This window comes from Scyliorhinus canicula, chromosome 12 (assembly GCF_902713615.1).
Source record: "Scyliorhinus canicula chromosome 12, sScyCan1.1, whole genome shotgun sequence".
In the NCBI taxonomy this organism is placed as follows: Eukaryota; Metazoa; Chordata; class Chondrichthyes; order Carcharhiniformes; family Scyliorhinidae; genus Scyliorhinus; species Scyliorhinus canicula.
The window spans coordinates 66,254,017-66,325,853 of record NC_052157.1 but is presented as its reverse complement, the minus strand read 5'-3'; the positions used below and the strand labels follow the sequence as shown (position 1 = coordinate 66,325,853).

Below are 71,837 nucleotides of genomic sequence, written 5' to 3'. Positions count from 1 at the left end.
ATGAAAGTCTACCCAGCTCATGTAACCAGCAAGAAGACATTGAATGTCTACCCACTGTGTGTAAAAACAGTGACAAAGTGATCACACTCGACATACAGAGTGTGCAGGATCACAGCGAGACTGACAGATCTCAGCTCGTCTGTACAGAAGCATAGAGTTGACTACTCTTGGGTCCAGAGAGACCATGTTAATTGAAATATTGCAGATGGTTGACTCCAGAAGAGGAGCACAAAGGAAGCAAAGAAGAGGAATAAAATCCACCACAAATGACTGATGTCGCCAATATCAATGCAACATCAGATCATTCTCCCAATTCTAAAACAAAAACGCTCAACGAAACATCGGCTGCCAAAAAGGCCACTGACACAAACATCTTTGAGTGTGACTCGAATGCTACACAAGGTACAGTCAGTGAGCAAAACTGTAACAACAACAACAACTACTACGGGATCAACAAAGACAGAAGCCAGAAAAACAACAATGGCACAACGACCTGTACATCATATCACAATTACACACATAAAGGACAATGTACCAGTACAGTTCAAAACGGTGGTAAGACTACAAACATTACATTCCATGACAACAAATCTCTCGATTTCATATCTGCACCACAGCAAGCAATCAACCCAGTTTTCAAGAACGAGGACGTGCGGATTCAATACCGAAAGCACAAAAGAAAAAAGTCGGGGGCTGACAACAAGCTGTTTCGATCATTCGCACACCTTATGATGACTTGCTGGTCACTTACACATATGAACACTGACGATGTTCACAATAAAATGACGACATCAACATTGCCACCTTGACGAAAGAAGAAGAAAGCAACCCAACCGATCAAATTCATAAAGTTTGGACTCACAAATTTTCTTGTTAAGATTGGACATTAATTGGCTTTGTACGGTCATCATTACCATCACAGGTTGTGCACAGCTTTATTTGTCTTACCTGTCTCAAGTTCACTGCACTTATTATGTTTGTTCAATTTTCTTTACAAAATACAGAAAATACGTAACATAAGAGGGGAGGGGGGGATGTAGTGATCTCTGTATGTGCATGTGCACAAGGGGTTAATGAGTAATCAGTAGCACCACATGATCACAAGAGGGACAGACCAACAGGGGTATAAAAGGCAGCCACGTTGGGTCTCGGCAGTCTCTCTCTCGTGGGTGCACTGTGATCAGGGTAATATCAGAATAGTACAGATATTTAGTGGAGTTATGTATAGTCACTGTTGTTAGATCTTGTTAACCTGATCACTAGTATCAAAGTTAAAGTAAAGAACTCATGCACTTGTTGTTATAGTTACTCAATAAACCTTTGTTGTTACTGGACGAGTTTGAGTCTTCTTCATCGAGATTCAGAAGACCTCACCATCAACCAAGGATTGAGTAGCACAAGTTACCTACCACACAAGTAACAAGACAGCACGGTAGCATGGTGGTTAGCACAATGGCTTCACAGCTCCAGGGTCCCAGGTTCGATTCCGGCTTGGGTCACGGTCTGTGCGGAGTCTGCACATCCTCCCCGTGTGTGCGTGGGTTTCCTCCGGGAGCTCCGGTTTCCTCCCACGGTCCAAAGATGTGCAGGTTAGGTGGATTGGCCATGATAAATTGCCCTTAGTGTTGGGTGGGGTTACTGGGTTATGGGGGTGGGGTGGAGGTGTTGACCTTGGGTGGGGTGCTGTTTCCAAGAGCCGGTGCAGACTCGATGGGCCGGGTGGCCTCCTTCTGCACTGTAAATTCTATAAGACAATACCCAGACTCCAAGGGTTAAAATACAAGGAAAGATTTGACAATCTGAGTTTGTAATCAGAGAGTTTGTGCGATTCATAATTCCAAATGGAATGGATTAATCATGAACAATCAGCATGGATTTGTTAAGGGAAGGCGGTGTCTAATCTTTCATTTGTTTATTTGTGATCTACAAGTCAGTCTGACGTTATGGGGTCAGACAGGAAAGTGGAATTGACAACACAATCCGACCAGCTGTGAATGGTGGACCAAATGATCCACTGCTGCTCCAATCTTTTGGTTTATATGTTCAGTTCAGAGAGTTGAGTGGTTCGATTGAAGGTTTCAAGACGCTAATTGGAACTGATCAGCAGTGAAATTAGGAAACACTTCCGTACACACAAGGTGTTGTAAGTTTCAAACTCTTCTACAAACAGCAATTAGTGCTAGATCAATTGTTGATTTTAAAACTGAGAGACAGTTTTTGTTGATATACCTTCAATTCACCGAGAGGCAGAGAGAGCGAGTGAACATTAGGCTTTATTAATCATGAACTTGCCTAGCCAGAGTTGGTTGTACAGATGAGTGCCGCCCACAGGCGGCCGGTCTATATATGGCCCTGGTGAGGGCGGAGCCAGAGGCGGAGCCCACCGGGGTTACAGTACAGTACCTGGAAGCAGCTCGTATCACCACTTCCAGGTCATAGGTTACAGTATCATACATGCATTAGGTGAATACATTCACCACATTTGTCAATCAATGATTATAAGTATATGGGATAAAGTGGGTGTTGGGCGTTAAGTTACGGATCAGCCATTGTCACATTGAATGGCGGAACAGGCTGCAGGGGCAAAATGGAATCCTTCTGTTCTGTGTCCCATTGAGCTATTCAATCATGGAACCATCAATTCAGAAAGGGGTTATCGTACCTGTGCTGGCAATTTACTAAACCATCCAATTAATATGATACCCCAGCTCTTTGCTGAGAACCATGGACATACTTAACAAATTGTTCAGTTCCCTTCTGAAAGTCACTGCTGAAGCTGCTTCCACCACACTGTCAGCAGTTCAACCAGATCATAATATCCTTCACTTAGATACAATAGACTTCCCGTGTTCAGATGCAAAAGGCAGACAATATCATCTTGCCCCGGGAGAACATTTTTTTCTCATTGATGCCTCGAGATCTTTTGCCAAATTTCTTAAATTTGTGTCCTCTTAAGAACATAAGAAATGAGGGCAGGAATAGGCAATTGGGCACTGGAGCATGCTACGTCATTCATTGAGGTAATGGCTCATTGATTACGGTTTCAATTCTATTTTTCAGCATGCTGTCCTAACCTAGGTCATGGGCATAAAGGTCTATGGCGCAGGCAAAGTGAAGTTATAGACACAAAAGGCCTACTCCTGCCCTATTTCATGTAAAATATATATTTTAAATTTAGAGTACCCAATTATTTTTCTTTCCAATTAAGGGGCAATTTAGCATGGGCAATCCACCTAACCTGCACATCTTTGGGTCGTGGCAGTGAAACCCACGCAGACATGGGTAGAATGTGCAAACTCCACACGGACAGTGACCCAGGGTTGGAATTCGAGCCCTGGTCCTCAACGCTGCAGTCCCAGTGCTAACCACTGCGCCACATGCCGACCACTTTTCTTGTAAATTTTAATTCCCTTGTAAATCAAAAATCTGTCTATTTCAACCTTGAATATATTCAATGACCCAGACTCCACTCTTTGGAATCAAGGCTTCCACAGATTAAAAATGATCAGAAGAAATTCTTCCCACTCTCTGTCTTAAGTGTGAGACCTGTACCCCCAAGTTATAAATTTCCCAAAGGGAACCATTCTCTCCGTATCCATCCTGGTAAATCACCTCAGAATATTCCAATTAAATTACCTCCTTAACACCCGACCCAACTAACATCACTTGACCACCCGATGCCCGACTCGACCCCGACATCCGTCCTCCGGAACCCAACGCCCAACCACCGCCACAGCCACCCCACCCCCCCCCCCCCCCCCCCCATCCCCCAAACCCAGTCCAAGGGAGCAAAACCTCCCTACCTTTGCATTCAATTTCTCTCAATTAATGATAACATTCTGTTCACTCCCCAATTATTTGCTGTCCCTTCACACTGACCTGTTATGATTCATGCACTAGAATACCCAGTACCCTCTGCATCTCAGAGCTCTGCAATCTCTCACCATTTAGGTCACTAATACTCCAATTGATTCCCAGCCTCAACAGATTCTTGGGAACAGTGTTCTCGGTTTCCACTGCCCGATGCGTGAAGACGTGGGGTGGGATTCTCCGAACCTGTGCCAGGTCGGAGAATCGCCGGGGTGGAGGGGTGGCGCGGGGGGGGGGGGGGGGGGGGGGGGGGGTGCGCGATACACGCGACGCCGCTCCGGCGATTCTCCTGTGACCGGAGAATTGGCGCCATTGGCATCGGCACGGCGGCGGACAGCGATTCTCCATGCGGGATGGATCGAGTGTGGTCCGAGCCGGTGGGACCTCGGCCTGCATGCCGTGGGGAGCGGCCTGGTTGGAGAGAGGAAGCGGAGGGATCCGACCCCGGGGGGGCCTCCACCGTGGCCTGGCCCGCGATTGGGACCTACCGATTGGCGGTCTGGCTTCTCCTGGTGGGGGCCTCTTTTACTCCATGCCGGGCCCCTGTAGCTCTCCGCCATGTTGCATCGACGCTGGCACGGAGAAGGCAACTAGTGCGCATGCGCGAGTTCGCGCTGGCCACAGCGCGCATGCACAGACCCACGGTGCCCGTTTGATGCCGGCATTGGCAGCTGGAGCTGCAAGAGTTGCGTGAGCCGTGCTGGCCCCATGAGGCGCTGGATCGCTGATCCTGGGGGCCTGTTGACACCATCGTAAAACACGATGGCGTTTACAACGGCGTCAACATCAGAGAATCCCGCCCATGATGTCTGAATTCACTCCTGGTTAAGACTATCTCCCCTTGTTCTTCATCCCCCATTCTAGGCAATAGGTTCTCAATGTTTCCTCAATCAACATCACTTTCAACTTTTCAGATGCAGTTTTGATGAACGACCATTCCTTAAACCTTAACCCTGTTTCTCTCCTCAGATACTGCCTGACATGCTAAGATTTTCCCATCTCCTATAGGATGTCCAATCTCCTGCTCAGGTGGTTGTGGAAGATCCCACAGCACTTTTTTTAAGAACAGCTTTGTGATCCCAATGCTTTTCCTTAACCAACATAGTGATTGCTGTTTGTGGGAGCTTGCTGTGCAGACACTGGCTGCTCCATTTCCCCACATGACAACAGAGAGGACATCAAAGGTGCTGTGCAAATGCAAGTCCTTATGTTTCTACATAGAAAAATATAATTACAAAAAGAAAAACAACAGTAGTCAAATTCAAAGGTTTCTGAATTTTATTCATCGACCCCTCCTGCAAAATCCACACTTCAATTGCAATATTTTGAGGCTTTTCTGGTGCTGTTTTACAGCTGCAGCTTGAAGAAAAAATTGCCAAATTCGACAAGGAAATGCAGTCAATTTTTTTTCTATTAGTCCATTCTTTGCATTGACTTTACATTGACCCACAGTAACCCGAGCTGGTGATGAAAAGGCATATTTCTACTGGTAGATGGAACTGAGTCATCAAGTGACCAAAAGGCAATTAAAAATCAACCCCATTATTGTGAGACAATATTTGATGATGAACCACACAAGGAGAAATTATGATGGAACTTAGGTGTTAATGAGGACTGTTTAATTAGAAAAGAAATGTAATCGAAGCTTTTCATCTTTTTGTTTATTCAGCAAGTGATGTGGGCTTGGCCAGCTCGGCCAGTCTAGGCCAGCATTTATTCCCATTCTCTAATTGCCCTTGCAGAGGTGGAGGTGAACTGCCTTCTTGCACTTCTGCCGTCTATGCGTAGGTACATCCACAGTGCTTTTAGGGAGGGATTTCCTGGATTTTGACCCAGTGACAGCGTAGGAATGATGACATGTTTCCAAGTCAGGATGGTGATGTTGGGGAGGGGGGGGTGGGGGGGGGGGGGGGTGGAGAGGGGGTGGGGTGGGGAGGAGGAGGGGGAGGGGGGCAGGGGAGGAGGGGGTGGGGAGGAGGGGGGTGGGGAGGAGAGGAGGGGAGGAGGAGAGGAGGGGGAGGAGGGGGGAGGAGGGGGGAGGGGGAGAGGAGGGAGGGGAGGGAAGAGCGAGGAAAGGGCACCAGGGTTGCAGCCTCTTACAGTGGCTGGATGAGTGTTGCGCGCTGGGGTACGATGGCGGACTCCAGGGAGGGTTGTGTCCGAGCTTCATACTCTTCTGGTTCGACCAGGGACTGGGGGTGCTGGGGGCTGGCTGGCGCGGGTGCATGGAACTGGTGGAGCGAGCTCGTAGGCTCGGGAGCGCGAGGGGGCGGCAGCATGGGGTGCAGGGTGAGGGGTCCTTCTGTGGGGGTAGAGGGGGCGCTGGATCCGGCGAGTGCCAGATCCCAGAGGGATACTGTGTCCTGACAGCCGTCAGGGAACTCGACAAAGGCGTACTGGGGGTTGGAGTGGAGCAGGCGCACCTTCTCAACAAGGGGGTCGGTTTTGTGCGCCCTGACGTGTTTCCTCAGGACTACAGGGCCCGGTGTCTTCAGCCATGACGGAAGTGAGACCCCCGTGGTAGTGCCCCTGGAAAAAATGAAGAGCCTCTCGTGAGGGGTCTGATTGGTCGCTGTGCATAAGAGGGACCTAATAGCGTGGAGCACGTCTGGGAGGACTTCCTGCCACTGGGAGACTTAGAGCTTTCTAGACCGGAGGGTCAGTAGGACGGTCTTCCAGACCGTCGTGTTCTCCCTCTCCACCTGCCCGTTCCCCCTGGGGTTGTAGCTGATAGTCCTGCTCGAGGCGATGCCCTTGTCGAGCAGGTACTGACGCAGCTCGTCGCTCATGAAGGACGAACCCCGGTCGCTGTGCACATAGCTGGGGAAACCAAACAGGGTGAAGATGCTATGCAGGGCCCTAATGACTGTGTGGGAGGTCATGTCGGGGCACGGGATAGCAAATGGGAAACGGGAGAACTCATCTACGATGTTTAGAAAGTAAACGTTCTTGTTAGTTGACGGGAGTGGCCCTTTGAAATCAATCGGGCGATGCCCTCCTTGATGCAGTTGAAGGCCTGGCGTGCCTCAGCTGACAGGGGAAATCGTGTGGCCTTAAAGAGTGGGCGGGCTTTGTCCGCATATTGAGGGACCCACTGGGCATAGTAGGAGAAGAAGCCAAAGCACCGTTTGAGGGCCTTGGGGCAATGGGGGAGGGGGAGTTCAAAGAGGGGGCGCCTACGGTCCGGGTCTGGGCCCAGGACTCCGGTTTCCACGACGTAGCCAAGGATGGCCAGTCTGTTTGTGGGGAAAACGCATTTCTCTTTGTTGGAGGTGATGTTTAATTTCTGTGCCGTCTGGAAAAAACGATGGAGATTGGCGTCGTGGTCCTGCTGGTCATAGCCGCAGATGGTGACATTGTCCAAGTACGGAAACGTGGCCCGCAGCCCGTACTGGTCCACCATTCGGTCCATTGCTCGTTGGAACATTGACGCCGAAGGGGACCCGGAGGAAATGGAAGAGGTGGCCATCGGCCTCGAATGCCGTGTAGTGGTGGTCCTCCGGGTGGATTGGGAGCTGGTGGAATGCAGACTTCAGATCCACCGTGGAAAATAGCCGATACTGGGCGATCTGATTTACCATGTCTGCAATCCTGGGGAGGGGATACACGTCGAGGAGCGTAAATCTATTTATGGTCTGACTATAGTCGACAAACATGCGGAATTTTTCCCCGGTCTTAACGACCACCACCTGAGCTCTCCAGGGACTATTGCTGGCCTCTACAATCCCCTCACTGAGAAGCCTTCGGACCTCTGATCTGATAAATACCCTATCCTGCAGGCTGTATCGCCTGTGACGAGTGGCTACGGGTTTACAGTCCTTTGTGAGATTGGCGAAGAGAGGAGGGAGGGAGATTCGCAGCGCAGCGAGGCTGCAGATAGTGAGTGGGGGCAGGGGCCCGCCGAAGCGGAGGGTGAGGTCTTAAGGTTACACTGAAAATCTAGGCCTAATAAGAGTGGCGCGCAGAGGTCGGGCAAAACGTAGAGTTTAAATTTTGAGTAGCTAGCGCCTCGGATTGTGAATGTCGCGGCGGTGCGCCCCTGGATCTGGACAGAATGGGAGCCTGAAGCGAGCGAGATAGTTTGATGCACGGGGAAAACGGGGAGCGAACAGCGTCTTACCAGGTCTGGGTGTATGAAGCTCTCAGTGCTCCCGGAGTCGAAAAGGCATGGCGTGTTGTACCCGTTGATTTGGACCTCTGCCATCGAATTTCACAGATGCTTTGGGCGTGATTGATCCAGGGTGACTGCGCCGAGTTGCGGGGCGCGTGACGAGCACCCGGGGAGGTCGTACTCTTCCGATGAGTTGTCCGAGCCTGGAGATGCAGGTCGGGCCCGTGGATCGCACGTGGCGGGCGGCGAGGAAGATGGCGTCCAAGATGGCGGCCCCCATGAGTCGCACGTGGCCGGCCGCGTGGTGGAGGTTTGCCAAGATGGCGGCCCCCATGGATCGCACGTGGCGGGAGAGGGCGGGATTGAGGCATAGGCCGCAGCATTTCGGGCCCCGCGGGCCTGCGGGTTTGGGGAGCGATTACTTCGTGCCGCTGGGGAGTTGGAAGCTGGGGCCCTTTTCGCGAGGCACACTCTCGCGTAGTGGCCTTTCCGCCCGCAGCTGCTTTAGGTCGCGTTGCGGGTCGGGCAGTGCTGCCGCGGGTGCTGATTCTGGCCGCAGAAATGGCAGGCTGGAGCAGCGTAGTGGCTGGCTGGGGCAGCATGGTGTCTGGCTGGAGCAGCATGGTGGCTGGGCGGCCGCGTGGCACAGGCATGGGGGAGTCGCTGGTCGGGGGCCCATGATTGGGTCGCGGGGTCCGCGGGGAACGAGGTGAGGCTGCGGAAGGAGACCTCCATCGTGATAGCAATTTCCGCAGTTGTTTCTAAGTCTTGAGCCCCCTTTTCCAGCAGTCGTTGGCGCACATAATTAGACCTGAAGCCCGCTACAATAACATCGCGTACAGCAAGTTCTCTCTGTTCAGCCGCGGTGACCGCTTGATAGTTACAGTCATTTGATAGATTATTGAGCTCTCTTAAAAATTCGGCGAGTGATTCTGTGGGCCGCTGGCGGCGAGTCGTGAACACATGGTGTGCGTAAACTTCGTTAATGGGCCTTACATACATCTTATCGAGTATCGCTAGCGCTGCAGTATATGAACCGGCCGAGTTTAATTACGAAGAGATTCTGTGGCTCACCTTCGCGTGCAGTAGACTTAACTTCTGTTCCTCTGTTGTTTCGGCTGTGCTCGCTTCTGCCAGGTAGGCCTGAAAGCACCGCAGCCAGTGGGAGAAGATTTATTTTGCCTCTGCATCCTGTGGGTCGAGTTCCAGGCGTCCAGGCTTGAGGGCTGATTCCATGCTCGATCCTGACTGTTCTTAAGTACATTAAGTAGATTAAATTGATGGAACCATCAATTCACTAGACACGTGCTTTAAGATTTGAACAGTGGTTTTAATCTACAACAGAGCCAGCCTGTTACCCGTTGAACTCTCGATGAACTGCAGGCTGGCTCTGGACAAGGGTATTTATATAGTAGTCCAGGGGGAGGTGTCGTAGGCAGAGCCAAAGGTGGAGCCCTGTACAAACTCCTGAGCATTCCCAGAGCTACTCCCCCTAGTGGTCGGATAACGTTACTGCGCTTACAATGGTATTGGTAAATACAGTGTGAATTACTAAGTTACCCCGGTGCCTTCCCTGACTGCATCTGCTCGATCCCCTTAACTAGCTCCTCCAGCTCAATCGGCGCCCCCAACCCCTCCACCTGCACCTTCGGGAAAGAAAGCCTGTCGAGGAACCTCTCCATTCCTATCCTCTCCCCCGTTGGCTCCAACCAGTACAGTTCCCCGTAAAAGTCCTGAAAAGACTATCTCTTGATCAGTTGGTGAATTCAGAATTATAAATGTTCTCAGCAGTGAATGTAAACCTAATGTGCTTCTGTTAATCGGTGTTTCTTCTGTCTTCTGGATGTTGTTTGGGAAGTTATTAAGGATTACATAGTGTTGTATTCTTTGGGGGTAATATTTGAATTGATGGGAAGACTTCCGGTCGGCGAGCGGAGCGGTCGCACAGAAGGGGGCTCCCGCGGGTCAACGAGGTCGGGGCCTGTATTTGGGGGGGTCTCCGCAGTGGGAAGAGGAGGGAAGGGGAAGAGTCGAACCCCTCCGCAAAATTAGTGGCAGGGGAACCTCGGCGGTGGAGCGATCCGGCGGCAGCAGCAGCGGCGGTAGGTCCACTCCCCCCCCCCCCCCACCAGCACCAGAGCGCAGGCCAGGAGTGGAGCGGCAGCAGCCCGGAGGCCGAGCCTGCGGAGAGGAGGGAACGGAGGAGCGGCCAGCGACCCAACCACCCCCACCGGGAGAGCGCGGGGTGCGGCGGCCCGGACAGTGCAGCGGGGACAGCAGCGGGGACCGACCCAACAACCCCCCCCCCCCCCCCCACCGCCGACAGTGACCACCACGAGGCAGGAACAAAGGAAATCCGGACCAGAAGCCTCTCTCTCTCGACCCTGGGTGAGTGAGGGAAAAGGAAGGAAAAAGAACTCTTGCAAAACCAAAACTCTGAAACGAAAACTGTTAAAGAGTGGGCGGGGGGATAAATATATTATTTTCTCTCTTTTTTTCTCACCCAAAACAAGCCCACCTGAGAAGAGTTTTATAAAAGAGAAAAAATAAAGTGGTAAAGAAAAGAAGGGAGGAGAGAAGAAACAAAATAAAAATAGGGTGCGGAAAAGAAAAACAAGGGGAGAAGAAAAGATGAAAGGGAAGGGGGAGAAAAAAATACCAGAAGGGAGCCAAAGCAGAGGGAGAAGGGGCACCAGATGCAGACGGGGCAATGGGCGAGCCAGCTCAGGTGAGCGAATTAGCGCATGAAGCGACAGAACGGAAGTATCACCGCATCAAAAAGAGCTGGACAGACAGGTGCCCTCTCCCCCGGGGCCGGGGGCGGGGGCTGGAATTGGAAGGCAGCCTTTACCGAGGCGCTGAGGGAGCATCAGCAGGTAAACAAGGTAGAGGCGAAGGCAGACATAGAGGCCGCAGTGCAGGCAGCAATGCCCAGGGCCATGTCAGGGGTGCAGCAGGCCCTGGCCAGACTTGAGGAGAAATTGGATGCCCAAAGGGAGAAACTGGAAGCCCAGGAGGCGACCATTAAGGAGCTGGAGAAAGCAGCGACTGACATGAGCGACTGGGTCACGGCCCTGGAGAAGGAGGTGATGAGACTGGGCGCAACACAGGGGAGCCTGAAGGGCAGAGTAGACGACCAGGAAAACCGCTCACGAAGGCAAAATTTCAGGATAGTGGGCCTGCCAGAGGGGATCGAGGGTAGAAACCCCATAGCATACGTGGCCGAGATGCTGGGCAACTTAGTGGGGAGGAAAACCTTTCCCAATCCACCAGAAATGGACAGAGCACATCGGTCGCTGCGCCCGAAGCCCAAGGCAGGAGACCACCCGAGAGCAGTCATAGCTAAACTGCACCGGTATCAGGATAGGCAGACAATCCTGCGCTGGGCCAGGAAAAATAGAGCCTGCAAATGGGAAGGACACACCATTCGAATTTATGAGGATATTGGGGCAGATATAGCCAGGAGACTGGCAGAGTTCAATAGAGCGAAAGCCGCTCGTCACAGGAGCAACATGCGTTTAGGTATGCTGTACCCAGCGAAACTCTGGGTCACATACCAAGACAGGGAATATTTCTTTACAGCCCCCGCTGAGGCAAACAAGTTTGTCGAGGAGCACAGGCTGGAAAACCACCAGCGAGGGTAGGGACGAGGGACCCCTGGCAAGGGGCAATGACACACCGACGGCAGGAGCACCCTGAACAAAGAGCAAACCACTGCCCGAGGGACTGTTCCAGGTGGGAGGCCAGAGGAATGGAGAAGGGAGAGCAGGCGAGAGGGGTGCAGGGTAGGATGGGGGAAGAGCGGGCAGACAACCGCAGAGGCCAGGCAGGGGAGAAGCGAGACAGTAAACCCCGAGAGGGGGGCCACCGTACTAGCAGGAAAGTTAGCGCCGGGGGCACGCAACAAAACAGGGCCGCAGTGCGCCCCCAACAGAGGGGAAGGCTCCAGACAGGGGAGACAGGGGCAAAGGAGGGGTATACGTGGGAGGAGGGAAAAGGGAGAGACCGGGGACAGAGGGTACACAGGGAGTGAGAGACCGGGGAGTGGGGATGCAAAGAAGGAGGGACAAAAGAGGCTAGAAAAGGAACAGGGCTACAAAGTGCCACAACCAAGGGCTCGAAACAAGGAACAGAATAAAATGGGAAGGCCTTTAGAAAACCCACACACAGTAAACAGTGCCATCTTTTCCCAACTCATTTCTATTTCCTTCTCACTGCACCGCTGTTCCCCATTGTTTGGAGCAGTCATGTCCCATCATTTACCTGATGTCAAGCCCTGGTGCTATGTTCCTATTGGTCATGTCAATCAGTGCTGACACAAATAATGCCTCGCCTATTCCAATGTCTCAGGACACGCAAGTTTCTCCTTAGCCTCGTGGTGATCGTAGATCTGAGTAGATGCAATACAACTGAGCAAGCACTAGAGGGAGCACGGGAGAGCTATATATGCACAGGGACAGGAAGTGACGACACACTTCACGGAAGGCAGAACTGAAAGCAGGACACAGACACAAACAGGCAGCATTTGAGGTAGCCGTAAGTTAAGCTCTGAAGGGACAACAAATTCACAATAAAACATCTTCTCCACATTTGAGACTACGAGCTTTATTAAGACATGAGGAACAACACAAGCCTAATGGCCACCTCATCTGTGTAACAGTCACCCAGCAGACATGATTTCAAACTGAGAGGAGGGGGCAGGCTGCGCTGATTAGCATGAGAAAGCACAAATAGAAATTGTGATAAAACAAGACAACAGGAGCAAGTTCTTTCAAAAATACAATCTGCTGGAAATATTCAGCAGGTCAGATTGCATTTGTGCGGGTAGAAATGAAGGTGTGAAACATTTGCTTTTAGCTGTATGCTAAAATTTCACTTGGTTATGACTTGAAAGACCTGCCTGTTTTAAACATTTGTCACTTAATTCAATTGAAACTCTCATCCATGCTTTTCCAGATGCTTCCTAAGATAGTTACTTTCAATGAAGGTATGAGCCACTGTTTTAGCTTAATACAAGAATCATGTGTGTTTGCTAAGCCTGCTTGAGAGAAAGGATCTGCATTTTATAATCCTGCTCTTTGCAGCTGCTATTAACCCTTCATGGGATCTTTCCCTGTATCCTCTCATGTTTCTCTCAGACCAGATATTGCCAGACTTCCATGTTTCAAATGACACATCTTTCTGCATTTTCAACAATACTTTAGTGGACAATATATATTTAGAATCATAGAATTTACAATGCAGAAGGAGACCATTCAGCCCATCGGGTCTACACGGCCCATTGAAAAAGCACCTTACTTAAGCATACAGCTCCACGCTATCCCCGTAATCCAACCTAACCTTTTTGGATACTAAGGGCAATTTAGCATGTCCAATCCACCTTATCTGCCTTGGGCTGTGGGAGGAAACCGGAGCACTTGGAGGAAACCCATGCAGACACGGGGAGAATGCGCAGACTCCGCCCAGACAGTGACCCAAGCTGCGAATGGAACCCGGGACCCTGGACCTGTGAAGCGACAGTTCTAACCACTATGCTACCACGCCACCCCCATTATTTGTATAATGACATATCGGAATGTGAAAATAGTTGACAAAACTAATTTAATGCCTTATTAGCTCTTTATTCCGAGGAAAGAAGGTTTGAGCATATTTCATTCTGGGAGAAAACAGTTTCAACTGAATATGGCCAACGATTATGTTCAGAGTGAAGGAATCCCTTGGACCTGATGCTCTACATTCTCGGGTTTAAAGAGGTAGCTGTGGAGATATTAGAGATATTTGTTATGATTTTCCAAAATTTCCTCAATTCAGAACACCCACAACGAACAAGAAATGTGATGCAATAGAGTTGTCAGGCCACTTCAGAGGGCAAGTAAATATTAGTTATGTGTTGAAATATGAAGTCACAAATCACATTGCATCATGCCCTTAATGTAGGTAAATTATCAAATAAAGCTTCGAAGAGAAAAATCAGACAAAATTTGGCAATGATGATCACAAATCAATATTAACGCACATTGATCAAAAAAGGAGGTATTAATGAGTATCTAATGAGGAGGACTGAGAGAGGATAGAAGTTCAGAAATTTTAATTATTAAGGCTGAAGCAGCAGAAGGCATGACTTCCAATCAATGGAGGGTGAATAAAGTGCAAGAAGCTTGAGTTAGAAGAATACAGAGTTCACAGAGGATTGCAAGAGGTTAGGGAGATAGTGTAGAATGAAGGAGTGACAAATACGTATGAGGCCAGAGTAAAAAGAACACATAAATGACCGTTGGTGTGAGGACGGCAGAAGATTAGAGATGAGACGCATGAATAATCTTGGAAAGGAAGATTTGGAAGTCATGGAAAACGTCCCAGATTGGCTCACAGCCGACAGTGAAAACCTCCAGACATGGCGATAGTCTCTCCAGTGATGTAGGTAGCATCCTGTGAGCAGAGGAAGGAGACAGTGCCGGCGCACTCCTCTGGCTCACCAAACCGACGCATTGAAATGATCTTCTCAAACCGTTGTCGCGAGTTGTCGTCCGACCACAGGAAAGCGCTAAACTGGGTCTTGATGAGACCCGGGGCAATGCCATTGACACGGATGTTGGCAGGAGCCAGTTCATCAGCCAGCAGTTTGGTCAGGCCCAGCAGCGCTGTCTTGCTGATACTGTACACACCAATAGTGGGGAAAGGCCGATAGCCAGCGACAGAGCCCACCAGCACTATGGAGCCCCCACCCTGTAGCTCCATGTGTGGTACCACCAGCTTGGTCAGGAGGAAAGGCGCCTTGACGTTGACCTCGAAGGTTTTGTCCCAGACCTCCTCTGGGCAGTCCAATATCCTCCCAATAAATGGATTGGTCGCTGCATTGGAGACCAGGATGTCGATCCTTCCATGGCGCCTCAGCGTCTCATTGACCAGCAGCTCCTGGTCCTTATTTTTTCCCACATGGCAGACAGTGCCCGAGACACTCAGACCCTCAGCCAACAGCTGCCCTAGGGCTTGGTCCACACTGTCCTGCTTCCGACTGCTGATCATGACCTGGGCACCATCCCGGGCCAAGCGGCGGGCGATAGCCAATCCAATCCCCTTGGTGGAGGCGGTGACCACGGCTACCTTGCCACTCAACACTCCCAGCTGCATGGTGTCAGGAAAGTGGATTAAAAGTAGGAAATGCTGGGAATACTCAGCAGATCTCAGGTTGTTACTTCCTGCCAGACCACACCTTGCTCCTGGTCACGTGCCCTCAACCAGCGTGGTGACAGTTCGACCAATCTAAACCCGAGCGCGCAAAGGATGACGTCACCTCGCTTGCTCCGTCCAATCAGATGACAACCACAAGAACGTCAGCTGGGAGTCTCTCCCGACCCAAAGTGGTTCATCCGCCAGAGAAGGGGGAGGGGGCGGGCGCGAGGCTGGCAGGCGGGGCCACCCACACTCGGCGGACGGCGTCACCTTTTTCCCCTTCCGCCGTCCATTCTCCTTCCGGTCTGCCCGCATTTTCTGAAAAGCGAACGCCTCCATCTTTCCACTGAAGCCAGTACCTGCGCCCTTATCTCTACAAACTGCACTCATTTTTTACAATTTTATATTATCGTATTTTATTTCTGCTTTGCTCTTGAATTTATTAGTTTGTATTAATATTGATTATTATTGATTATTAATATTGATTAATATTGAATATTTAAATATTGTTTTATAGACCTCAAGTTAAAATTAAGCATGATTGTACTTTGATTCAGTCAGAAACATGATCAATAGTGTTCAGTATTAATATTGTTAACTACGGATTTGTTTCTAAATTTGTTTCATGTTGCTCAAAGCAAGCCATATTCTGGTGTTTTGTGTATAATCGCTATTTTTGTATTTCAGACGAGACTGCTCAAATAAAAGTTATTTTTAAAAACTACTTATTTTCTTTGATAAGCCTTGAACTACAAGCCAGGATGATGGATAACTTTGCACATAGGGTGCTCAACTGTGATACGGAGTCAGGAGATGCAGTTTTATTAATGGGCCGTATAATAATATGATTGCTGGAAGATGGAAGTTCCCGTCAAAAGATGTATCAACAACTTGGATAGTGTGAGGTTTGCAAGCCTTGAAGTGCCTGTGAAAAGAATTTGCTGAGGACTCTTGTCCATAAGACGTAGGAGCAGAATTAGGCCATTCGGCCCATCGAGTCTGCTCTGCCATTCCATCATGGCTGATCTATTTCTCACCCCATTCTCCCGACTGTGATGATAGGTAGACGACCATCTGGAGATAATACGAGCAGTTCATCATCAAATTCTAAGATCTGCAAGTGTATAAGTTATATGTTTTATTGTTGTAGTTCTACCATCCGACCAGTAGGTGGGGTGAGTACAGAGTCCCAGGACCAAAGATGCACCATGTGCTGCTTCCGAAGGTGCTTGTCAGGAGTTGTTATCAGTCGCGTTAGATATAGCTCTGCTGTATTTTTGTGTAAGTTAGTGACAGACGTTATTCCCAACTGTATTCATCTTAGACATTTTAGTTATTTGTTAATTCGTTACTATTCAATCCTGTCTGACAGAAAAGCAAGGGGTAAGAGGGCCAATCTATGGCTTACAAAGGAAATTAGAAATAGTACCTGATCCAAGGAAGAAGCATACAGATTGGCCAGAAAAATAATAGGTCTGAGGATTGGTAACAGTTTAGAATTCAGCAAAGAAGGACAAAGGGATTGATTAAGAAGGGGAAAATACAGTACGAAAGGAAGCTTGCAGGGAACATAAAGATTGACACAAAGAGTTTCTATAGATATGTGAAGAGAAAGTGATTGGCAAAGACAAATGTAAACTCCCTACAGACAGAAACGGGAATGCATAATAAGGGACAAATAAATGGCTGAGCAATTGAATACATACTTTGTTTCTGCCTTCACAAAAAGAGGACACAAATCAGATACCAGAAATGTTGGCGAATGAAAGGTTTAGTGAGAGGGAAGAACTGAGAACATTAGTAGAGAAATGGTGCTGGGAAAATTGATGGGATTGAAGGCAGATAAATCCCCAGGGCCTGAGAATCTGCATCCTCGAGTGCTTAAGGAGGTGGCTCTGGAAATAGTGGATGCATTGGTGGTCATCTTCTGGGATTCTATAGATGCTGGAACTGTCCCTGCAGATTGGAGGATAGCTCATGTCACTCCAATATTCAAAAAGGGAGGTTGAGAGAAAGCAGGGAATTATAGACCAGTAAACCTAACATCGGTAGTGGGGAAAATGCTTGAATCCGTTATCAAGGACTTTATAGGGGAACATTTAGAAAGCAGTGACAGAATCAGTCAGAGTCAGCATGGATTTATGAAGGGAAAATAATGCTTGACAAATCTGTTGGAATTCTTTGAAGATGTAACCAGTACAGTTGACAAGGGGGAACCAGTCGATGTGGTATATTCGGACTTTCAGAAGGCGTTTGACAAAGTCCCGCATCAGAGATTATTGTGCAAAATAAAAGCGCATGGGATTGGGGGAAATGTATTGAGGTGAATAGAAAACTGGTTGGCAGAGAGGAAACAAAGAGTCGGGATGAATGGGTCCTTCTCAAATTGGAAGACAGTAACTAGTGGGAAGCTACAGGGATTGGTGCTCGGACCCCAGCTATTCACAATATATATTAATGATTTGGATGTAACATCTCAAAGTTTGCAGATGATACCAAGTTGGGTGGGATAGTGAATTGTGATGAGGATGCAGAGATCCTACAGCATGATCTGGACAGGTGGGGCGAGCGGGCAAATCAATGGCGGATGCAGTATTATTTGGATTAAAGACACTCAGTGATTTGGCCTCCACAGCCTTCTGTGGAAAAGTATTCCACAGATTCACCACCCTCTGGCTGAAGTAATTCCTCCTCAACTCAATTTTAAAGCATCGTCCCTTCAGTCTGTAGCCACCTGGGGTGGCCACATCCCGATTACAAAATGGACACTTGTAGACACTTTAAGATTTGAACAGTGGTTTTTATCTACAACAGAGCCAGCCTGTTACCCGTTGAACTCTCGATGAACTGTAGGCTGGCTCTGGACAAGGGTATTTATAGAGTAGTCCAGGGGGAGGAGTCGTGGGCGGAGCCAAAGGTGGAGCCCTGTACAAACTCCTGAGCATTCCCAGAGCTACTCCCCCTAGTGGTCGGATAACGTTACTGCGCTTACAATGGTATTGGTAAATACAGTGTGAATTACTAAGTTACCCCAGTGCCTTCCCTGACTGCATCTGCTCGATCCCCTTAAGTAGCTCCTCCAGCTCAATCGGCGCACCCAACCCCTCCACCTGCACCTTCGGGAAAGAAAGCCCGTCGAGGAACCTCTCCATTCCCCTCCTCTCCCCCGTTGGCTCCAACCAGTGCAGTTCCCCGTAAAAGTCCTGAAAAGACTATCTCTTGATCAGTTGGTGAATTCAGAATTATAAATGTTCTCAGCAGTGAATGTAAACCTAATGTGCTTCTGTTAATAGGTGTTTCTTCTGTCTTCTGGATGTTGTTTGGGAAGTTATTAAGGATTATATAGTGTTGTATTCTTTGGGGGTAATATTTGAATTGATGGGAAGACTTCCGGTCGGCGAGCGGAGCGGTCGCACAGAAGGGGGCTCCCGCGGGTCAACGAGGTCGGGGCCTGTATTTGGGGGGGCTCTCCGCAGTGGGAAGAGGAGGGAAGGGGAAGAGTCGAACCCCTCCGCAAAATTAGTGGCAGGGGAAACTCGGCGGTGGAGCGATCCGGCGGCAGCAGCAGCGGCGGTAGGGCACCAGAGCGCAGGCCAGGAGTGGAGCGGCAGCAGCCCGGACCGACGCGGGGCCGAGCCTGCGGAGAGGAGGGAACGGAGGAGCGGCCAGCGACCCAACCACCCCCACCGGGCGAGCGCGGGGTGCGGCGGCCCAAACAGAGCAGTGGGGACAGCAGCGGGGACCGACCCAACACCCCCCCCCCCCACCCCGCAAAGCCGGCAGTGACCACCACGAGGCAGGAACAAAGGAAATCCGGACCAGAAGCCTCTCTCTCTCGACCCTGGGTGAGTGAGGGAAAAGGAAGGAAAAAGAACTCTTGCAAAAACAAAACTCTGAAACGAAAACTGTTAAAGAGTGGGCGGGGGGATAAATATATTATTTTCTCTCTTTTTTTCTCACCCAAAACAAGCCCACCTGAGAAGAGTTTTATAAAAGAGAAAAAATAAAGTGGTAAAGAAAAGAAGGGAGGAGAGAAGACACAAAATAAAAATAGGGTGCGGAAAAGGGGGGAAAAGAAAAACAAGGGGAGTAGAAAAGATGAAAGGGAAGGGGGAGAAAAAAATACCAGAAGGGAGCCAAAGCAGAGGGAGAAGGGGCACCAGATGCAGACGGGGCAATGGGCGAGCCAGCTCAGGTGAGCGAATTAGCGCATGAAGCGACAGAACGGAAGTATCACCGCATCAAAAAGAGCTGGACAGACAGGTGCCCTCTCCCCCGGGGCCGGGGGCGGGGGGCTGGAATTGGAAGGCAGCCTTTACCGAGGCGCTGAGGGAGCATCAGCAGGTAATCAAGGTAGAGGCGAAGGCAGACATAGAGGCCGCAGTGCAGGCAGCAGTGCCCAGGGCCATGTCAGGGGTGCAGCAGGAGAAAGTGGATGCCCAAAGGGAGAAACTGGAAGCCCAGGAGGCGACCATTAAGGAGCTGGAGAAAGCAGCGACTGACATGAGCGACTGGGTCACGGCCCTGGAGAAGGAGGTGATGAGACTGGGCGCAACACAGGGGAGCCTGAAGGGCAGAGTAGACGACCAGGAAAACCGCTCACGAAGGCAAAATTTCAGGATAGTGGGCCTGCCAGAGGGGATCGAGGGTAGAAACCCCATAGCATACGTGGCCGAGATGCTGGGCAACTTAGTGGGGAGGAAAACCTTTCCCAATCCACCAGAAATGGACAGAGCACATCGGTCGCTGCGCCCGAAGCCCAAGGCAGGAGACCACCCGAGAGCAGTCATAGCTAAACTGCACCGGTACCAGGATAGGCAGACAATCCTGCGCTGGGCCAGGAAAAATAGAGCCTGCAAATGGGAAGGACACACCCTTCGAATTTATGAGGATATTGGGGCAGATATAGCCAGGAGACTGGCAGAGTTCAATAGAGCGAAAGCCGCTCGTCACAGGAGCAACATGCGTTTAGGTATGCTGTACCCAGCGAAACTCTGGGTCACATACCAAGACAGGGAATATTTCTTTACAGCCCCCGCTGAGGCAAACAAGTTTGTCGAGGAGCACGGGCTGGAAAACCACCAGCGAGGGTAGGGACGAGGGACCCCTGGCAAGGGGCAATGACACACCGACGGGGGTGGGTGGAGAGGGGTGAGGCAATGCCAGGCCCCCCCGCCACGGCAAGAGCACCCTGAACAAAGAGCAAACCACTGCCCGAGGGACTGCTCCAGGTGGGAGGCCAGAGTAATGGAGAAGGGAGAGCAGGCGAGAGGGGTGCAGGGTAGGATGGGGGAAGAGCGGGCAGACAACCGCAGAGGCCAGGCAGGGGAGAAGCGAGACAGTAAACCCCGAGAGGGGGGCCACCGTACTAGCAGGAAAGTTAGCGCCGGGGGCACGCAACAAAGCAGGGCCGCAGTGCGCCCCCAACAGAGGGGAAGGCTCCAGACAGGGGAGACAGGGCAAAGGAGGGGTATACGTGGGAGGAGGGAAAAGGGAGAGACCGGGGACGGAGGATACACAGGGAGTGAGAGACCGGGGAGTGGGGATGCAAAGAAGGAGGGACAAAAGAGGCTAGAAAAGGAACAGGGCTACAAAGTGCCACAACCAAGGGCTCGAAACAAGGAACAGAATAAAATGGGAAGGCCTTTAGAAAACCCACACACAGTAAACAGTGCCATCTTTTCCCAACTCATTTCTATTTCCTTCTCACTGCACCGCTGTTCCCCATTGTTTGGAGCAGTCATGTCCCATCATTTACCTGATGTCAAGCCCTGGTGCTATGTTCCTATTGGTCATGTCAATCAGTGCTGACACAAATAATGCCTCGCCTATTCCAATGTCTCAGGACACGCAAGTTTCTCCTTAGCCTTGTGGTGATCGTAGATCTGAGTAGATGCAATACAACTGAGCAAGCACTAGAGGGAGCACGGGAGAGCTATATATACACAGGGACAGGAAGTGACGACACACTTCACGGAAGGCAGAACTGAAAGCAGGACACAGACACAAACAAGCAGCATTTGAGGTAGCCATAAGTTAAGCTCTGAAGAGAGAACAAATTCACAATAAAGCATCTTCTCCACATTTGAGACTACGAGCTTTATTAAGACACGAGGAATAACACAAGCCTAATGGCCACCTCATCTGTGTAACAGTCACCCAGCAGACATGATTTCAAACTGAGAGGAGGGGGCAGGCTGCGCTGATTAGCATGAGAAAGCACAAATAGAAATTGTGATAAAACAAGACAACAGGAGCAAGTTCTTTCAAAAATACAATCTGCTGGAAATATTCAGCAGGTCAGATTGCATTTGTGCGGGTAGAAATGAAGGTGTGAAACATTTGCTTTTAGCTGTATGCTAAAATTTCACTTGGTTATGACTTGAAAGACCTGCCTGTTTTAAACATTCATCACTTAATTCAATTGAAACTCTCATCCATGTTTTTCCAGATGCTTCCTAAGATAGTTACTTTCAATGAAGGTATGAGCCACTGTTTTAGCTTAATACAAGAATGTGTGTTTGCTAAGCCTGCTTGAGAGAAAGGATCTGCATTTTATAATCCTGCTCTTTGCAGCTGCTATTAACCCTTCATGGGCTCTTTCCCTGTATCCTCTCATGTTTCTCTCAGACCAGATATTGCCAGACTTCCATGTTTCAAATGACACATCTTTCTGCATTTTCAACAATACTTTAGTGGACAATATATATTTAGAATCATAGAATTTACAATGCAGAAGGAGACCATTCAGCCCATCGGGTCTACACGGCCCATTGAAAAAGCACCTTACTTAAGCATATAGCTCCACGCTATCCCCGTAATCCAACCTAACCTTTTTGGATACTAAGGGCAATTTAGCATGTCCAATCCACCTTATCTGCCTTGGGCTGTGGGAGGAAACCGGAGCACTTGGAGGAAACCCATGCAGACACGGGGAGAATGCGCAGACTCCGCCCAGACAGTGACCCAAGCTGCGAATGGAACCCGGGACCCTGGAGCTGTGAAGCGACAGTTCTAACCACTATGCTACCACGCCACCCCCATTATTTGTATAATGACATATCGGAATGTGAAAATAGTTGACAAAACTAATTTAATGCCTTCTTAGCTCTTTATTCCGAGGAAAGAAGGTTTGAGCATATTTCATTCTGGGAGGAAAACAGTTTCAACTGAATATGGCCAACGATTATGTTCAGAGTGAAGGAATCCCTTGGAACTGATGCTCTACATTCTAGGGTTTAAAGAGGTAGCTGTGGAGATATTTGTTATGATTTTCCAAAATTTCCTCAATTCAGAACACGCACAATGAACAAGAAATGTGATGCAATGGAGTTGTCAGGCCACTTCAGAGGGCAAGTAAATATTAGTATGTGTTGAAATATGAAGTCACAAATCACATTGCATCATGCACTTAATGTAGGTAAATTATCAAATAAAGCTTCGAAGAGAAAAATCAGACAAAATTTGGCAATGATGATCACAAATCAATATTAACGCACATTGATCAAAAAAGGAGGTATTAATGAGTATCTAATGAGGAGGACTGAGAGAGGATAGAAGTTCAGAAATTTTAATTATTAAGGCTGAAGCAGCAGAAGGCATGACTTCCAATCAATGGAGGGTGAATAAAGTGCAACAAGCTTGAGTTAGAAGAATACAGAGTTCACAGAGGATTGCAAGAGGTTAGGGAGATAGTGTAGAATGAAGGAGTGACAAATATGTATGAGGCCAGAGTAAAAAGAACACATAAATGACCGTTGGTGTGAGGACGGCAGAAGGTTAGAGATGAGAAGCATGAATAATCTTGGAAAGGAAGATTTGGAAGTCATGGAAAACGTCCCAGATTGGCTCACAGCCGACAGTGAAAACCTCCAGACATGACGATAGTCTCTCCAGTGATGTAGGTAGCATCCTGTGAGCAGAGGAAGGAGACAGTGCCGGCGCACTCCTCTGGCTCACCAAGCCGACGCATTGAAATGATCTTCTCAAACCGTTGTCGCGAGTTGTCATCCGACCACAGGAAAGCGCTAAACTGGGGTCTTGATGAGACCCGGGGCAATGCCATTGACACGGATGTTGGCAGGAGCCAGTTCATCAGCCAGCAGCTTGGTCAGGCCCAGCAGCGCTGTCTTGCTGATACTGTACACACCAATAGTGGGGAAAGGCCGATAGCCAACGACAGAGCCCACCAGCACTATGGAGCCCCCACCCTGTAGCTCCATGTGTGGGACCACCAGCTTGGTCAGGAGGAAAGGCGCCTTGACGTTGACCTCGAAGGTTTTGTCCCAGACCTCCTCTGGGCAGTCCAATATCCTCCCAATAAATGGATTGGTCGCTGCATTGGAGACCAGGATGTCGATCCTTCCATGGCGCCTCAGCGCCTCACTGACCAGCAGCTCCAGGTCCTCCTTTTTTCCCACATGGCAGACAATGCCCGAGACACTCAGACCCTCAGCCAACAGCTGCCCTAGGGCTTGGTCCACACTGTCCTGCTTCCGACTGCTGATCATGACCTGGGCACCATCTCGGGCCAATGCGGCGGGCGATAGCCAATCCAATCCCCTTGGTGGAGGCGGTGACCACGGCTACCTTGCCACTCAACACTCCCAGCTGCATGGTGTCAGGAAAGTGGATTAAAAGTAGGAAATGCTGGGAATACTCAGCAGATCTCAGGTTGTTACTTCCTGCCAGACCACACCTTGCTCCTGGTCACGTGCCCTCAACCAGCGTGGTGACAGTTCGACCAATCTAAACCCGAGCGCGCAAAGGATGACGTCACCTCGCTTGCTCCGTCCAATCAGATGACAACCACAAGAACGTCAGCTGGGAGTCTCTCCCGACCCAAAGTGGTTCATCCGCCAGAGAAGGGGGAGGGGGCGGGCGCGAGGCTGGCAGGCGGGGCTACCCACACTCGGCGGACGGCGTCACCTTTTTCCCCTTCCGCCGTCCATTCTCCTTCCGGTCCGCCCGCATTTTCTGAAAAGCGAACGCCTCCATCTTTCCACTGAAGCCAGTACCTGCGCCCTTATCTCTACAAACTGCACTCATTTTTTACAATTTTATATTATCGTATTTTATTTCTGCTTTGCTCTTGAATTTATTAGTTTGTATTAATATTGATTATTAATATTGATTAATATTGAATATTTAAATATTGTTTTATAGACCTCAAGTTAAAATTAAGCATGATTGTACTTTGATTCAGTCAGAAACATGATCAATAGTGTTCAGTATTAATATTGTTAACTACGGATTTGTTTCTAAATTTGTTTTCATGTTGCTCAAAGCAAGCCATATTCTGGTGTTTTGTGTATAATCGCTATTTTTGTATTTCAGACTAGACTGCTCAAATAAAAGTTATTTTTTAAAACTACTTATTTTCTTTGATAAGCCTTGAACTACAAGCCAGGATGATGGATAACTTTGCACATAGGGTGCTCAACTGTGATACGGAGTCAGGAGATGCAGTTTTATTAATGGGCCGTATAATAATATGATTGCTGGAAGATGGAAGATGCCGTCAAAAGATGTATCAACAACTTGGATAGTGTGAGGTTTGCAAGCCTTGAAGTGCCTGTGAAAAGAATTTGCTGAGGACTCTTGTCCATAAGACGTAGGAGCAGAATTAGGCCATTCGGCCCATCGAGTCTGCTCTGCCATTCCATCATGGCTGATCTATTTCTCACCCCATTCTCCCGACTGTGATGATAGGTAGACGACCATCTGGAGATAATACGAGCAGTTCATCATCAAATTCTAAGATCTGCAAGTGTATAAGTTATATGTTTTATTGTTGTAGTTCTACCATCCGACCAGTAGGTGGGGTGAGTACAGAGTCCCAGGACCAAAGATGCACCATGTGCTGCTTCCGAAGGTGCTTGTCAGGAGTTGTTATCAGTCGCGTTAGATATTGCTCTGCTGTATTTTTGTGTAAGTTAGTGATAGACGTTATTCCCAACTGTATTCATCTTAGACATTTTAGTTATTTGTTAATTCGTTACTATTCATTCCTGTCTGACAGAAAAGCAAGGGGTAAGAGGGCCAATCTATGGCTTACAAAGGAAATTAGAAATAGTACCTGATCCAAGGAAGAAGCATACAGATTGGCCACAAAAATAATAGGTCTGAGGATTGGTAACAGTTTAGAATTCAGCAAAGAAGGACAAAGGGATTGATTAAGAAGGGGAAAATACAGTACGAAAGGAAGCTTGCAGGGAACATAAAGATTGACACAAAGAGTTTCTATAGATATGTGAAGAGAAAGTGATTGGCAAAGACAAATGTAAACTCCCTACAGACAGAAACGGGAATGCATAATAAGGGACAAATAAATGGCTGAGCAATTAAATACATACTTTGTTTCTGCCTTCACAAAAGAGGACACAAATCAGATACCAGAAATGTTGGCGAATGAAAGGTTTAGTGAGAGGGAAGAACTGAGAACATTAGTAGAGAAATGGTGCTGGGAAAATTGATGGGATTGAAGGCAGATAAATCCCCAGGGCCTGAGAATCTGCATCCTCGAGTGCTTAAGGAGGTGGCTCTGGAAATAGTGGATGCATTGGTGGTCATCTTCTGGGATTCTATAGATGCTGGAACTGTCCCCTGCAGATTGGAGGATAGCTCATGTCACTCCAATATTCAAAAAGGGAGGTCGAGAGAAAGCAGGGAATTATAGACCAGTAAACCTAACATCGGTAGTGGGGAAAATGCTTGAATCCGTTATCAAGGACTTTATAGGGGAACATTTAGAAAGCAGTGACAGAATCAGTCAGAGTCAGCATGGATTTATGAAGGGAAAATAATGCTTGACAAATCTGTTGGAATTCTTTGAAGATGTAACCAGTACAGTTGACAAGGGGGAACCAGTCGATGTGGTATATTCGGACTTTCAGAAGGCGTTTGACAAAGTCCCGCATCAGAGATTATTGTGCAAAATAAAAGCGCATGGATTGGGGGAAATGTATTGAGGTGAATAGAAAACTGGTTGGCAGAGAGGAAACAAAGAGTCGGGATGAATGGGTCCTTCTCAAATTGGCAGACAGTAACTAGTGGGAAGCTACAGGGATTGGTGCTCGGACCCCAGCTATTCACAATATATATTAATGATTTGGATGTAACATCTCAAAGTTTTCAGATGATACCAAGTTGGGTGGGATAGTGAATTGTGATGAGGATGCAGAGATCCTACAGCATGATCTGGACAGGTGGGGCGAGCGGGCAAATCAATGGCGGATGCAGTATTATTTGGATTAAAGACACTCAGTGATTTGGCCTCCACAGCCTTCTGTGGCAAAGTATTCCACAGATTCACCACCCTCTGGCTGAAGTAATTCCTCCTCAACTCAATTTTAAAGCATCGTCCCTTCAGTCTGTAGCCACCTGGGGTGGCCACATCCCGATTACAAAATGGACACTTGTAGACACTTTAAGATTTGAACAGTGGTTTTTATCTACAACAGAGCCAGCCTGTTACCCGTTGAACTCTCGATGAACTGTAGGCTGGCTCTGGACAAGGGTATTTATAGAGTAGTCCAGGGGGAGGAGTCGTGGGCGGAGCCAAGGTGGAGCCCTGTACAAACTCCTGAGCATTCCCAGAGCTACTCCCCCTAGTGGTCGGATAACGTTACTGCGCTTACAATGGTATTGGTAAATACAGTGTGAATTACTAAGTTACCCCGGTGCCTTCCCTGACTGCATCTGCTCGATCCCCTTAACTAGCTCCTCCAGCTCAATCGGCGCACCCAACCCCTCCACCTGCACCTTCGGGAAAGAAAGCCCGTCGAGGAACCTCTCCATTCCCCTCCTCTCCCCCGTTGGCTCCAACCAGTACAGTTCCCCGTAAAAGTCCTGAAAAGACTATCTCTTGATCAGTTGGTGAATTCAGAATTATAAATGTTCTCAGCAGTGAATGCAAACCTAATGTGCTTCTGCTAATAGGTGTTTCTTCTGTCTTCTGGATGTTGTTTGGGAAGTTATTAAGGATTACATAGTGTTGTATTCTTTGGGGGTAATATTTGAATTGATGGGAAGACGGTCGGCGAGCGGAGCGGTCGCACAGAAGGGGGCTCCCGCGGGTCAACGAGGTCGGGGCCTGTATTTGGGGGGGCTCTCCGCAGTGGGAAGAGGAAGGAAGGGGAAGAGTCGAACCCCTCCGCAAAATTAGTGGCAGGGGAAACTCGGCGGTGGAGCGATCCGGCGGCAGCAGCAGCGGCGGTAGGGCACCAGAGCGCAGGCCAGGAGTGGAGCGGCAGCAGCCCGGACCGACGCGGGGCCGAGCCTGCGGAGAGGAGGGAACGGAGGAGCGGCCAGCGACCCAACCACCCCCACCGGGCGAGCGCGGGGTGCGGCGGCCCGGACAGAGCAGTGGGGACAGCAGCGGGGACCGACCCAACACCCCCCCCCCCCCCCACCCCGCAAAGCCGGCAGTGACCACCACGAGGCAGGAACAAAGGAAATCCGGACCAGAAGCCTCTCTCTCTCGACCCTGGGTGAGTGAGGGAAAAGGAAGGAAAAAGAACTCTTGCAAAAACAAAACTCTGAAACAAAAACTGTTAAAGAGTGGGCGGGGGGATAAATATATTATTTTCTCTCTTTTTTTCTCACCCAAAACAAGCCCACCTGAGAAGAGTTTTATAAAAGAGAAAAAATAAAGTGGTAAAGAAAAGAGGGAGGAGAGAAGACACAAATAAAAATAGGGTGCGGAAAAGGGGGGAAAAGAAAAACAAGGGGAGTAGAAAAGATGAAAGGGAAGGGGGAGAAAAAAATACCAGAAGGGAGCCAAAGCAGAGGGAGATGGGGCACCAGATGCAGACGGGGCAATGGGCGAGCCAGCTCAGGTGAGCGAATTAGCGCATGAAGCGACAGAACGGAAGTATCACCGCATCAAAAAGAGCTGGACAGACAGGTGCCCTCTCCCCCGGGGCCGGGGGCGGGGGGCTGGAATTGGAAGGCAGCCTTTACCGAGGCGCTGAGGGAGCATCAGCAGGTAATCAAGGTAGAGGCGAAGGCAGACATAGAGGCCGCAGTGCAGGCAGCAGTGCCCAGGGCCATGTCAGGGGTGCAGCAGGAGAAAGTGGAAGCCCAAAGGGAGAAACTGGAAGCCCAGGAGGCGACCATTAAGGAGCTGGAGAAAGCAGCGACTGACATGAGCGACCGGGTCACGGCCCTGGAGAAGGAGGTGATGAGACTGGGCGCAACACAGGGGAGCCTGAAGGGCAGAGTAGACGACCAGGAAAACCGCTCACGAAGGCAAAATGTCAGGATAGTGGGCCTGCCAGAGGGGATCGAGGGTAGAAACCCCATAGCATACGTGGCCGCGATGCTGGGCAACTTAGTGGGGAGGAAAACCTTTCCCAATCCACCAGAAATGGACAGAGCACATCGGTCGCTGCGCCCGAAGCCCAAGGCAGACCACCCGAGAGCAGTCATAGCTAAACTGCACCGGTACCAGGATACGCAGACAATCCTGCACTGGGCCAGGAAAAATAGAGCCTGCAAATGGGAAGGACACACCATTCGAATTTATGAGGATATTGGGGCAGATATAGCCAGGAGACTGGCAGAGTTCAATAGAGCGAAAGCCGCTCGTCACAGGAGCAACATGCGTTTAGGTATGCTGTACCCAGCGAAACTCTGGGTCACATACCAAGACAGGGAATATTTCTTTACAGCCCCCGCTGAGGCAAACAAGTTTGTCGAGGAGCACGGGCTGGAAAACCACCAGCGAGGGTAGGGACGAGGGACCCCTGGCAAGGGGCAATGACACACCGACGGGGGTGGGTGGAGAGGGGTGAGGCAATGCCAGGCCCCCCCGCCACGGCAAGAGCACCCTGAACAAAGAGCAAACCACTGCCCGAGGGACTGCTCCAGGTGGGAGGCCAGAGTAATGGAGAAGGGAGAGCAGGCGAGAGGGGTGCAGGGTAGGATGGGGGAAGAGCGGGCAGACAACCGCAGAGGCCAGGCAGGGGAGAAGCGAGACAGTAAACCCCGAGAGGGGGGCCACCGTACTAGCAGGAAAGTTAGCGCCGGGGGCACGCAACAAAGCAGGGCCGCAGTGCGCCCCCAACAGAGGGGAAGGCTCCAGACAGGGGAGACAGGGGCAAAGGAGGGGTATACGTGGGAGGAGGGAAAAGGGAGAGACCGGGGACGGAGGATACACAGGGAGTGAGAGACCGGGGAGTGGGGATGCAAAGAAGGAGGGACAAAAGAGGCTAGAAAAGGAACAGGGCTACAAAGTGCCACAACCAAGGGCTCGAAACAAGGAACAGAATAAAATGGGAAGGCCTTTAGAAAACCCACACACATTAAACAGTGCCATCTTTTCCCAACTCATTTCTATTTCCTTCTCACTGCACCGCTGTTCCCCATTGGTTGGAGCAGTCATGTCCCATCATTTACCTGATGTCAAGCCCTGGTGCTATGTTCCTATTGGTCATGTCAATCAGTGCTGACACAAATAATGCCTCTCCTATTCCAATGTCTCAGGACACGCAAGTTTCTCCTTAGCCTTGTGGTGATCGTAGATCTGAGTAGATGCAATACAACTGAGCAAGCACTAGAGGGAGCACGGGAGAGCTATATATACACAGGGACAGGAAGTGACGACACACTTCACGGAAGGCAGAACTGAAAGCAGGACACAGACACAAACAAGCAGCATTTGAGGTAGCCATAAGTTAAGCTCTGAAGAGAGAACAAATTCACAATAAAGCATCTTCTCCACATTTGAGACTACGAGCTTTATTAAGACACGAGGAATAACACAAGCCTAATGGCCACCTCATCTGTGTAACAGTCACCCAGCAGACATGATTTCAAACTGAGAGGAGGGGGCAGGCTGCGCTGATTAGCATGAGAAAGCACAAATAGAAATTGTGATAAAACAAGACAACAGGAGCAAGTTCTTTCAAAAATACAATCTGCTGGAAATATTCAGCAGGTCAGATTGCATTTGTGCGGGTAGAAATGAAGGTGTGAAACATTTGCTTTTAGCTGTATGCTAAAATTTCACTTGGTTATGACTTGAAAGACCTGCCTGTTTTAAACATTCATCACTTAATTCAATTGAAACTCTCATCCATGCTTTTCCAGATGCTTCCTAAGATAGTTACTTTCAATGAAGGTATGAGCCACTGTTTTAGCTTAATACAAGAATGTGTGTTTGCTAAGCCTGCTTGAGAGAAAGGATCTGCATTTTATAATCCTGCTCTTTGCAGCTGCTATTAACCCTTCATGGACTCTTTCCCTGTATCCTCTCATGTTTCTCTCAGACCAGATATTGCCAGACTTCCATGTTTCAAATGACACATCTTTCTGCATTTTCAACAATACTTTAGTGGACAATATATATTTAGAATCATAGAATTTACAATGCAGAAGGAGACCATTCAGCCCATCGGGTCTACACGGCCCATTGAAAAAGCACCTTACTTAAGCATACAGCTCCACGCTATCCCCGTAATCCAACCTAACCTTTTTGGATACTAAGGGCAATTTAGCATGTCCAATCCACCTTATCTGCCTTGGGCTGTGGGAGGAAACCGGAGCACTTGGAGGAAACCCATGCAGACACGGGGAGAATGCGCAGACTCCGCCCAGACAGTGACCCAAGCTGCGAATGGAACCCGGGACCCTGGAGCTGTGAAGCGACAGTTCTAACCACTATGCTACCACGCCACCCCCATTATTTGTATAATGACATATCGGAATGTGAAAATAGTTGACAAAACTAATTTAATGCCTTCTTAGCTCTTTATTCCGAGGAAAGAAGGTTTGAGCATATTTCATTCTGGGAGAAAACAGTTTCAACTGAATATGGCCAACGATTATGTTCAGAGTGAAGGAATCCCTTGGAACTGATGCTCTACATTCTAGGGTTTAAAGAGGTAGCTGTGGAGATATTTGTTATGATTTTCCAAAATTTCCTCAATTCAGAACACGCACAATGAACAAGAAATGTGATGCAATGGAGTTGTCAGGCCACTTCAGAGGGCAAGTAAATATTAGTTATGTGTTGAAATATGAAGTCACAAATCACATTGCATCATGCACTTAATGTAGGTAAATTATCAAATAAAGCTTCGAAGAGAAAAATCAGACAAAATTTGGCAATGATGATCACAAATCAATATTAACGCACATTGATCAAAAAAGGAGGTATTAATGAGTATCTAATGAGGAGGACTGAGAGAGGATAGAAGTTCAGAAATTTTAATTATTAAGGCTGAAGCAGCAGAAGGCATGACTTCCAATCAATGGAGGGTGAATAAAGTGCAACAAGCTTGAGTTAGAAGAATACAGAGTTCACAGAGGATTGCAAGAGGTTAAGGAGATAGTGTAGAATGAAGGAGTGACAAATATGTATGAGGCCAGAGTAAAAAGAACACATAAATGACCGTTGGTGTGAGGACGGCAGAAGGTTAGAGATGAGAAGCATGAATAATCTTGGAAAGGAAGATTTGGAAGTCATGGAAAACGTCCCAGATTGGCTCACAGCCGACAGTGAAAACCTCCAGACATGACGATAGTCTCTCCAGTGATGTAGGTAGCATCCTGTGAGCAGAGGAAGGAGACAGTGCCGGCGCACTCCTCTGGCTCACCAAGCCGACGCATTGAAATGATCTTCTCAAACCGTTGTCGCGAGTTGTCATCCGACCACAGGAAAGCGCTAAATTGGGTCTTGATGAGACCCGGGGCAATGCCATTGACACGGATGTTGGCAGGAGCCAGTTCATCAGCCAGCAGCTTGGTCAGGCCCAGCAGCGCTGTCTTGCTGATACTGTACACACCAATAGTGGGGAAAGGCCGATAGCCAACGACAGAGCCCACCAGCACTATGGAGCCCCCACCCTGTAGCTCCATGTGTGGGACCACCAGCTTGGTCAGGAGGAAAGGCGCCTTGACGTTGACCTCGAAGGTTTTGTCCCAGACCTCCTCTGGGCAGTCCAATATCCTCCCAATAAATGGATTGGTCGCTGCATTGGAGACCAGGATGTCGATCCTTCCATGGCGCCTCAGCGCCTCACTGACCAGCAGCTCCAGGTCCTCCTTTTTTCCCACATGGCAGACAATGCCCGAGACACTCAGACCCTCAGCCAACAGCTGCCCTAGGGCTTGGTCCACACTGTCCTGCTTCCGACTGCTGATCATGACCTGGGCACCATCTCGGGCCATGCGGCGGGCGATAGCCAATCCAATCCCCTTGGTGGAGGCGGTGACCACGGCTACCTTGCCACTCAACACTCCCAGCTGCATGGTGTCAGGAAAGTGGATTAAAAGTAGGAAATGCTGGGAATACTCAGCAGATCTCAGGTTGTTACTTCCTGCCAGACCACACCTTGCTCCTGGTCACGTGCCCTCAACCAGCGTGGTGACAGTTCGACCAATCTAAACCCGAGCGCGCAAAGGATGACGTCACCTCGCTTGCTCCGTCCAATCAGATGACAACCACAAGAACGTCAGCTGGGAGTCTCTCCCGACCCAAAGTGGTTCATCCGCCAGAGAAGGGGGAGGGGGCGGGCGCGAGGCTGGCAGGCGGGGCTACCCACACTCGGCGAACGGCGTCACCTTTTTCCCCTTCCGCCGTCCATTCTCCTTCCGGTCCGCCCGCATTTTCTGAAAAGCGAACGCCTCCATCTTTCCACTGAAGCCAGTACCTGCGCCCTTATCTCTACAAACTGCACTCATTTTTACAATTTTATATTATCGTATTTTATTTCTGCTTTGCTCTTGAATTTATTAGTTTGTATTAATATTGATTATTATTGATTATTAATATTGATTAATATTGAATATTTAAATATTGTTTTATAGACCTCAAGTTAAAATTAAGCATGATTGTACTTTGATTCAGTCAGAAACATGATCAATAGTGTTCAGTATTAATATTGTTAACTACGGATTTGTTTCTAAATTTGTTTTCATGTTGCTCAAAGCAAGCCATATTCTGGTGTTTTGTGTATAATCGCTATTTTTGTATTTCAGACGAGACTGCTCAAATAAAAGTTATTTTTAAAAACTACTTATTTTCTTTGATAAGCCTTGAACTACAAGCCAGGATGATGGATAACTTTGCACATAGGGTGCTCAACTGTGATACGGAGTCAGGAGATGCAGTTTTATTAATGGGCCGTATAATAATATGATTGCTGGAAGATGGAAGATTCCCGTCAAAAGATGTATCAACAACTTGGATAGTGTGAGGTTTGCAAGCCTTGAAGTGCCTGTGAAAAGAATTTGCTGAGGACTCTTGTCCATAAGACGTAGGAGCAGAATTAGGCCATTCGGCCCATCGAGTCTGCTCTGCCATTCCATCATGGCTGATCTATTTCTCACCCCATTCTCCCGACTGTGATGATAGGTAGACGACCATCTGGAGATAATACGAGCAGTTCATCATCAAATTCTAAGATCTGCAAGTGTATAAGTTATATGTTTTATTGTTGTAGTTCTACCATCCGACCAGTAGGTGGGGTGAGTACAGAGTCCCAGGACCAAAGATGCACCATGTGCTGCTTCCGAAGGTGCTTGTCAGGAGTTGTTATCAGTCGCGTTAGATATTGCTCTGCTGTATTTTTGTGTAAGTTAGTGATAGACGTTATTCCCAACTGTATTCATCTTAGACATTTTAGTTATTTGTTAATTCGTTACTATTCAATTCCTGTCTGACAGAAAAGCAAGGGGTAAGAGGGCCAATCTATGGCTTACAAAGGAAATTAGAAATAGTACCTGATCCAAGGAAGAAGCATACAGATTGGCCAGAAAAATAATAGGTCTGAGGATTGGTAACAGTTTAGAATTCAGCAAAGAAGGACAAAGGGATTGATTAAGAAGGGAGAAAATACAGTACGAAAGGAAGCTTGCAGGGAACATAAAGATTGACACAAAGAGTTTCTATAGATATGTGAAGAGAAAGTGATTGGCAAAGACAAATGTAAACTCCCTACAGACAGAAACGGGAATGCATAATAAGGGACAAATAAATGGCTGAGCAATTGAATACATACTTTGTTTCTGCCTTCACAAAAAGAGGACACAAATCAGATACCAGAAATGTTGGCGAATGAAAGGTTTAGTGAGAGGGAAGAACTGAGAACATTAGTAGAGAAATGGTGCTGGGAAAATTGATGGGATTGAAGGCAGATAAATCCCCAGGGCCTGAGAATCTGCATCCTCGAGTGCTTAAGGAGGTGGCTCTGGAAATAGTGGATGCATTGGTGGTCATCTTCTGGGATTCTATAGATGCTGGAACTGTCCCTGCAGATTGGAGGATAGCTCATGTCACTCCAATATTCAAAAAGGGAGGTCGAGAGAAAGCAGGGAATTATAGACCAGTAAACCTAACATCGGTAGTGGGGAAAATGCTTGAATCCGTTATCAAGGACTTTATAGGGGAACATTTAGAAAGCAGTGACAGAATCAGTCAGAGTCAGCATGGATTTATGAAGGGAAAATAATGCTTGACAAATCTGTTGGAATTCTTTGAAGATGTAACCAGTACAGTTGACAAGGGGGAACCAGTCGATGTGGTATATTCGGACTTTCAGAAGGCGTTTGACAAAGTCCCGCATCAGAGATTATTGTGCAAAATAAAAGCGCATGGGATTGGGGGAAATGTATTGAGGTGAATAGAAAACTGGTTGGCAGAGAGGAAACAAAGAGTCGGGATGAATGGGTCCTTCTCAAATTGGCAGACAGTAACTAGTGGGAAGCTACAGGGATTGGTGCTCGGACCCCAGCTATTCACAATATATATTAATGATTTGGATGTAACATCTCAAAGTTTGCAGATGATACCAAGTTGGGTGGGATAGTGAATTGTGATGAGGATGCAGAGATCCTACAGCATGATCTGGACAGGTGGGGCGAGCGGGCAAATCAATGGCGGATGCAGTATTATTTGGATTAAAGACACTCAGTGATTTGGCCTCCACAGCCTTCTGTGGCAAAGTATTCCACAGATTCACCACCCTCTGGCTGAAGTAATTCCTCCTCAACTCAATTTTAAAGCATCGTCCCTTCAGTCTGTAGCCACCTGGGGTGGCCACATCCCGATTACAAAATGGACACTTGTAGACACTTTAAGATTTGAACAGTGGTTTTTATCTACAACAGAGCCAGCCTGTTACCCGTTGAACTCTCGATGAACTGTAGGCTGGCTCTGGACAAGGGTATTTATAGAGTAGTCCAGGGGGAGGAGTCGTGGGCGGAGCCAAAGGTGGAGCCCTGTACAAACTCCTGAGCATTCCCAGAGCTACTCCCCCTAGTGGTCGGATAACGTTACTGCGCTTACAATGGTATTGGTAAATACAGTGTGAATTACTAAGTTACCCCAGGTGCCTTCCCTGACTGCATCTGCTCGATCCCCTTAACTAGCTCCTCCAGCTCAATCGGCGCACCCAACCCCTCCACCTGCACCTTCGGGAAAGAAAGCCCGTCGAGGAACCTCTCCATTCCCCTCCTCTCCCCCGTTGGCTCCAACCAGTACAGTTCCCCGTAAAAGTCCTGAAAAGACTATCTCTTGATCAGTTGGTGAATTCAGAATTATAAATGTTCTCAGCAGTGAATGTAAACCTAATGTGCTTCTGTTAATAGGTGTTTCTTCTGTCTTCTGGATGTTGTTTGGGAAGTTATTAAGGATTACATAGTGTTGTATTCTTTGGGGGTAATATTTGAATTGATGGGAAGACTTCCGGTCGGCGAGCGGAGCGGTCGCACAGAAGGGGGCTCCCGCGGGTCAACGAGGTCGGGGCCTGTATTTGGGGGGGCTCTCCGCAGTGGGAAGAGGAAGGAAGGGGAAGAGTCGAACCCCTCCGCAAAATTAGTGGCAGGGGAACCTCGGCGGTGGAGCGATCCGGCGGCAGCAGCAGCGGCGGTAGGGCACCAGAGCGCAGGCCAGGAGTGGAGCGGCAGCAGCCCGGACCGACGCGGGGCCGAGCCTGCGGAGAGGAGGGAACGGAGGAGCGGCCAGCGACCCAACCACCCCCACCGGGCGAGCGCGGGGTGCGGCGGCCCGGACAGAGCAGCGGGGACAGCAGCGGGGACCGACCCAACAACCCCCCCCCCCCACCGCCGACAGTCACCACCACGAGGCAGGAACAAAGGAAATCCGGACCAGAAGCCTCTCTCTCTCGACCCTGGGTGAGTGAGGGAAAAGGAAGGAAAAAGAACTCTTGCAAAAACAAAACTCTGAAACGAAAACTGTTAAAGAGTGGGCGGGGGGATAAATATATTATTTTCTCTCTTTTTTTCTCACCCAAAACAAGCCCACCTGAGAAGAGTTTTATAAAAGAGAAAAAATAAAGTGGTAAAGAAAAGAAGGGAGGAGAGAAGAAACAAAATAAAAATAGGGTGCGGAAAAGGGGGGAAAAGAAAAACAAGGGGAGAAGAAAAGATGAAAGGGAAGGGGGAGAAAAAAATACCAGAAGGGAGCCAAAGCAGAGGGAGAAGGGGCACCAGATGCAGACGGGGCAATGGGCGAGCCAGCTCAGGTGAGCGAATTAGCGCATGAAGCGACAGAACGGAAGTATCACCGCATCAAAAAGAGCTGGACAGACAGGTGCCCTCTCCCCCGGGGCCGGGGGCGGGGGGCTGGAATTGGAAGGCAGCCTTTACCGAGGCGCTGAGGGAGCATCAGCAGGTAATCAAGGTAGAGGCAAAGGCAGACATAGAGGCCGCAGTGCAGGCAGCAGTGCCCAGGGCCATGTCAGGGGTGCAGCAGGAGAAAGTGGATGCCCAAAGGGAGAAACTGGAAGCCCAGGAGGCGACCATTAAGGAGCTGGAGAAAGCAGCGACTGACATGAGCGACTGGGTCACGGCCCTGGAGAAGGAGGTGATGAGACTGGGCGCAACACAGGGGAGCCTGAAGGGCAGAGTAGACGACCAGGAAAACCGCTCACGAAGGCAAAATGTCAGGATAGTGGGCCTGCCAGAGGGGATCGAGGGTAGAAACCCCATAGCATACGTGGCCGAGATGCTGGGCAACTTAGTGGGGAGGAAAACCTTTCCCAATCCACCAGAAATGGACAGAGCACATCGGTCGCTGCGCCCGAAGCCCAAGGCAGACCACCCGAGAGCAGTCATAGCTAAACTGCACCGGTACCAGGATACGCAGACAATCCTGCGCTGGGCCAGGAAAAATAGAGCCTGCAAATGGGAAGGACACACCATTCGAATTTATGAGGATATTGGGGCAGATATAGCCAGGAGACTGGCAGAGTTCAATAGAGCGAAAGCCGCTCGTCACAGGAGCAACATGCGTTTTGGTATGCTGTACCCAGCGAAACTCTGGGTCACATACCAAGACAGGGAATATTTCTTTACAGCCCCCGCTGAGGCAAACAAGTTTGTCGAGGAGCACGGGCTGGAAAACCACCAGCGAGGGTAGGGACGAGGGACCCCTGGCAAGGGGCAATGACACACCGACGGGGGTGGGTGGAGAGGGGTGAGGCAATGCCAGGCCCCCCCGCCACGGCAAGAGCACCCTGAACAAAGAGCAAACCACTGCCCGAGGGACTGCTCCAGGTGGGAGGCCAGAGTAATGGAGAAGGGAGAGCAGGCGAGAGGGGTGCAGGGTAGGATGGGGGAAGAGCGGGCAGACAACCGCAGAGGCCAGGCAGGGGAGAAGCGAGACAGTAAACCCCGAGAGGGGGGCCACCGTACTAGCAGGAAAGTTAGCGCCGGGGGCACGCAACAAAGCAGGGCCGCAGTGCGCCCCCAACAGAGGGGAAGGCTCCAGACAGGGGAGACAGGGGCAAAGGAGGGGTATACGTGGGAGGAGGGAAAAGGGAGAGACCGGGGACGGAGGATACACAGGGAGTGAGAGACCGGGGAGTGGGGATGCAAAGAAGGAGGGACAAAAGAGGCAAGAAAAGGAACAGGGCTACAAAGTGCCACAACCAAGGGCTCGAAACAAGGAACAGAATAAAATGGGAAGGCCTTTAGAAAACCCACACACAGTAAACAGTGCCATCTTTTCCCAACTCATTTCTATTTCCTTCTCACTGCACCGCTGTTCCCCATTGTTTGGAGCAGTCATGTCCCATCATTTACCTGATGTCAAGCCCTGGTGCTATGTTCCTATTGGTCATGTCAATCAGTGCTGACACAAATAATGCCTCGCCTATTCCAATGTCTCAGGACACGCAAGTTTCTCCTTAGCCTTGTGGTGATCGTAGATCTGAGTAGATGCAATACAACTGAGCAAGCACTAGAGGGAGCACGGGAGAGCTATATATACACAGGGACAGGAAGTGACGACACACTTCACGGAAGGCAGAACTGAAAGCAGGACACAGACACAAACAAGCAGCATTTGAGGTAGCCATAAGTTAAGCTCTGAAGAGAGAACAAATTCACAATAAAGCATCTTCTCCACATTTGAGACTACGAGCTTTATTAAGACACGAGGAATAACACAAGCCTAATGGCCACCTCATCTGTGTAACAGTCACCCAGCAGACATGATTTCAAACTGAGAGGAGGGGGCAGGCTGCGCTGATTAGCATGAGAAAGCACAAATAGAAATTGTGATAAAACAAGACAACAGGAGCAAGTTCTTTCAAAAATACAATCTGCTGGAAATATTCAGCAGGTCAGATTGCATTTGTGCGGGTAGAAATGAAGGTGTGAAACATTTGCTTTTAGCTGTATGCTAAAATTTCACTTGGTTATGACTTGAAAGACCTGCCTGTTTTAAACATTCATCACTTAATTCAATTGAAACTCTCATCCATGCTTTTCCAGATGCTTCCTAAGATAGTTACTTTCAATGAAGGTATGAGCCACTGTTTTAGCTTAATACAAGAATGTGTGTTTGCTAAGCCTGCTTGAGAGAAAGGATCTGCATTTTATAATCCTGCTCTTTGCAGCTGCTATTAACCCTTCATGGGCTCTTTCCCTGTATCCTCTCATGTTTCTCTCAGACCAGATATTGCCAGACTTCCATGTTTCAAATGACACATCTTTCTGCATTTTCAACAATACTTTAGTGGACAATATATATTTAGAATCATAGAATTTACAATGCAGAAGGAGACCATTCAGCCCATCGGGTCTACACGGCCCATTGAAAAAGCACCTTACTTAAGCATACAGCTCCACGCTATCCCCGTAATCCAACCTAACCTTTTTGGATACTAAGGGCAATTTAGCATGTCCAATCCACCTTATCTGCCTTGGGCTGTGGGAGGAAACCGGAGCACTTGGAGGAAACCCATGCAGACACGGGGAGAATGCGCAGACTCCGCCCAGACAGTGACCCAAGCTGCGAATGGAACCCGGGACCCTGGAGCTGTGAAGCGACAGTTCTAACCACTATGCTACCACGCCACCCCCATTATTTGTATAATGACATATCGGAATGTGAAAATAGTTGACAAAACTAATTTAATGCCTTCTTAGCTCTTTATTCCGAGGAAAGAAGGTTTGAGCATATTTCATTCTGGGAGAAAACAGTTTCAACTGAATATGGCCAACGATTATGTTCAGAGTGAAGGAATCCCTTGGAACTGATGCTCTACATTCTAGGGTTTAAAGAGGTAGCTGTGGAGATATTTGTTATGATTTTCCAAAATTTCCTCAATTCAGAACACGCACAATGAACAAGAAATGTGATGCAATGGAGTTGTCAGGCCACTTCAGAGGGCAAGTAAATATTAGTTATGTGTTGAAATATGAAGTCACAAATCACATTGCATCATGCACTTAATGTAGGTAAATTATCAAATAAAGCTTCGAAGAGAAAAATCAGACAAAATTTGGCAATGATGATCACAAATCAATATTAACGCACATTGATCAAAAAAGGAGGTATTAATGAGTATCTAATGAGGAGGACTGAGAGAGGATAGAAGTTCAGAAATTTTAATTATTAAGGCTGAAGCAGCAGAAGGCATGACTTCCAATCAATGGAGGGTGAATAAAGTGCAACAAGCTTGAGTTAGAAGAATACAGAGTTCACAGAGGATTGCAAGAGGTTAGGGAGATAGTGTAGAATGAAGGAGTGACAAATATGTATGAGGCCAGAGTAAAAAGAACACATAAATGACCGTTGGTGTGAGGACGGCAGAAGATTAGAGATGAGAAGCATGAATAATCTTGGAAAGGAAGATTTGGAAGTCATGGAAAACATCCCAGATTGGCTCACAGCCGACAGTGAAAACCTCCAGACATGACGATAGTCTCTCCAGTGATGTAGGTAGCATCCTGTGAGCAGAGGAAGGAGACAGTGCCGGCGCACTCCTCTGGCTCACCAAGCCGACGCATTGAAATTATCTTCTCAAACTGTTGTCGCGAGTTGTCATCCGACCACAGGAAAGCGCTAAACTGGGTCTTGATGAGACCCGGGGCAATGCCATTGACACGGATGTTGGCAGGAGCCAGTTCATCAGCCAGCACCTTGGTCAGGCCCAGCAGCGCTGTCTTGCTGATACTGTACACACCAATAGTGGGGAAAGGCCGATAGCCAACGACAGAGCCCACCAGCACTATGGAGCCCCCACCCTGTAGCTCCATGTGTGGTACCACCAGCTTGGTCAGGAGGAAAGGCGCCTTGACGTTGACCTCGAAGGTTTTGTCCCAGACCTCCTCTGGGCAGTCCAATATCCTCCCAATAAATGGATTGGTCGCTGCATTGGAGACCAGGATGTCGATCCTTCCATGGCGCCTCAGCGTCTCATTGACCAGCAGCTCCAGGTCACCCTTTTTTCCCACATGGCAGACAATGCCCGAGACACTCAGACCCTCAGCCAACAGCTGCCCTAGGGCTTGGTCCACACTGTCCTGCTTCCGACTGCTGATCATGACCTGGGCACCATCTCGGGCCATGCGGCGGGCGATAGCCAATCCAATCCCCTTGGTGGAGGCGGTGACCACGGCTACCTTGCCACTCAACACTCCCAGCTGCATGGTGTCAGGAAAGTGGATTAAAAGTAGGAAATGCTGGGAATACTCAGCAGATCTCAGGTTGTTACTTCCTGCCAGACCACACCTTGCTCCTGGTCACGTGCCCTCAACCAGCGTGGTGACAGTTCGACCAATCTAAACCCGAGCGCGCAAAGGATGACGTCACCTCGCTTGCTTCGTCCAATCAGATGACAACCACAAGAACGTCAGCTGGGAGTCTCTCCCGACCCAAAGTGGTTCATCCGCCAGAGAAGGGGGAGGGGGCGGGCGCGAGGCTGGCAGGCGGGGCTACCCACACTCGGCGGACGGCGTCACCTTTTTTCCCTTCCGCCGTCCATTCTCCTTCCGGTCCGCCCGCATTTTCTGAAAAGCGAACGCCTCCATCTTTCCACTGAAGCCAGTACCTGCGCCCTTATCTCTACAAACTGCACTCATTTTTTACAATTTTATATTATCGTATTTTATTTCTGCTTTGCTCTTGAATTTATTAGTTTGTATTAATATTGATTATTAATATTGATTAATATTGAATATTTAAATATTGTTTTATAGACCTCAAGTTAAAATTAAGCATGATTGTACTTTGATTCAGTCAGAAACATGATCAATAGTGTTCAGTATTAATATTGTTAACTACGGATTTGTTTCTAAATTTGTTTTCATGTTGCTCAAAGCAAGCCATATTCTGGTGTTTTGTGTATAATCGCTATTTTTGTATTTCAGACTAGACTGCTCAAATAAAAGTTATTTTTTAAAACTACTTATTTTCTTTGATAAGCCTTGAACTACAAGCCAGGATGATGGATAACTTTGCACATAGGGTGCTCAACTGTGATACGGAGTCAGGAGATGCAGTTTTATTAATGGGCCGTATAATAATATGATTGCTGGAAGATGGGAGATGTCGTCAAAAGATGTAGCAACAACTTGGATAGTGTGAGGTTTGCAAGCCTTGAAGTGCCTGTGAAAAGAATTTGCTGAGGACTCTTGTCCATAAGACGTAGGAGCAGAATTAGGCCATTCGGCCCATCGAGTCTGCTCTGCCATTCCATCATGGCTGATCTATTTCTCACCCCATTCTCCTGACTGTGATGATAGGTATACGACCATCTGGAGATAATACGAGCAGTTCATCATCAAATTCTAAGATCTGCAAGTGTATATGTTATATGTTTTATTGTTGTAGTTCTACCATCCGATCAGTAGGTGGGGTGAGTACAGAGTCCCAGGACCAAAGATGCACCATGTGCTGCTTCTGAAGGTGCTTGTCAGGAGTTGTTATCAGTCGCGTTAGATATAGCTCTGCTGTATTTTTGTGTAAGTTAGTGACAGACGTTATTCCCAACTGTATTCATCTTAGACATTTTAGTTATTTGTTAATTTGTTACTATTCAATCCTGTCTGACAGAAAAGCAAGGGGTAAGAGGGCCAATCTATGGCTTACAAAGGAAATTAGAAATAGTACCTGATCCAAGGAAGAAGCATACAGATTGGCCAGAAAAATAATAGGTCTGAGGATTGGTAACAGTTTAGAATTCAGCAAAGAAGGACAAAGGGATTGATTAAGAAGGGGAAAATACAGTACGAAAGGAAGCTTGCAGGGAACATAAAGATTGACACAAAGAGTTTCTATAGATATGTGAAGAGAAAGTGATTGGCAAAGACAAATGTAAACTCCCTACAGACAGAAACGGGAATGCATAATAAGGGACAAATAAATGGCTGAGCAATTGAATACATACTTTGTTTCTGCCTTCACAAAAAGAGGACACAAATCAGATACCAGAAATGTTGGCGAATGAAAGGTTTAGTGAGAGGGAAGAACTGAGAACATTAGTAGAGAAATGGTGCTGGGAAAATTGATGGGATTGAAGGCAGATAAATCCCCAGGGCCTGAGAATCTGCATCCTCGAGTGCTTAAGGAGGTGGCTCTGGAAATAGTGGATGCATTGGTGGTCATCTTCTGGGATTCTATAGATGCTGGAACTGTCCCTGCAGATTGGAGGATAGCTCATGTCACTCCAATATTCAAAAAGGGAGGTCGAGAGAAAGCAGGGAATTATAGACCAGTAAACCTAACATCGGTAGTGGGGAAAATGCTTGAATCCGTTATCAAGGACTTTATAGGGGAACATTTAGAAAGCAGTGACAGAATCAGTCAGAGTCAGCATGGATTTATGAAGGGAAAATAATGCTTGACAAATCTGTTGGAATTCTTTGAAGATGTAACCAGTACAGTTGACAAGGGGGAACCAGTCGATGTGGTATATTCGGACTTTCAGAAGGCGTTTGACAAAGTCCCGCATCAGAGATTATTGTGCAAAATAAACGCATGGGATTGGGGGAAATGTATTGAGGTGAATAGAAAACTGGTTGGCAGAGAGGAAACAAAGAGTCGGGATGAATGGGTCCTTCTCAAATTGGCAGACAGTAACTAGTGGGAAGCTACAGGGATTGGTGCTCGGACCCCAGCTATTCACAATATATATTAATGATTTGGATGTAACATCTCAAAGTTTGCAGATGATACCAAGTTGGGTGGGATAGTGAATTGTGATGAGGATGCAGAGATCCTACAGCATGATCTGGACAGGTGGGGCGAGCGGGCAAATCAATGGCGGATGCAGTATTATTTGGATTAAAGACACTCAGTGATTTGGCCTCCACAGCCTTCTGTGGCAAAGTATTCCACAGATTCACCACCCTCTGGCTGAAGTAATTCCTCCTCAACTCAATTTTAAAGCATCGTCCCTTCAGTCTGTAGCCACCTGGGGTGGCCACATCCCGATTACAAAATGGACACTTGTAGAGAATGAAGGGAAAATTGGACAATGCTGAGAAAGCAAGCAGGTGCAAGGTTTGTCTGTTGATTGGATTTTGCAGCTCCCAGACAAGACTGATACTGCAAAGCCATTAGCATACTAATGAGCTATCTCTGGGGACAAAAGAGAAACGTTTAAGCAAACGATACCTAAGCAGACTCCCCGGCGCCATAGGAGACTGAAACAAAGCAGGCCAACGGTCACCTAGGGCCCGCCCAGCGATCAGGGCAGCCACCCCTTTATTGGAGGAAATCAATGCCAATGATTAGGATATGGTCCAATTAATTGGGGCCAACTTCAAGGCCCACCCAAAAGCGCGCAAAGCCCCTTTGTGGTATAAGAAGAAGCTCCCAAGAGAGAATCTTTCTTCTTGGGCTTGGCTCTCAGCAGAGAGAGACCTGCCTAGCAGCTGCACCAGACAAGTAAGTCCAAAGTCAACGCACGCTATGAGATAGACGCTCCTACCTACTATTCTAGACAAGTTCGATGCCAGCAGCCTCAGAACCGGACAACGGCCATTGTTCCTCTGACTGGGCACCCGAAGCAAAGTATAGGCTTTTAGTAGTAGTGATAGTTCAGTTAGTAGAATTTGTGCATGAGTATAATTGACTGTGTAAATAAATGAGTATTGATTTTGAACTTACTAACTGGTGTATCCAGTCTTTGTTCAGTATTTGGTTTTGAACCTTGTGGTGGTGTCGGAAAGATACCTGGCGACTCTTGAGCAAGCATAATTAGAATTAAGGACGGTGACCATATTAACCGCCATAAACAGAGCCAATTAAGGAGAGAGCATAATGAGCAACATTTACTGGCGACATCTGACGGGACTCGACTTAGAAGTGGCCCCACCACTCCGAGAGAACCCAAAATTGAATTAGATATCCAATTATAAACAGAAAAACCACAAGTGTTTAAGCAGTACTGATCAAGCCTCCAGAATTCGGAAGTGTGTTAATGCATGCGTGTTAACAGGGATATAAGTTAAACCTAGAGATTTTGTTGCGTCAAACTCGGGAGTTTTGTAGGCCGGAAATTAGAATAAGCTTGTTTATATCACCACTTTATCACCCCCTGTTCAAAATTTAGTAGAGAACCCAGAGATAGAAAAGATGGTAATGGAGGCAATGGAAAGCCTTATGAACTCCCAGGAATTTGAGGTCGCAGCAACCAGCAGAGTAGGACAGTGTCCCGTTTGGGAAGAAGAGATCAGGAAATATCTCAAAGGGAAAGGATGGCCCCTTTGGAGTGAATTCTGCGCTAATGAGGAAACAATTCCCGGGAGTATAGGACATACTTGGTGGGAGAACCTGACAGAGATCCACAAGAAGAGCTTGGGAAAAGCTCGCTAGCCGGTGGCAACCGTGTCCTGTCTGGCACAATTGCGAGGCACCAAGGAGGTCATTTGGACGCTCCGTAAAGAGATAGAGGAGAGAGATAGAACCAGTAACGTAGACGTGTGTGAGATAGAGAAGGAGAACAGTGATTTGAGAGAGAACAGAGAACAGTACAGCACAGAACAGGCCCTTCGGCCCTCGATGTTGTGCCGAGCAATGATCACCCTACTCAAACCCACGTATACACCCTATACCCGGAACCCAACAATCCCCCCCTTAACCTTACTTTTTAGGACATTACGGGCAATTTATCATGGCCAATCCACCTAACCGCACATCTTTGGACAGTGGGAGGAAACCGGAGCACCCGGAGGAAACCCACGCACACACGCGGAGGACGTGCAGACTCCACACAGAGAGTGACCCAGCCGGGAATCGAACCTGGGACCCTGGAGCTGTGAAGCATTTATGCTAACCACCATGCTACCGTGCTGCCCAAAGTCTGCTCCAAAGTTAGCAGGAAATGACAGAGAGGTGGATGATGCCAAGAGGGCACACCGGTCTTGTCTCGCGCACTTAAGTAGCATCAAGACGCAGTACGATAAGGCCTACCAGGGCACACAATGTGCGGTCTTGGTAAGACAGGAAACAGAGCGGCAGGTAGAAACATTACAGAAACAGTGCAATGATTTGAAAGCAACCCTACGAGCACTCCATGCTTCCACAACGGAAGAAAGGCAGAGCTCTGTAGACCACGCAAAGTGCCGGAAGCAAATTGCAGAATTGCAATCCCTGCTTTCAGTTCAAAATGGATTTCAGAGTACATTCGGACCCCAATTAGATCAGGAAAACGGCCCCGATTGGCAGGAATTAAATGAAACGGCCTATAGATACGTACATGGAGCATGTACGCAGGAGAAACCCCAGAAAAGGAGAGCACCCCAACCCCCCATTGAACAGGCAGAACATACCCCCATGAACCCAGTAACCACACACTGCAGGGCCGCAGCAGAAGGAGAAGCAGATTTTCTCCACACAACCCCCTTGACCGTGACCCAATTACGGGACTCGTGTGGAAAAATTACACCGTTCCTTCCCACATCAGACCCCCACCAGTTTTTCGCGAAAGTTAAACAGCAGGCCACCATGTACGGCCTGGACGAGAGAGAGCAGGTAAAGCTCACAGTTTTAAGCCTCGACCCATCAATCGTGGCAGCCCTTCCTGACCCACAGAATGTAGGAGGAGGCACACTTCAAGAGATGCACACAGCAATCCTTGATGCGATCGCTACAACAGGGGAGATCCGGTAGAAGGCCTAAACAAATGTAGGCAAAAGAAGACAGAGCACCCCACAGCGTTTGCTGGACGCTTGTGGATTCACTTTACCGCAGTTTTGGAGAATTAGCCCACGCCCATTTGTCCGCAGATAACATGGCCATATGGACTCGAATCCTGGTCTCATGCAACAGAGCCAGGACAGAGAGCGTGCGCAAATTATGACCCCTCAGACGAGGCCCACAATGAAAAATGGATTTTGAAAAGGTTGTCCCGCATTTGGGAGCAATCCGTACACAACAAACCGCATTTATCAGACCCGAGGAAGAGCAGGCAGATGCAGACATGCATACAGTAAAAGCGCACCAGAACCCCGCATGGGTAAATGAGGGCAGGAACAGCCCACGCCAGCCCAAATCACAGGAGTGTTACAACTGTGGACAGTTAGGACACTTTGCACGAGAGTGCAACGTGCCACAGAAACAGCAGAGAGCCCAACAGACAGGCACCCTAAATAGGAATAGGGCAAAGCCGATTCATAGCATTAGTGCCCGTTCAGACAATGGAGACATGAACGGCACCAACTGACGGTGTTCAGGCTCCCCAGCTTGGGTCTGCGACACCCTTTGGGATAAGTCTGGTCGACCGGTCGTAGCAGGCAAAGTCCGGGGACAGTCCTGAATTTCTTTGGGACACAGGAGGGTCCCACACCACACTCAATTCCTCCACAATGTTTCATAGAGACACGTGGCCCACAACAGACACCATTATACTCAGCTGCTTTACAGGTCATTTACAACAGGGACACATCACAGCCCCTGTAGCGATACAGATAGGAAACATCACCACCAAGCACTCCATAGTTTTAGTTGATCTGCCCCACACAGCAGAACATATCTTAGAGATTGATTTCATGAGCTCCCACAACCTTTCCTTTGATCCAGGTAACAAATGTGTTTGGAGAATGGCAAAGGCAGCACGAGCCCCCGCCACGCTCGCAGTTGGAGAGTACGAGAATAGAATAAGCTCAGTAGGAGACTTCTGGTTCGACCCTTGAACCATTAGTACAGACAAACAGGTTAGGGCAGTCCTGCAAGAACACAAAGCAGCATTTGCACAGCACAAGCATGACGGTGGCAGAATGTCTGGCTCTGTGAAGATTACAGATCCTGACCCCAGAAGCAGTACGGATTTCCCCAAGAAGCAGAGGGAGAAATCTCGAAAGTAATGGATAGTTTACTAGCCCAAGGCGTGCTGAGGTCAATAGCCTCCATGAACAATGCCCCAATTTGGCCCGTCAGGAAACCGGATGGATCATGGTGACTGACCATTGATTACCGGGAACTGAACAAAGTGACCCCAGCAGCAGCCCCCACCGTAGCCATGAGTCCCAAGACCATGCTCAAACAGATACCCCAGTCAAAATTATTTTCAGTTTTGGACATTAGCAATGGCTTTTGGTCCATTCCATTGGCTAAAGCGTACCAGTATAAATGCGCCTTCACATTTAAAGGACAGCAGTATACGTGGACGTGCCTTCCACAAGGCTTCCACAACTCCCCCTCCATTTTCCACTGACAGCTACCAAATGGATTAGCTAAATTTTCCCGCCCCGATTGTCTGGTCCAGTATGTAGACGACTTGCTACTACAGACAGACACAGAGGCAGAGCACATTTCACTTCTCGCAGAACTCCTAGGACTTCTGAAAGAAACTGGTTGTAAAGTTAATCCCCAAAAGGCCCAGATTTTGAAAGAAAAAGTGATTTACGTGGGTGCAGTAATCACTCATGGTAAACGCGAGATCGAGCAAAAGAGAATTGACTCCATCGTCAAATTGCCCCTTCCCCACAATGCCTCAGCCCTCCAGTCATTTCTAGGACTGGTTGGCTATTGCCGAAACCATATTGACGGTTTCGCCACTGATGGAACCATCAATTCACCAGACACGTGTTTCCAATATGAATCTAGGCTTTAATCGACTTACTTCAGAGTCAGCCTGTTACAAGTTGATGAACTCTTAGTGAACTCAGGCTGACTCTGGACAAGGGTATTTATACAGCAGCACTAGGGGGAGGAGTCGTGGGCGGAGCCAAGGGTGGAGCCCAGTACAAGTTCCTGAGAACTCCCAGAGCTACTCCCCCTAGTGGTTGGATAACGCTACTGCGCTTACAAAGACAGTGTGAATTATCATATCATATGTATTACATTCACCACATTCACCCCCTGCAAAAAATCAAGTCCGGCGGGGGTGGTGGTCTACAACGTCAGTTTGTCCGGTGGTCGAATTGTCCGCTGTGATCTGCGGAGCACCAGGGTTGCAGCCTCTTGCAGTGACTGGATGGGTGTTGTGTGCTGGGGTACGATGGCGGACTCCAGGGAGGGTTGTATCCGAGCTTCATACACTCCTGGTTCGACCGGGGACTGGGGGCGCTGGGGGCTGGCCGGTGCGGGGGCGCGGAACTGGTGGAACGAGCTCGCGGGCTCAGTCGCGGAAGGGGGCGGCAGCATAGGGTGTAGGGTGAGAGGTCCTTCTATGGGGGTAGAGGGGGCGCTGGATCCAGCTGGTGCCAGATCCCGGAGGAAAATCGTGTCCTGACGGCTGTCAGGGAACTCGACGATGGCGTACTAGGGGTTGGAGTGGAGCAGGCGCACCTTTTCAACAAGGGGGTCGGTTTTGTGCGCCCTGACATGTTTCCTCAGAAGTACGGGTCCCGGCCTCTTCAGACATGCCGGAAGTGAGACCCCCGTGGTAGTGCCCTTGGAAAAAAATGAAGAGCCTCTCGTGAGGGTTCTGATTGGTCGCCGTGCACAAAAGGGACCTAATAGCGTGGAGCGCGTCTGGGAGGATTTCCTGCCACTGGGAGACTTGGAGCTTTCTAGACCGGAGGGTCAGTAGGACGGTCTTCCAGACCGTCGTGTTCGCCCTCTCCAGCTGCCCGTTCCCCCTGGGGTTGTAGCTGGTAGTCCTGCTCGAGGCAATGCCCTTGTCGAGCAGGTACTGACGCAGCTCGTCGCTCATGAAGGACGAACCCCGGTCGCTGTGTACGTAGCTGGGGAAACCAAACAGGGAGAAGATGCTATGCAGGGCCCTAATGACTGTGTGAGAGGTCATGTCGGGGCACGGGATCGCGAATGGGAAACGGGAGAACTCGTCTACGACGTTTAAAAAGTAAACGTTCTTGTTAGTTGAGGGGAGTGGCCCTTTGAAATCAATCGCGAGGCGTTCAAAGGGCCTAGAAGCCTTGACCAGGTGGGCCCTGTCTGGTCTATAGAAGTGCGGTTTGCACTCCGCACAGACCGGGCAGTCCCTGGTGACCGCTTTTACCTCCTCTTTGGAGAAAGGCAGATTTCGGGCCCTGATGTAGTGGGCGAGCCGGGTGACCCCTGGGTGGCAGAGGTCATTGTGGATGACTTTTAATCGGTCAATCTGCGCACTGGCGCATGTCCCGTGGGATAGGGCATCCGGTGGCTCGTTGAGCTTCCCGGATCGATATTTAATATCGTAATTGTAGGTGGAGAGTTCGATCCTCCACCTCAGAATTTTGTCGTTTTTAATTTTGCCCCTTTGCGAGTTGTCGAACATGAAGGCAACCGATCTTTGGTCGGTGATGAGGGTGAACCTCCTACCTGCGAGGTAGTGCCTCCAGTGACGGATAGCCTCCACAATGGCTTGTGCTTCTTACTCGACTGAGGAGTGTCGGAGTTCTGAAGCGAAGAGTGTACGGGAGAAAAAGGCGACTGGTCTCCCTGCCTGATTTAACGTGGCTGCAAGAGCTACCTCTGAGGCGTCGCTCTCTACCTGAAATGGAATGGATTAATCCATCGCCTGCATGACCGCTTTGGCGATGTCCTCCTTGATGCCGTCGAAGGCCTGGCGTGCCTCGGCTGACAGGGGAAATCGTGTGGCCCTAAAGAGTGGGCAGGCTTTGTCCGCATATTGAGGGACCCACTGGGCGTAGTAGAAGAAGCCCAAGCACTGTTTGAGGGCCTTGGGGCAATGGGGGAGGGGGAGTTCAGGTCTGGGCCCAGGACTCCGTTTTCTACAACATAGCCGAGGATGTCTAGTCTGGTTGTGCGGAAAACGCATTCTCCTTGTTATAAGTGAGATTTAATTTCTGTGCCGTTTGGAGAAAAGGTTGGCGTCGTGGTCCTACTGGCCATAGCCGCAGATGGTGACATTGTCCAAGTACGGAAACGTGGCCCGCAGCCCGTACTGGTCCACCATTCGATCCATTGCTCGTTGGAACACCGAGACCCCATTAGTGACGCCGAAAGGGATCCAGAGGAAATGGAAGAGGCGGCCATCGGCCTCGAATGCCGTGTAGTGGCGTTCCTCCAGGCGGATTGGGAGCTGGTGGTATGCAGACTTCAGATCCACCGTGGAAAAGAGCCGGTACTGGGCGATCTGGTTTACCATGTCTGCAATCCTGGAGAGGAGATACGCGTCGAGGAGCGTAAATCTATTTATGGTCTGACTGTAGTCGACCACCATACGGAATTTTCCCCCGGTCTTAACGACCACCACCTGAGCTCTCCAGGGACTATTGCTGGCCTCCATAATCCCCTCACTGAGAAGCCTTCGGACCTCTGCTCTGACAAATACGCTATCCTGCAGGCTATACCGCCTGCTACGAGTGGCTACGGGTTTACAATCCTTTGTGAGATTGGCGAAGAGGGGAGGGGGGGGGGATTCGCAGCGCAGCGAGGCTGCAGATCGTGAGTGGGGACAGGGGCCCGTCGAAGCTGAGGGTGAGGCTCTTGGAAGTCTAGGCCTAATAAGAGTGGCGCGCAGAGTTCGGGCAAAACGTAGAGTTTGAATTTCGAGTAGCTAGCGCCTCGGATTGTAATGCGCCCCTTGATCTGGACCGAATGGGAGCCTGAAGCGAGCAAGATAGTTTGCTGCACGGGGAAAACGGGGAGCGAACAGCGTCTTACCAGGTCTGGATGTATGAAGCTCTCAGTGCTCCCGGAGTCGAAGAGGCATGGCGTTCTGTACCCGTTGATATGGACCTCTGCCATCGAGTTTCATAGATTCTTTGGTCGTGATTGGTCCAGGGTGACCGCGCTGAGTTGCGGGTAGTCGGCGGCTCGATCAGCTGTGCTTGAGTGGCCCCGTGATGACTGCCCTCTGAGTTCATAGTCGTATTCTTCCGCTGAGTTGTCCGAGCGCGGAGATGCCGATTGGGCCCGTGGATCTCACGTTGCGGACGGCGAGGAAGATAGTGTCCAAGATGGCGGCCCCCATGAGTCGCACGTGGCCGGCCGCGTGGTGGAGGTTTGCCAAGATGGCGGCCCCCATGGATCGCATGTGGCTGGAGGGGGCGGAGTCGGGGCATAGGCCGTAGCGTTTTGGGCCCGCGCGCCTGCGAGTGAGGAGAGCGATTATTTTGAGTCGCTGGGGAGTTGGAAGCTGGGGCCCTTTTAGCGAGGCACACTCTTGCGTAATGGCCTTTTCGCCCGTAGCTGCTGCAGGTCGCGTTGCGGGCCGGGCAGTGCTGCCGTGGGTGATTCTAGCCCCAGAATTGGCTGGCTGGAGCATCATAGTGGCTGGCTGGGGCAGCATGGTGGCTGGGCGGCCGCGTAGTACAGGCCTGGGGGAGTCGCTGGTCGGGGGCCCATGATTGGGTCGCGGGGTCCGTGGGGAACGAGTTAAGGCTGCCGAAGGAGACCTCCATCGTGGCAGCAGCTTCCACAGTCGTTTCTCGGCCCCCTTTTCCAGCAGTCGTTGGCGCACATAGTTAGACCTGAGGCCCGCTACAAAAACATTGTGTACAGCAAGTTCCCTGTGTTCAGCCGCGGTAACCGCTTGATAATTACAGTCATTGGACAAATTATTGAGTTCCCTTAGAAATTCGGCGAACGATTCTGTAGGCCGCTGGCGGCGAGTTGTGAACACATGGCGAGCGTAAACTTCATTAATAGGCCTTACATAAATTTTATCGAGAACTGCTAGCGCCGCAGTATATGAACTGGCCGAGTTTAGTTGCGTAGAGATTCTATGGCTCACCCTCGCGTGCAGTAGACTTAGCTTCTGATCCTCTGTCGTTTCGGCTGAGCTCACTTCTGCCAGGTAGGCCTTGAAGCACCGCAGCCAGTGGGAGAAGATTTCTTTAGCCTCTGCATCCTGCGGGTCGAGTTCCAGGCGTCCAGGCTTGAGGGCCGATTCCATGATCGATCTTTACTGTTCTTAAGTCGATTAAATTGATGGAACCATCAATTCACCAGATACGTGTTTCCGATATGAATCTAGGCTTTAATTGACTTACTTCAGAGTCAGCCTGTTACCCGTTGATGAACTCTTAGTGAACTCAGGCTGACTCAGGTCAAGGGTATTTATACAGCAGCACTAGGGGGAGGAGTCGTGGGCGGAGCCAAGGGTGGAGCCCAGTACAAGTTCCTGAGTACTCCCAGAGCTATTCCCCCTAGTGGTTGGATAACGCTGCTGCACTTACAAAAACAGTGTGAATTATCATATCATATATATTACATTCACCACAGCTACGAATGCAGCGCCCCTATCTGAACTTCTCAAGAAGCAAGCACCTTGGGAATGGCTTCCACAGCATACGGATGCCGTGGATGCTTTAAAAAGAGCACTCAGCACAGCCCCCGCACTACAGGTCCCAGATCCACTCTCCCTGTACGCTATCGAAGTAACAAGCACCAACCGATCCCTTTCGGCCGTGCTCCTTCAGGAACGCCAAGACCAGTTACGACCCGTAGCATTGGCCTCACGCGTGTTAGACCCTGTCGAGCAAGGATTTTCTGCCTATGAAAGGCACCTGCTCGCAGTTTTTTGGGCAGTACAATACTTCGCATACATAACAGGACTCAACCCCATCACCATCCTCACTGAACACACCCCAACACAGTTATTGTTAAACGGCCGACTTAAAGATGGCACAGTAAGCCAAATCCGCACAGTCCGTTGGACCCTTCTTTTATAGGGACGGGACATTACAGTTAAACGAACAAAGACCCACACTTTCCTTGCCGATAATTTAAAGTACCCAGGCACACCTCATGAATGTGAGATCATCGCCACAAAATACAACACAGGTCCATTTATTCCGAAGACACCTCCCAGGAAAATAGATAGTACACCCCAGAGACCCCAGCCCACAGACACGTGCGCACATCTGAAAATTTATGTAGATGGCTCCTCCACAGTTTTAGATGGACAGAGAATAACAGGTTGCGGAATTTATGTGGAGGACGCGCAGGGACGCGCCCTAGAAGAGATTTCCCTAAAGCTGCCAGGACACTTAGGCTCGCAGGCAGCAGAACTAGCAGCGATCGCGTACATTGCTGACCACCCCGACTCGTTCCCGACCCCAGCAGACATCTATTCGGACAGCTTGTATGTCTGTAATAGTCTAACAGAATTCCTATCCCTGTGGGAAACAAGAGGATTTGTTTCCGCAGATGGGAAACCCCTACCATCAGCTCCATTACTCCGCCATATTTTAGAGAAGGCAAAAGACAGGAAATACGGAATTATTAAAGTTCGCAGTCATCACCGTTCGTCCAACCCTGGTAATGTTAAAGCAGACGCCCTAGCGAAGGCAGGTTCTAGGCATGGTTATTTTTGGAAACCCCCCGAAAGCACCCCAGTACACGCAGTTCAGGTCTCACAGATCAACATACAGGATGTAGCTCAGGCTCAGAAGGAGGATGAGAAACTCAGGGAGGTTTTAAAGGGAACCTTCCCAGCCCCATATGACAAGTTTAGGAATTCATTAACCACACACGACGGTGTGATTCTGAAGGACAGCATTTATGTAGTACCAAAGCAGGACAGGAACCAGATAATTTGTCAGTTCCATGACAATCATGGACAGCAAGAAATTGAACCCACTTTAGCCCACCTCAAACCGCTCTGCTGGTGGTCAAATTTAAAAGCCCATGTCACCCACTATATAGAGAATTGCTTGATCTGTGCCCAGAACAATCCGGACAGATATGCAAAAAAGGCTCAACATAGTCATACCCGCCCCGTTAATGGCCCCTGGACTAATCTCCAGATAGATTTTGTAGGACCCCTACCCCCTTGCAGAAATGATATAAGTATGTGTTGGTGGTCATCGACACCTTCACAAAATGGGTGGAAGCTTTCCCATCGTGAACGAATACGGCAAAGACAACCGCAAAAATCCTACCCCACCATATCTTTACAAGATGGGGACTCCGCCGCAGTATAGAGTCCGATCAATTTTACAGGACGAGTTATGAAAAACGTCCTCACAATTTTCGGAATAACACAAAAGTTTCATATTGCATACCACCCCCAGTCAAGTGGTATCGTCGAATGAATGAACAGGACATTAAAAGCCACCCTCAGGAAAATGGTACAGCAAAATAATAACACCTGGGATTCAGTTCTCCCATTTGCTTTAATGTTTTTAAGGAACACGGTATTCACGTCCACAGGATACACCCCACACACCCTCATGACCGGACGCCCCATGAAAGGGACAGAGTATTTATTAGGATTGGATTTGGCCAGCCCCACAGTCACAGCCCTCACACATGAAAACGCTGTACAGCAGCTAATTGAGAATATAAAGGCAACCCAACTCGCAGCAGCTGTGAGACTTGGGACACAGAAGAAACAAAGTAAGGCTTGTTTCGACAAGACAGTGCATGCCACTGAGTTTGCAGTCGGGCAGCAAGTGATGCTTTCCCTATACAACCCAAGTTCATTCCTTTCCCCAAAATTCTCAGGACCGTACTCAATTTCGGACAAAGTAAGCCCCTCGGTATACAAGATCACATATCCCGACGGAAAGTCTGCGTGGTTTCACATAAACCAGCTCAAGGCTTGTGGCTCACAGAATAACCACACACACCACATCCTGCTCACAGCAAAGTTACTCCAGACGAGAGTATGACAGCTGGGAGAAGATGATGACACTGAGTCTGGCTCCCACCAAACGAATCCCTTCGTGACTCTGTTCGCTACTGAGAAATGAGGTGTCCAGATGATGGTATAAAGGAACCAAGTTTGTTGCATGTTTGTCTGTTTGTGTTACTGTTGAGTGTTGATTGTTCAGAATAGATAGATAGAACAGTACAGCACAGAACAGGCCCTTCGGCCCTCGATGTTGTGCCGAGCAATGATCACCCTACTTAAACCCATGTAACCCGCATCCCAACAATCCCCCCATTAACCTTACACTACGGGCAATTTAGCATGGCCAATCCACCTAACCCGCACATTTTTGGACTGTGGGAGGAAACCGGAGCACCCGGAGGAAACCCACGCACACACGGGGAGGACGTGCAGACTCCACACAGACAGTGACCCAGCCGGGAATCGAACCTGGGACCCTGGAGCTGTGAAGCATTGATGCTAACCACCATGCTACCGTGAGGCCTGCACGTTTTCACGGCCCAACGCCACCATTCCTTTAACACCCCCTGGCAGTTAAGGAACAACTTTGTCCACGGACAACTGACTAGTTTGTCCGCAGAAACCTCTGAGAACTTGAAAGTTTGCCCAGACACCATTTCGTAACTGCTCTTCTGTTTCAAGAAAGAAGAGGCATTACTGCAACCCCCATGACAACCACATTCTTACCCGTTCTTGCCAGTTGCTCAGGCAGTGGAGAAACGTCACTGGTCTCCGCCCTGCCTGAGGATCCCCCTCTGGTCAGCTATGCTCGGGTAGAGCACATACGGCACTGATCACCATCCTACCCGAGGAATCCATCCATTTCTTACCCGCCGCGGCCCATACGCACCTCATTTTGGCTCTTTTAGTTCAAACATTTTGTGGTTTGTTTTACGGCGACCCCCAGGTTGCTCCCCACATGCTATTTACATCCTCAAACATTGGGATGATAAATTACACAGGCTGCGAGACGGCTCGCACTGTGTCAGTATTTCTCTAGGATGTCTTGTAAAGCAATTTGGTTTTTAAAAAAATGAGGGAGTCAGAAATAGTGACCAACTATAAAGGGTAATTGGCCATAAAGGACAGACAGACAAACACACGAGGTCTTAAGCAAGATAATAACAGATATTATGCTTGTGTTCACAGGACTCCGGAAACTCAAGGACTAGAAGAAGAGAAGAGAGGAAGAGAAGAAAGATGAAGACGACCTCCATCTTGTCACATGGATCTTAGCGGGATCCCTTTGGTTGCGCACGGATGCTAACCCCCTCACCCCTACCTCACAGGCCGTCAATGATTCCCTCCCCTGCAGTACACAGAGCCCAGCGACAGTTAACAGTACCCCGACCTGGTGTGATAAGTTTATCACTTGGTATTCACTTTCATATGTTGTAGAAGCACTCTTAGCACTGGTGAAACTTTGCAGTGTTGTGCAGACCATTAGGATGAGAAAATGGTGAAGGAGAGCCTACTGCTCTCGCACCCCGGTATACAGATTTAGATCCCCTATTTTCGGATTTCACCAGACCCCCGAACCCCTTGACATGTATTAAAGTGCATTCGTTTCCGTTGTGTATGTTTTGTTTGTCTCAATAAAGAAGTGTAATCTCTGTGCTTGACTGCGAAACCAGAGAAAATTGTCTGCTGCTATTTTGTACAGTTTAAGATGTTAGAATATTTTTGAACTGTTTGAGTGAGGATAGTTTATTGAGAATAGTTAGAGGTTCCAGTTTTTTTTATTTTGTAATGCATGCCTTAATGCCATAGCGCCCCGTAGTCTTTTTGATGATGTATGTATTTAGAATGATTTAGGTAAAATTGTATTGCATAGTATAGGACAGTGTAGAGCCTAGTCATGGGTGCCCCGCTTGGTCAGAGAACGTAGACGACGCGGTAATGTGATCCTTCATGCTTCGCGTTGAGGATCACAAGGAGGGAGTGTAGCCACCTGGGGTGGCCACGTCCCGATTACAAAATGGACACTTGCAGAGAATGAAGGGAAAATTGGACAATGCTTAGAAAGCAAGCAGGTGCAAGGTTTGTCTGTTGATTGGAGTTTGCAGTTCCCAGACCGATACTGCAAAGCCATTTGCAGACTAATGAGCTATCTCCGGGGACGAAAGAGAAAGATTTAAGCAAACGATACCTAAGCAGACACCCCGGCACCAGAGGAGACTAAAACAAAGCAGGCCAACGGTCACCTAGGGCCCGCCCAGCGATCAGGGCAGCCACCCCTTTATTGGAGGAAATCAATACCAATGCTGAGGATATGGTCCAATTAATTGGGGCCAAGTTCAAGGCCCGCACAAAAGAGCGCGAAGCCCCTTTGGGGTATAAGAAGAAGCCCCCAAGAGAGAATCGTTCTTCTTGGCCTTGGCTCTCAGCAGCGAGAGACCTGCCTACCTGCTGCACCAGACAAGTAAGTCCAAAGTCAACGCACGCTACGAGATAGACGCTCCTACCTACTATTCTATACAAGTTCGATGCCAGCAGCCTCAGAACCGGACAACGGCCATTGTTTCTCTGACTCTGTGGGCACCCGAAGCAAAGTATAGGCTTTTAGTAGTAGTGATAGTTTAGTTAGTAGAGTTTGTGCATGAGTATAATTGACTGTAAATAAATGAGTATTGATTTTGAACTTACTAACTGGTGTATCGAGTCTTTGATCAGTATTCAGTTTTGAACCTTGCGGCGGTATCGAAAAGATACCTGGCGACTCTTGAGCAAGCATAATTAGAATTAAGGACGGCGACCATATTAACCGTCATAAACGAGCCAATTAAGGAGAGAGCATAACGAGCAACAAGTCTGAGTCTGTGCCCTCGGGTTTTAGTTTTTCCTAGTAATGGAAACATCATCTCCATGTCTACTCTATCTTGGCCTCTCAATATCCTGTAAGTTTCAATAAGATCCCCCCTCATCCTTCAAAACTTCCAATGAGTACAGGTCCAGAGTCCTTAACCGCTCCTTATATGTGGGTGGCACGGTAGCACAGTGGTTAGCACTGTTGCTTCACAGTGCCAAGGTCCCAAGTTCGATTCCTGGCTTGGGTCACTGTGCGGGTCTGCACGTTCTCCCTGTGTCTGCCTGGATTTCCTCCGGGTGCTCCGGTTTCCTCCCACAAGTCCCAAAAGACGTGCTTGTAAAGTTAATTGGACATTCTGAATTCTCCCTGTGTACCCGAACAGGGGCCGGAGTGTGGTGACTAGGGGCTTTTAAAGCTAAGGGCCTTTAACACTTCATTGCAGTGTTAATGTAAGCCTACTTGTGACAATAAGGATTATTATAATATGACAAGCTCTTTATTCTAGGGATCATTCTTTTGAACCTCCTCTGGACCCTTTCCAAGGCCAGCACATCCTTCCTTCGATATGGGTCCAATACTGATCACAATACTCACAATGGAGTCTGACCAGAGCCTTACAAAGCTTCAGAAATACATCCCAGCACTTGTATTCTAGCCCTCTCATTGCAATTGCCTTCCTAACTGCCGACTGAACCTGCACATTAACCTTAAGAGAATCTTGAACAAGGACTCCTAAGTCCCTCTGTGCCTCTGATATCCTGAGCCTTTTCCCATTTAGAAAATTGTCTATGCCTTCATTCTTTCTACCAAAGTGCATAACCTCACACATTTCCACATTGTATTCCATCTGCCTCTCCTAAGCCTGTCCAAATCCTTCTTCGGCCCCTCTGCTTCCTCAATACTACTTGTCCCTCTGAAAATCTTTGTGTCATCTGCAACTCGAGCAACATTGCCCACAGTTCCTTCTTCCAGATTGTTAATGCATATTGTGAAAAGTTGTGGTTCCAGCACTGACCCCTGAGGCACACCACTCGTCACCAGCTGCCATCCTGAAAAAGACCCCTTTATCCCCACTCTCTGACTTCTGCCAGTCACTAATTCTCTATCCATGCCAGTATCTTACCTCGAACACCATGGGCTGTTAACTTATTTAACAGCCTCCGACACGGCACCTTGTCAAAGGCCTTCTGGAAATCTAAATAGATCTTGTCCACTGGTCTCCTTTGTCTAGCTTCCTTGTTACCTCCTCAAAGAATTCCAACAGATTTGTCAGACATGACCTCCCCTTGAAGCCGTGCTGACTCAGTCCTATTTTATCATGCACTTCCAAGTACTCTGCAATCTCATCTTTAATAATGGACTCTAAAATCTTACCAATGATCAAAGTCAGGCTAATTGGCTTCTGCCTCCCTTCTTAAACAGTGGTATTACATTAGCCATTTTCCAGTCCTCTGGGAACTTCACTGCCTCCAGTGATTCCTGAAAGATCACCACCAATGCCTCCACAACCTCCTCAGCTATCTCTTTTAGAACCCTGGGGTGTAGTCCATCTGGTCGAGGTGATTTATCCACCTTAGACCTTTGTTTCCCCAGCACCTTCTCCTTAGTGATGGCCATTACACTCACTCCTGCCCCCTGGTTCTCCTGGCATCCCACTGTTGTCTTCCACTATGAAGACTGACACAAAGTAACTGCTCAGTTCCTCTGCCATTTCTTTATTTCCTATTACTACTTCCCCAGCCTCATTTTCCAGTGGTTCAATGTCAATTCTTGCCTTTCTCTTACCTTTTATATATTGAAAAAAATCTTGTTATCGTCTTTTATATTACTACCAACCTGATTTTCCCAATCCACGTGCCTATTGAAGTCCCCCATGATTATTGTAATATTGCCTTTTTTCCATGCGTTTTCTATCTCCTGATTTATTTTCTGCCCCACATCCTGACTACTGCTAGGGAGCCTGTACATAACTCCCATCAGGGTCTTTTTTTCTTTGCGATTCCTCAACTGTACCCACAGATTCTATGCCTTCCGATCCTATATCGCTTCTTGCTTTCAATTCAAATTCATTCTTTACTAACAATGCAACCCAGCCCCACTGCCCATCTGTCTGTCCTTTCGATAGGGCACATATCCTTGGATATTTAGATTCCAGCCCTGTCCCCTTGCAGCCCTGTCTCTGTGATGCCCACAACATCGTAACGGCCAATTTCAATGTGTGCAAGAAGCTCATTTACCTTGTTCAACCTCTCTGCAGTCCCAGTTCCTGTCCTCACAAGATGCAAGAATCTCAAACATGTTGGACAAGGAAAAGGGCTGAGGCTCCTGCAACCCTACCTCCTGGATTCCACTATCTGTCTCACTCCTAACCACACCCTCCTGTCCCTGACCACTGGCCGAATTCAAGATAGTTAATGTAAGGGGTGTGACTGCCTCCTGGAACACAGCGCCCAGGTACCTCTCCCCCTCCCTGATGTGTTGCAGCGTCTGAAGCTCAGACTCCAGCTCATCAACTGTGAGCATTATGCTGGTGGACAGAAGGTACTCGGAGGCCCCGGGTGTGGGATTGGTGATGGAGAGGCAGAAGCTCCAGATGGAGTTTGGGTTGTCCACAAAGAAGGCTGTCGGGCAGTTGCGGAGGGCCAGAGGGGTAGTGTATGAGTATGGGGAGAAAGCTAGCAGAATGCTGTCCACCAGCTCAGGAAGCAGGAGGCGGTGAGGGAAATTGGCAGGGTGGAGGACGGCAAGAGTGGTGTGGTATTCGAACCGGTGGGGGTGAATGGGGTGTTAGAGGAGTTCTATAGGAGGCTTTATGAATCGGAACCCCCGATGGAGGGGGAGGGAATGTGGAATTTCCTCGACGGGCTGGGATTCTCCAGGGTGGAGGAGGGCCTGGTTGGGGCACCCATTATATTGGTGGAGTTGCTGGAGGGTATGGGGGCTATGTAGGCAGGGAAGGTGCCGAGTCCGGATGGTTTCCTAGTAGAGTTTTATAATACGTTTTTGTGTGACCTGGGCCACCTGCTGGTGAGGGCATTTAATGAGGTGAGGGAGAAGGGTAAGCTCCCCATTACGTTGGCGCAGGCCTCAGTACCTCTGATCCTGAAGAAAGTCAAGGAACCGGAGCAGTTTGGGTCCTACCGTCCAATATCGCTGTTGAATGTCAGTGCCAAGTTGCTGGCTAAGATTCTGGCTTCGTGGATTGAGGATTGTGTGTCGGAAGTGAAGACGGGATTCACAAAAGGGAGACACATATCGTCCAATATCCGGCACCTGCGAAACGTCATAATGATGCCCCCAGAGGGACGAAATGTGGAGGTGGCGGTCGCGAAGGAACAGAAGAAGGCCTTTGATCGGGTAGAGTGTGAGTATTTGTGGGAGGTACTGGGGCGGTATGGGTTTGGTAGGGGTTTGTAGATGGGATTCGATTGTTGTATTGGGCGCCAATGGCGAGTGTAAGAACGAATCGAGTGAATTCGGGGTACATTAGGCTGTACCGGGGGGCGAGACAGAGATGCCCACTCTCCCCGTTGCTTTTTGCCTTGGCAATAGAGTTACTAGCAATGTCACTTGAAGCATCTAGAGGTTGGAAGGGTCAGGTGGAGCACAGGTTGTCCCTATACACAGCGGGTATTAAGGACATTTTGGTGAAATTCGGCCGGTATTTGGGGTACAAATTAAACATGGGAATGAGTGAGGTCTTTCCGATTCAGGCGAGGGGCAGGAGAGGAGGCTGGACAAACTGCCATTTAAGGTAGTGGGGCCGAGGTTTAGGTATCTCAGGTATCCAGGTGGTGGGAGAAATTACATTCTCACTGGCCAGGTACTCCATGAGTCTGGTAGTGGTGGTGGGTGTGGAGACAGTGGCAATAACACCTGAGACTTCAGGGGGTCTTGGTTTGGACCCTCATCTGTGGGAATCACAGGTTCACTCCGGGGTAACTGGACGGTGGTTTCAGGGTTGGTGGGGAGCAGGGATTGTTTGTAGAGGGCAGCTTCTTAAGTTTGGAAGGACTGATGGAGGAGTATGAGTTGCCCAGTGGGAATGGGTTCCGATACTTACAGGTGCAGAACTACGTGAGAAAGCAGGTGCCGTCCTTTCCTGATCTGCCGCCCCAGGGGTTGCAGGACAAGGTGCTTTCGAGATCAAGGGTTGGAGAGGGCAGGGTGTCAGAGATATATAAAGAATTGATGGTTTGGTAGGACACACCGATAGGAGTAGTTAAGCGAAAGTGAGAAGAGGAGCTGCGGGATGAGCTGGAGACTGGGTTATGGGAGGGAGCTTTGAGAAGGGTGAATGGATCCTCCTCATGCGCCAGGTTGAGTCTCATCCAATTGAAGGTAGTCCACAGAGCACATATGACGGTGGCTCGAATGAGTAGGTTCTTTGAGAGGGTTGAGGGGCACTGTGCGGGGGTGGGGAGCGGGGTTTCTGCGAATCATGTTCACATGTTTTGGGCCTGCCCGGAGTTGCAGGGATTTTGGTGGTGCTTCGCTGGCGTGATGTCGGAGGTTCTGGGGGGTGGGGGGGGGTGGAGGGGGGGTGGTCCCGAGTCCCGAAATGGCAGTGTTTGGATTGTCAGAAGACCCGGGAGTCCAGGGGTGAGAGAGGCCGGCGTTCTGTCCTTCACTTCTCTGACAGCCTGGAGACACATCCTGTTGGGGTGGAGGGACGCGGAGCCTCTGAAGCTGGGGATTTGGGTGAGTAACCTCTCACGGATTTCCTTAGGCTGGAGAAAATTAAATTTGCCTTCAGGGGGTTGATGGATTGGTTCACCCGGAGATGGAAACTATTCATTGACTTCTTCCAGGTCAGTTAAGTCAGCAGGGGTAGGGGGGTGGGTTAAGGTTAACAAGAAAAAGTGGAGGCAGAGAGGGTGGGTGAAATGGTAGGGAGGGCGGGTTGCGGTTATTGGCTATTTATTGAGTAATGCTGTGTTCTCTTGTTTATGATTTGTTGGTTATCTTTTTTATCATGGCTGTGGTTTTATTTGATCTTTACTTATAAATGCCTTAATAAAAATGTTGAATATAAACTGTAAGCCAAGTTCCTCAAGAAACCAATACTTACTCCAGATGAACCACTAGCTCCACTAGATGAACAACACATTACCTGACCCTCCATCTCTATTTTATTCAGTTAGTTTTGGTTTTAAACTTTTAAGATAAAAAAAAAACGTTTTTATTGTATCTCTTCTGATTACCTCAGTCTTAATTAGAGCAAACCAAAGATCTCATGCTTAGACACAGTCATACATGGCAACTTTAAAGATTTAGCAAAAGAATGTGTGTTTGATCCGCTTACTGCTGAATTATTCAGTGAATGGCATTGTCTGCGGGGTCCACAGAGATCTTGTCCGTGAACAGCTTCTTCACAAGGTCTAAATGCAATCAGCATCTGCGAGATTAACGAACAGTCAGAGAAAAGCAGCAAGGGGTCAAGGTGTAAAACAGAAGTTTTCATGGTACAGGGCAAGCCGTGCTCCAATTGCAGTGGCTATCACCTTCAGAACAGCATGTTTGGTGCTTGGTAAACGCGGCAATAAATGTGGCAAGTGGAACCAATTTGCAAAATGTTGCAGATGGAAACCACAGCAGCCTTCCTCTGCCATCAGCCACATTGCAGCAGGTCAGTCCTCCAAGATTCAGAGCGTGAGCAAGCTAAATGAGCTGGAGCAACCAAACCCACTGAGCCTCCACCAACACTTTACTGTGAGAGCATCAACACTGTCACCACCCTGAACATTGTCTGCAGCAATGCAAAACTAAGGTAAAGATTGATACTGGAGCAAAGTGAAATGTACGGCCCAGGCAAATATTGCGAGAGCTAGACTAATATGCAGCACCACACCCCAACACCAGGTTGACTTCATGGCCAATGGTGGACGGACCATCCGCACTGAAGGCTCCACTCTCCATTGACCTCAGGGCAGCTTCAAGTTGCACAATGTCGACCAGAGCATAAAGTCACTTGGGTCGTCGGAACAGCATCACACTGGGGTTCAACCAACTTTGGGGCTCAACCAATTGCTGCGAATGCTGGAATCTGAAATAAAAATGGAAAATACTGGACTATCTCAGCAGGCCTGACAGTATCTGGAGAGGAAAAGGAGCGAACGTTTCAAGTCCGGACCCAGACTCAAAACGTTCACTCCCTTCTTTCTCCATAGATGCTATCAGACCTGCTGTGATAGTCCAGCATTTTATGTTTTTGGTGCAGAGGTACATGCTCTATAACACCAGGCTCCGGAAAGGATAAGAGTGTAAAGACCTTTTCACCATCACTTGGAAGCTACGTGTAATACACCATATGAGGCTCAGTGAGTTGGTGCTACCCACAGTCTGTGCTCTGGGCAAAGTACCAATAGTTATGAAGCAGAAGGTAGTTGCTGAGCTGCACAGGATGACAACACTCGGTGTCATAACTCCTGTAGACAAGGCCAGAGAGTGGGATTCAGCAATGTGGCAGAAAATAAAGATGGCACAGTCAGGATTTTCACTGACCAAAGCACTTCAACGAGGCACTGCTCAGACCTCATCATCAAGTGAAGATAGCGGAATAGGCGAATGCTGACATGCCCAATGCAAAGATCTTCAGCATCTTAGATGTGGGTTCTGGCATATCCTGCTGGATGAGGGACACAGTGTGCCAGAGTGTCAGGCTCTGACTGAAAACCGGCGGGTATATGTCCAGATGCACTGCTGAGTTTGCAGCCCAGGGGTGGGATTCTCTGGTCCCCCAGAATCTGCTCATCAACTCTGAACCAGAGTTCCTCAAGCCAACCAACGTTTACTACAGATGTGGTCACTGGGAAACACAATAACAATCATAATAATTTTTAATTAGTGTCACAAGTAGGCCTACATTAACACTGCAATGAAGTTACTGTGAAAAGCCCCTGGGGTCCACCTGCTCCCACATCATGCAGGAACAACATATCACTTGAACCCCCTGTCATAATATGCACCAGTGTATCATGGTGCAGACACACACACTGATGGACATACAGTAGGATCCATCAACATGCATAACACCGCAGCCAATCACCAGTTAGAGCACACTCACTATAAAGACAGAGGGCATCAGTTTTCCCGCTCATTCGGGATTTCATAGAATTTACAGTGCAGAAGGAGGCCATTCGGCCCATCGGGTCTGCACCGGCTCTTGGAAAGAGCACCCTACCCAAGGTCAACACCTCCACCCTATTCCCATAACCCAGTAACCTCACCCAACACTAAGGGCAATTTTGGACACTAAGGGCGATTTATCATGGCCACTCCACCTAACCTGCACATCTTTGGACTGTGGGAGGAAACCGGAGCACCCGGAGGAAACCCATGCACACACGGGGGGATGTGCAGACTCCGCACAGACAGTGACCCAAGCCGGAATCGAACCTGGGACCCTGGCGCTGTGAAGCATTTGTGTTATCCACAATGCTACCGTGCTGCCTTTGGGATGCAGCCTTTGAGAAGTACAGAGCTTACAGCTGGCAGCACAGATCCTCACCATGTGCTGAGTGAATAGACTGGTTAGGATAGGCACAGTCTTTAGTTTAATCTAACATCGTGTTAACCCACAGTAAAAGTATGTTCAACAGTTTATAGTTTAATAAAATAGTGTTGTACTAATTTAAGTGTTGGTGGCCTGTATGTGTTCCACGGATCCAGAGCACCCAACACATCATGGTACCAGTAGTTGATGTTAGAACTTCTTAGACCTTCCTGCAAGTGATCTACTTTTCATGAGCATACAGCCATCCTGCAACATGGACAGCGTCCGCCCGCCACCGCCGCTCCGCATCACCGGCAACCTAGGGTCCAACTGGAAGATCTTCAAACAACGCTTCCAGCTCTACCTTGAAGCCACAGACCTGGAAGCTGCTTCAGATGCCAGGAAGATTGCCCTCTTCCTCTCCACGGCCAGGGACCACGCCATTCATATCTTCAACTCTCTCACCTTTGCTGATGGTGAAGATAAATCTAAATTCAAGACGGTCCTCCTCAAGTTTGACAGTCACTGCGACATCGAGGTGAATGAAAGTTTCGAGCGCTATGTCTTCCAACAGCGCTTGCAGGGTAAGGATGAACCTTTCCAGTCCTTTCTCACCCACCTCCGCATCCTTGCACAGTCCTGTAACTACGGGCCAACTTCCGACTCCATGATACGCGACCAGATTGTTTTCGGTGTTCAGGCGGACCCCCTTCGACAGCAGCTCCTCAAGGTAAAGCAGCTCACCCTAACGATTGCCATCGAGACCTGCGTGCTGCATGAACACGCCACTAATCGGTATTCCCACATCCAAGTGGCTGAAACAGCGCAGCAAGGTCCCCATGTGGCAGAACGGGTCCAAGCAATCAAACAACTCCAGGGCCTCAGCCTGGATGAGGGCAGCCATTTTGCGCACTTTTCGCGGACTCCCGCGCTTGGGCGCACCGAACGAGGGGACGGCGACATCGACGAATGTACTGCGCAGGTGCGCACCACGTACGATCGCACCGCGCATGCGCAGTGGCGCAGCGAGCGCATTGACGCTACAACATGCGTCAACTGTGGCTCAGCCTATTTAAAGCGGCAATGTCCTGCCAAATCCCAACGATGCCTACAATGTGGCAAACTTGCCCGCTATGCTGCCTTATGCAGATCAGCTCAACCTGCCACCTTTCGTCGCTCCAGCCAGCCTCGCAGAGATGTCCGGGCCATTCAACCCACAGTCACCGAGCCCGATTCAGACCTGCTACCTGATATTGACACCGAGGGCCCAAAGGCACCTTTTCTGGTCGGTATCATGACAAAAAACAGGGTGTCCCCGAAGCACAGAATCCAGCCTCTACCGGTACACAGCAACAATCCGGATGATAAATGGTGTGCCACCCGTACGGTCAACCAGAATTCGTAACCCACCTCAGAGACTAAATTTATGAACTTTTCAAATTTATGGACTCTCTGAATTGTTTTGTTGCTTTGTTTGATATTTTTCCTTGTTTATATATAATGTTGCTCTCGTTACTCTTGTTATATACTGTTTCTCTGCACCAGGCACCTTCCCATGTAAATAGCCTGGTTCTTATGTACATAGTCCTGTAAATATGTCTTTGCACCCCACACGTAGTTAGGAACATTATCACCACACATTATTTATTGCCAAAACATACATTTTTAAAAAAAAGGGTGTCATAACATGCACCAGTATATCATGGTGCAGACACACACACTGATGGACATACACTAGGACCAATCAACATGCATAACACCACAGCCAATCACCAGTTAGAGCACACTTACCATAAAGACAGAGGGCATCAGTTTTCCCACTCATTCGGGATGCAGCCTTTCAGAAGTACAGAGCTTACAGCTGACAGCACAGATCCTCACCATGTGCTGAGTGAATAGACTGGTTAGGATAGGCACAGGTCTTTAGTTTAATCTAACATCGTGTTAACCCACAGTAAAAGTATGTTCAACAGTTTATAGTTTAATAAAATAGTATTGTACTATTTTAAGTGTTGGTGGCCTGTATATGTTCCACGGATCCAGAGCACCCAACATATCACCCCCATCTCTATTTTAGTTAATTCGTTTTTAATTTTGTTTTTTAAATTAATTTTTAAATAACTTTTTTATATTTCTCCTCATTACCTCAGTCTGAAAGCACAGCTTCCCGATTAGCCAATCAAATCACAACCTTCCTGTGATAGAACATAGAACATTACAGCGCAGTACGGGCCCTTCGGCCCTCGATGTTGCGCCGACCTGTGAAACCATCTGAAGCCTATCTGACCTACACAATTCCATTTTCATCCATATGTCTATCCAGTGACCACTTAAATGCCCTTAAAGTTGGCGAGTCTACTACTGTTGCAGGCAGGGCGTTCCACACCCCTACTACTCTCTGAGTAAAGAAACTGCCTCTGACATCTGTCCTATATCTACCACCCCTCAATTTAAAGCTATGTCCCCTCGTGTTGGTCATCACCATCCGAGGAAAAAGACTCTCACTGTCCACCCTATCTAACCCTCTGACTATCTAATATGTCTTTATTAAGTCACCTCTTAGCCTTCTCCTCTCTAATGAAAACAACCTCAAGTCCCCGAGCCTTTCCTCGTAAGACCTTCCCTCCATACCAGGCAACATTCTAGTAAATCTCCTCTGAAACCTTTCCAAAGCTTCCACATCCTTCCTATAATGTGGTGACCAGAACTGCTCGCAGTACTCCAGGAGCGGCCGCACCAGAGTTATGTACAGCTGCAGGTTTTCCGCATTAAACTCCATACGCCACTGAGATGAAACTCCATCTCAGCCCAGCTCTGCAGCTTATCTATGTCCCTCTGTATCCCATAACATCCTTCAGCACTATCAACAACTCCACCGACCTTCGTATCATCTGCAAATTTACTAACCCATCCTTCTACACCCTCTTCCTGGTCATTGATAAAAATGAAAAACAGCAGTGGCCCCAAAACAGATCCTTGCGGTACACCACTAGTAACTGAACTCCAGGATGAACATTTGCCATCAACCACCACCCTCTGTCTTCTTTCAGCTAGCCAATTACTGATCCAAACCGCTAAATCACCTTCAATCCCATACTTCCTTATTTTCTGCAATAGCCTACGGTGGGGAACCTTATCAAATGCCTTACTGAAATCCATATACACCACATCAACCGCTTTACCCTCATCCACCTGTTTGGTCACCTTCTCAAAAAACTCAGTAAGATTTGTGAGGCATGACCTACCCTGCACAAAACCGTGTTGACTATCGCTAATCAACTTGTTCTTTTCAAGATGATTATAAACCCAATCTCTTATAACCTTTTCCAACATTTTACCCACAACCGAAGTAAGGCTCACGGGTCAATAATTACCAGGGTTGTCGCTCCTCCACTTCTTGAACAAGGGGACAACATTTGCTATCCTCCAGTCTTCCAGCACTATTCCTGTCGACAAAGACGATGTAAAGATCAAGGACAAAGACTCTGGAATCTCCTCCCTGGCTTCCCAGAGAATCCTAGGATAAATCCCATCTGGCTCAGGGGACTTATCTATTTTTACACTTTCCAAAATTGCTAACACCTCCTCCTTGTGAACCTCAATTCCATCTAGCCTGGTCGACTGAACCTGAGTATTCTCCTCGACAACATTGTCTTTCTCCAGTGTAAACACTGACGAAAATATCCATTTAACGCTTCCCCTATCTCCTCTGATTCCACACACAACTTTCCACTACTGTCCTTGATTGGCCCTAATCTTACTCTAGTCATTCTTTTGTTCCTGATATATCTATAGAAAGCCTTAGGGTGTTCCTTAATCCTATCTGCCAATGACTTTTCGTGTCCTCTCCTTGCTCTTCTTAACTCTCCCTTTAGGTCCTTCCTGGCTAACTTGTAACTCTCAAGTGCCCTAACTGAGCCTTCATGTCTCATCCTAACATAAGCCTTCTTCTTCCTCTTGACAAGTGCTTCAACTTGCTTAGTAAACCATGGTTCCCTTGCTCGACAACTTCCTCCCTGCCTGACAGGTACATACTTATCAAGGACACGCAGTAGCTGTTCCTTGAAAAAGCTCCACATTTCGATTGTACCCATCCCCTGCAGTTTCCTTCCCCATCCTGTACATCCTAAATCTTGCCGAATAGCATCATAATTGCCTTTCCCCCAGCTATAATTCTTGCCTTGCGGTATATACCTATCCCTGCCCATTGCTAAAGTAAACATAACCGAATTGTGATCACTATCACCAAAGTGCTCACCTACATCTAAATCTAACACCTGGCCGGGTTCATTACCCAGTACCAAATCCAATGTGGCATCGCCCCTTGTTGGCCTGTCTACATACTGTGTCAGAAAACCCTCCTGCACACACTGCACAAAAACTGACCCATCTATAGTACTCGAACTATAGTATTTCCAGTCAATATTTGGAAAGTTAAAGTCCCCCATAACAACTAGCCTGTTACTCTCGCTCCTGTCGAGAATCATCTTTGCAATCCTTTCCTCTACATCTCTGGAACTATTCGGAGGTCTATAGACAACTCCCAACAGGGTGACCTCTCCTCTCCTGTTCCTAACCTCGGCCCATACTACCTCAGTAGACGAGTCCTCAAACGTCCTTTCTACCGCCATAATACTTTCCTTGATTAACAATGCCACCCCCCCCCCCCCCCCTCTTTTACCATCTTCTCTGTTCTTACAGAAACATCTAAATCCTGGAACCTGCAACAACCATTCCTGTCCCGGCTCTACCCATGTCTCCGAAATCGCCACAACATCGAGATCCCAGGTACCAGCCCATGCTGCAAGCTCACCCACCTTATTCCGGAAGCTCCTGGCATTGAAGTAGACACACTTCAAACCAGCGTCTTGCTTGCCAGTGCCCTCTTTCGAACTTTTAACCCTATCCCTGAGCTCACTACTCTCAACATCCTGTACACTGGGACTACAATTTAGGTTCCCATCCCCTGCTGAATTATTTTAAACCCCCCCCGAAGAGCACTAGCAAATCTCCCCCCCAGGATATTGGTACCCCTCTGGTTCAGGTGAAGACCATCCTGTTTGTAGAGGTCCCACCTACCCCAGAACGAGCCCCAATTGTCGAGGAAACCAAAACCCTCCCTGCTGCACCATCCCTGTAGCCACGTGTTCAACTCCTCTCTCTTCTTATTTCTCACTTCGCTAGCACGTGGCACGGGTAACAACCCAGAGATAACAACTCTGTTTGTTCTAACTCTCAGCTTCCACCCTAGCTCCCTGAATTTCTGTCTCAAATCCCCATCTCTCTTCCTACCTATGTCGTTGGTACCTATGTGGACCACGACTTGGGGCTGCTCCCCCTCCCCCTTAAGGATCCCAAAAACACGATCAGAGACATCACGAACCCTGGCACCTGGGAGGCAACACACCAACCGTGAGTCTCTTTCGTTCCCACAGAACCTCCTGTCTGTTCCTCTAACTATGGAGTCCCCAATGACAAGTGATCTGTTCCTCTTCTCCCTTCCCTTCTGAGCAACCGGGACAGACTCTGTGCCAGAGACCTGTGCCCCATTGCTTACCCCTGGTAAGTCGTCCCCCGCAACAGTATCCAAACGGTATACTTGTTATTGAGGGGAACGACCACAGGGGATCCCTGCACTGCCTGCCGGTTCCCTCTCCCTCCCCTGACGGTAACCCACCTTCTTTTACCTGAGGTGTGACTACCTCCCTATAACTCCTCTCAATAACCCCCTCCGCCTCCCGAATGATCCGAAGTTGATCCAGCTCCAGCTCCAGGTCCCTAACACGGCTCTCGAGGAGCTGGAGTTGGGTGCACTTCCCGCAGATGTATTCAGCAGGGGCACTCGAGGTGACCCTTTCCTCCCACATTCTGCAGGAGGAACATTCAACTGCCCTAGCCTCCATTCCCACTGAACTAACTTCCCAACTACTGAGAACTAAAAAAAAACTTGTTAGTTTAGCAATCCGACAGACAGACTTTTTTTTTTGGTTAGAGGAGGAGGATGGGTGGGAAACACTACACAAGTAGGTGGTAAAGCTGTCACTCGAGAACAGCCCCTTCACAAACCACCTTCAATTTACGCTGACCGTACTGCACGTATGCAAATCTCCCCGGAACAGCCAATCAGAAGCTCTGCTCTGCTGC

General features: G+C 48.8%; 3 protein-coding genes and 1 pseudogene across 3 annotated transcripts; all 4 read right to left on the bottom strand.

Annotated features, from left to right (window-relative positions):
• Positions 1 to 13,465: 13,465 nt before the first annotated feature.
• Positions 13,466 to 15,363, bottom strand: LOC119974992 (dehydrogenase/reductase SDR family member 4-like). The gene has a single exon (XM_038814415.1). It carries the CDS (start codon positions 15,110 to 15,112, stop codon positions 14,348 to 14,350), a length of 765 nt encoding a protein of 254 aa, XP_038670343.1. The 5' UTR covers positions 15,113 to 15,363; the 3' UTR covers positions 13,466 to 14,347.
• A 7,194-nt stretch (positions 15,364 to 22,557) lies between these two features.
• Positions 22,558 to 24,022, bottom strand: LOC119975045 (annotated as a pseudogene).
• A 6,850-nt stretch (positions 24,023 to 30,872) lies between these two features.
• On the bottom strand, positions 30,873 to 32,702 carry LOC119974927 (dehydrogenase/reductase SDR family member 4-like). Its single transcript, XM_038814275.1, has one exon. It carries the CDS (start codon positions 32,408 to 32,410, stop codon positions 31,646 to 31,648), a length of 765 nt encoding a protein of 254 aa, XP_038670203.1. The 5' UTR covers positions 32,411 to 32,702; the 3' UTR covers positions 30,873 to 31,645.
• A 6,822-nt stretch (positions 32,703 to 39,524) lies between these two features.
• On the bottom strand, positions 39,525 to 41,343 carry LOC119974964 (dehydrogenase/reductase SDR family member 4-like). Its single transcript, XM_038814354.1, has one exon. It carries the CDS (start codon positions 41,060 to 41,062, stop codon positions 40,298 to 40,300), a length of 765 nt encoding a protein of 254 aa, XP_038670282.1. The 5' UTR covers positions 41,063 to 41,343; the 3' UTR covers positions 39,525 to 40,297.
• Between the last annotated feature and the right edge of the window lie 30,494 nt (positions 41,344 to 71,837).

Excerpts from the sequence above, each read along its gene's own strand:
- LOC119974992 (XM_038814415.1), bottom strand. The coding sequence starts at position 15,112 with ATGCAGCTGGGAGTGTTGAGTGGCAAGGTAGCCGTGGTCACCGCCTCC.
- LOC119974927 (XM_038814275.1), bottom strand. The coding sequence starts at position 32,410 with ATGCAGCTGGGAGTGTTGAGTGGCAAGGTAGCCGTGGTCACCGCCTCC.
- LOC119974964 (XM_038814354.1), bottom strand. The coding sequence starts at position 41,062 with ATGCAGCTGGGAGTGTTGAGTGGCAAGGTAGCCGTGGTCACCGCCTCC.